Source organism: Glycine soja, chromosome 12, assembly GCF_004193775.1.
Source record: "Glycine soja cultivar W05 chromosome 12, ASM419377v2, whole genome shotgun sequence".
In the NCBI taxonomy this organism is placed as follows: domain Eukaryota; kingdom Viridiplantae; phylum Streptophyta; class Magnoliopsida; order Fabales; family Fabaceae; genus Glycine; species Glycine soja.
The window spans coordinates 10,195,013-10,264,088 of record NC_041013.1 but is presented as its reverse complement, the minus strand read 5'-3'; the positions used below and the strand labels follow the sequence as shown (position 1 = coordinate 10,264,088).

General features: G+C 34.4%; 4 protein-coding genes and 2 long non-coding RNA genes across 9 annotated transcripts in view; 4 read left to right on the top strand and 2 right to left on the bottom strand.

Moving 5' to 3' along the window:
- The first annotated feature begins 10,187 nt into the window (after nt 1-10,187).
- On the top strand, nt 10,188-11,292 carry LOC114378693. The gene is made up of 3 exons (XM_028337334.1): nt 10,188-10,378; nt 10,463-10,636; nt 11,217-11,292. Exons 1-3 carry the CDS (start codon nt 10,188-10,190, stop codon nt 11,290-11,292), a joined length of 441 nt encoding a protein of 146 aa, XP_028193135.1.
- Nucleotides 11,293-21,698: 10,406 nt separating this feature from the next.
- Nucleotides 21,699-22,389, top strand: LOC114377984. The gene is made up of 3 exons (XR_003659238.1): nt 21,699-21,733; nt 21,846-21,949; nt 22,036-22,389. It is a non-coding gene; the product is annotated as an uncharacterized LOC114377984 (long non-coding RNA).
- A 562-nt stretch (nt 22,390-22,951) lies between these two features.
- On the top strand, nt 22,952-33,939 carry LOC114379497. Of its 4 annotated transcripts, XM_028338177.1 has the most exons (4): nt 22,952-25,348; nt 30,655-30,747; nt 31,958-32,320; nt 33,629-33,939. In XM_028338177.1, the coding sequence occupies exons 3-4, from the start codon at nt 31,961-31,963 to the stop codon at nt 33,665-33,667; spliced, it is 399 nt and encodes a 132-aa protein (XP_028193978.1). In that variant the 5' UTR covers nt 22,952-25,348; nt 30,655-30,747; nt 31,958-31,960; the 3' UTR covers nt 33,668-33,939. The 4 variants fall into 4 exon arrangements, with proteins under 4 accessions (XP_028193978.1, XP_028193979.1, XP_028193976.1 ...); XM_028338178.1 differs by lacking the exon at nt 30,655-30,747; XM_028338175.1 differs by lacking the exon at nt 22,952-25,348 and having other exon boundaries at nt 29,681-30,747.
- Nucleotides 33,020-48,750, bottom strand: LOC114378692. Its single transcript, XM_028337333.1, has 8 exons — nt 48,665-48,750; nt 34,996-35,313; nt 34,651-34,901; nt 34,278-34,490; nt 34,091-34,183; nt 33,918-34,019; nt 33,507-33,833; nt 33,020-33,158 (listed from the first exon to the last, which is right to left on the bottom strand). Exons 2-7 carry the CDS (start codon nt 35,309-35,311, stop codon nt 33,726-33,728), a joined length of 1,083 nt encoding a protein of 360 aa, XP_028193134.1. The 5' UTR covers nt 35,312-35,313; nt 48,665-48,750; the 3' UTR covers nt 33,020-33,158; nt 33,507-33,725.
- On the bottom strand, nt 35,502-47,748 carry LOC114378691. Its single transcript, XM_028337332.1, has 4 exons — nt 46,404-47,748; nt 46,049-46,211; nt 45,862-45,963; nt 35,502-35,955 (listed from the first exon to the last, which is right to left on the bottom strand). The coding sequence occupies exons 1-4, from the start codon at nt 47,746-47,748 to the stop codon at nt 35,502-35,504; spliced, it is 2,064 nt and encodes a 687-aa protein (XP_028193133.1).
- Nucleotides 48,751-69,046: 20,296 nt separating the features above from the next.
- LOC114378031 overlaps nt 69,047-69,076 on the top strand; it is a 2,014-nt gene continuing 1,984 nt past the window's right edge. The window contains exon 1 of the long non-coding RNA XR_003659244.1: nt 69,047-69,076. This exon is cut by the window's right edge and continues 323 nt beyond it. This is a non-coding gene — a long non-coding RNA (uncharacterized LOC114378031).

Genomic DNA, 69,076 nt, shown 5'->3' with positions numbered 1-69,076 from the left:
TCCTCTGCCGACCACCACACAAACCTCTGCCCTTCTGTGCAACAATATGAAGCAATTAAACAGCCTGAAGCTTATGCTGCAAACATCTACAACAGACCTCCTCAACCTCAGCAGCAAAATCAGCCACAACAGAATAATTATGACCTCTCCAGCAGCAGGTACCATCCCAGATGGAGGAATCATCCCAACCTTAGATGGTCAAATCCTTCACAACAGCAGCAACAACAATAACCTTATTTTCAAAATGTTGCTGGCCCAAGCAGACCATACGTTCCTGCACCAATCCAGCAACAACAACAACAACAATAGCCCTAGAAATAGCAAACAGTTGAGGCCCCTCCACAACCTTCCCTTGAAGAACTTGTGAGACAAATGACTATGCAAAACATGCAGTTTCAACAAGAGACCAGAGCCTCCATTCAAAGCTTAACTAATAAGATGGGATAGTTGGCTACACAGTTAAATCAATAACCGTCCCAGAATTCTGATAGATTACCTTCTCAATCTGTCCAGAATCCCAAAAATGTGAGTGCCATTACATTAAGGTCAGGAAAGCAGTGTCAAGGACCTCAACCAGTAGCATCTTCCTCATTCGCCAATGAACCTGCCCAACCTCACTCTACTCCATAAAAAGATAATGACAAAAATTTAAAGAGTAAGTTACCTAACAATTTCTATGCAGGTGAGTCTAAAGAGAAGCAACATATCCCTATTCCATTCCCTCCAAGAGCAATTTCCAACAAAAAAATGGAAGAGGCAGAGAAGGAGATCTTGGAAACATTTAGGAAAGTAGAGGTAAACATACCCCTGCTGGATGCAATAAAGCAAATTCTAAGATATGCTAAATTCTTGAAGGAGTTGTGCACTAATAAGCGGAAGCTTAAAGGAAGCGAAAGAATTAGTATGGGCATAAATGTCTCCGCATTGATTGGTAAATCTGTTCCCCAAATCCCTGAAAAATGTAAAGATCCAGGTACATTCAACATACCTTGTATTATAGGGAACAATAAGTTTGACAATGCCATGCTAGATTTAGGAGCTTCTGTTAGTGTTATGCCTCTGTCTATTTTTAATTCTCTATCTCTTGGTCCTTTGCAGTTAACTGATGTGGTAATTCATTTAGCTAATAGAAGTGTTGCCTATCCTGCTGGTTTCATAGAGGATGTCTTAGTTAGAGTTGGTGAACTGATTTTCCCTGTTGATTTTTATATTTTGAATATGGAGGAAGGATTTTCTCAAGGATCAGTTCCCATCATTCTAGGCAGACCTTTTATGAAAACTACTAGAATTAAGATAGATGTATATGCAGGCACACTATCTATGGAGTTTGGTTTTATAACTGTTCATTTTAATATTCTTGATGCCATGAAACACCCATCTGAAGATCTTTCTGTATTTCACGCTGAAATAATTGACCATATTGTTGATGAATACATGACTAATCTTCATTCTAATCTGCATGCCTGTCACTCTTCATGCATTGAATCTGAATTTGTACTTGATCATATGGCTGAATTTGATGTGAGAGTGAATCTGAAATTGATATTGATTACATGTCTGGTGATGTTTTACCTCTTGAGATTGATTTTCTAAAGTCAGATAGAACTAACCATGTTTTAGGAAGTACACATACCTCTGACTTTCTTTATGAGGTACAGGCTGAGAAACCATCTTTTTCTACCATTATCCAGCCGCCCACACCAGAATTGAAGCCTTTGCCATCAAATTTAAAATATGCTTACTTGGATGATAACAAAAGTTTTCCAATAATTATATCTGCCTCCCTTGCGGATGAGCAAGAGGAGAAGTTATTATCAGTTCTCAAGAAGCATAAGAAGGCTATAGGCTGGACCCTGGTGGACATTCCTAGTATTAGCCCATACACATGTATGCATCGGATAAATTTAGAGGATGGGGCTAAACCAGTAAGACAACCACAAAGAAGACTCAACCCGATGATTCTTGATGTAGTGAAGAAGGAGGTAACCAAGCTTTTGCAAGCTGGAATCATTTATCCTATCTCCGACAACCAATGGGTGAGTCCCGTCCAGGTAGTCCCGAAGAAAACCGGCCTCACCGTGATAAAAAATGAGAAGGAGAAGCTGATTCCTACTCGGGTGCAGAACAGTTAGAGAGTCTGCATCGACTATAGGAGGCTGAACCAGGTTACCAAAAAGGACCATTTTCCCCTGCCATTCATTGACCAGATGCTTGAACGCCTGGCAAGTAAATCTCACTACTGTTTCCTTGACGATTTTTCTGGTTATATGCTAATCACTATTGCTCCTGAGGATCAGGAAAAGACCACATTCACCTGCCCCTTTGGCACTTTTTCCTATAGGAGGATGCCTTTCAACCTGTGCAATGCCCCTGGTACCTTCCAGCAGTGCATGATCAGTATTTTCAGTGATTTTTTAGAAAATTGCATAGAGGTGTTTATGGATGATTTCACTGTATATGGATCCTCTTTTGATATTTGTTTGGATAGTCTGGAAAAGGTTTTGAATAGATGCACTGAAACTAACCTTGTTCTAAATTTTGAAAAATGTCATTTTATGGTTGAGCAAGATATAGTTTTAGGCCACATTATTTCCAATAAGGACATTGAAGTAGATCCTGTAAAAATTTTTGTTATTTCACAATTGCCTTACCCCTCTTGCGTGCAAGAGGTGTGATCTTTTCTTGGCCATGCAGGATTCTACAGGCGCTTTATAAGAGATTTTAGCAAAGTAGCCCTTCCACTATCCAACTTGTTGCAAAAGGAGGTGGAGTTTGACTTTAATGATAAAAGCAAAGAGGCTTTTAATTGCCTCAAAAGATCATTGACTGCCACCCCCATCATCCAGGCACCCGACTGGACAACCCCTTTTGAGCTTATGTGTGATGCATCAAATTATGCATTGGGGACTATCCTTGCTCAGAAAATTGATAAATTGCCAATGGTGATATATTATGCTGTAGGACTTTAGATGCTGCCCAAGCGAATTATACTACTACTGAGAAAGAGCTACTAGCCGTAGGTTTTGCTCTTGAAAAATTTCGTTCTTATTTGCTTGGTTCTCGCATTTTTTTTTATACTGACCATGTAGCTTTAAAGTACTTGTTGCAGAAGGCCGATTCAAAGCCTAGGTTGATCCGATGGATGCTCTGGCTCCAAGAGTTTGACTTGGAGATCCGTGATAGGAGCGGAGCACAAAATTTAGTTGCTGATCATTTGAGTCGGATCGAACATGTGTCTGATGAGGACTCACCTATTCGGGATGATTTCCCGAATGATCATTTATATATATTGTATAGTATTTCTGATTCTCTTTCTACTCCCTGGTTTGCTAACATTGTCAATTATTTAGTTGCTTTTGTTTTTCCTCCATTATCATCTAAGGCCCAAAAAGATAAAATTAAAAGTAATGCTAAGCATTTTATTTGGGATGGCCCCTACTTGTGGAAATTGTGCAGTGATCAGGTCATTAGACGATGCATTCCAGATCATGAGACTGATTCAGTCCTGCAGTTCTGTCTTTCTTCTGGATCGGGAGGTCATCTGGGTGTTCAAAGGACAACCCACAAAGTGCTTGATTGTGGCTTTTATTGGCCCGCCATCTTTAAAGATGCGTGGAATATTTGTAGCACTTGTGAGCAGTGTCAGAGAGCAGGAAGTGCACTTTCATAGCGACAACAAATGCCTCAGCAACCTATGCTATTCTGTGAGGTGTTTGATGTCTGGGGTATAGATTTCATGGGCCCTTTTCCTGTATCTTTTGGTTATGTTTACATTCTCCTTGCAGTTGATTATGTTTGAAAATGGGTGGAAGCCAAGCCCACTAGAACTAATGATGCTAAGGTTGTTGTAGATTTTGTCAGATCTAATCTGTTTTGCAGGTTTGGAGTACCTAAAGCAATGGTTAGTGATCACCATTTTTGCAACAAATCAATGCATGCCTTGTTTAAAAAGTATGGGGTTGTCCACAGGGTATCCACACCATACCACCCCCAAACCAATGGACAGACAGAAATTTCTAACAGGGAGATCAAACGAATTTTAGAGAAGATTGTGCAACCAAGCAGGAAAGATTGGAGTACCAGGCTAGATGATGCTCTTTGGGCACATAGGACTGCCTACAAAGCACCCATAGGAATGTCTCCTTATCGGGTTGTCTTTGGAAAGGCATGCCATCTTCCAGTGGAGATTGAGCACAAAGCATACTGGGCAGTGAAGACCTGCAACTTCTCTATGGATCAAGCTGGTGAGGAAAGAAAGTTGCAACTGAGTGAGTTAGATGAGATACGCCTAGAAGCGTATGAGAATGTCATGTTCTACAAAGAAAAGACCAAGAAGTTCCATGATAGCATGATAATTAAGAAGGACTTCATGGTTGGGCAAAAAATGTTATTGTATAATTCTAAGCTTGGACTCATGAGTGGTAAGTTGAGGTCTAAGTGGATTGGTCCTTTTGTTGTTACTAATGTTTTTCCTTATGGTACAGTTGAGATCAAAAGCGACTCCACAAACAAGAGCTTCAAGGTCAATGGACACCGACTTAAGCCATTCCTCACAAACCCTTCTTTAGTGGACGTAGTGGTGGAAGAGACTTCCTTACTCCACCCTACTCTTCCTCTACCATGACTTAGGGAGTTTTTCTTTCTTATCTCCTTCTTTACTTTTATTACATTTGTCCGATTCTATTTGATGGTTTAATTGCTTTTAATCTTTTAATTGTGCCACATTGAGGACAATGTGTTGTTTAAGTATGGGGGGGGGAGTGTGTTCTTTGGTTTTGGTTTTGTTAGTCGTGTTAAATTAGTTTAATTTTGTTAGTTTTGTTGGGTTCTAGTTTAATTTTGTTAGTTTTGTTGTGTTAAATTTGCATGTTTGTCTTTGAATTATAGGATATGTTCAATTAATGGGTAATTGTTCTGAAAATAAAAGTCTCTTGACATTTTGTGACTTGAAATCATTGTTTTTCCTTTACATGTCATGATAGTTTTGAAAGCTCAATTTGAAAGTGATAAGTTTACCTTTGTGAGAATTTGAGCCATCCATCATCATAATCTTTTGGTGTGTTTTGCCCCATTGATTGCTTGCACAATAGCCTTGGCTTGATTCTTGTTGATGCTTCCTAATTCACATGCATATTTGGAAATGATTTAGGCAATTTCGTTCTTATAAGCTTCTAGCCAAATGGACTTACCTTGAATTAATTTCTTTGATAGCCCCTTTGAGCCTATTTTCCCCTTTCTTTGTTTTGAAGCTCATTACAAGCCTTAAGTGAAAAACCATGATATCACCTTACCCTTAAGGAATTTTGGAGCTTTGGAATTGTTTTGGGAATAAGTGTGGGGGGGTATGTTTCATTGGAAGATATCATTTTTGGCCATGCTTAATGTTTTATTTTGGTCATGCTTGATGTATATATATATATTGCCTAGTTCTTTCTTTAATCTTCAATTTCGTACTGTTCAATAAAAAAAAATTAAAAAAAATGAAAAATGAAAAAAAAATAAAAAAAATAAAAAAATTCAATTGCTGCAAATTCTGCAATTTCGTACTATTCAAAAAAAAAAAAAGAAGAAGAAAAGAAGTGAAGTTGAATAAATAAGGTCTTGATATGAGAACTTGATTTGGGAGCCTTGGTTGATTTTGTTGATATTAGAGGGTTTGGGTTTACTACTTGTGCTTAATTTTCACTTATTCCCCATTGATCCTCTATTCCTTTGGGATTTAGCTACTTATTCCATATTTTTCTTCCCTACCTTGTCCTTGGCCCCATTACAACCTTTAAAGACCTTTTGATCCTCATATGCATGTGTTGTCAAGTCGTTTGTCAATTTTATAATTTTGCCAAGTCTATGTGGTGTTTGTTTTCATGGGTGCTTCGAGAGTAAATAATAGCCTAGACACTTGAGAGATAGAGTGTATATCTCGTGAGGCTTAATCATTTTTCATTATTGAGCTGATTAACTATTTTGCCATGATTGGGTTGCTTGGATGATTTTTGACGAATGTCTTGACTCTTTGGATCTCTTCATGTTAGATGTTACCCATTCCTTTCATTCCTTGATGTTCATTGAGAAATATGTAAATGTTTTTGTTTGTCTCTCTTTGATATCCTTGGATTTTGTTCTTTATTTCATTTTGCCTAGGAGTGCAAAAGGTTAAGTATGGGGGGTTTTGATGTGCTATTATTTTCTCCTATTTCTTAACCCTTTTTGCACCATTTTAAATACTGAGTAGTCTTAATTGTCATATTTATTAGGCAGTTTTATTATTTGGGCCCATCCAGCTAATTTGATGTTTTTAATCTAATTTTAGGAATTAATGAAGGATTGAGCTTGAATCCAGAATTGGGCTTGAACTTGAAGAGGGCAGACTAATTTATTCTACAAAATTAGATCTTATCTTATCTTATCTAGATATTATTTAGATTTGATCTCATCTAGATATTATTTCATCTATATCTTATCTTATCTTATCTAGATTTGATTTGATTTTACTTATGGGCTTGGATTTAAAACATATTTATAAGCTTTGGGACTGAAAAACTATATAACAACACCAAGGTTCTAGTTTAGTCTCTCTCTCTCTCCTCTCTCTCTTCTATTTTTCATTTTTAGTTTGAGTCTCTCTTCTCTTTCTCTTTTATTTTTGTTTTTTACAATTCCAGTTCAGACTTTTAGTTTTATCAATAAAATTTCGTTCTCTATTTGATTAATGGAAGGCTAAGTCCACAGCGTTGTTTTCTCTTGAGGATCAAGCACAGTTCTCTTTGAGGTTCTATTATTATTGTTAAATTCTGTTAAGTTCTTTTTCCTCTTCACTAATTACTATGAATTTGTTGCTATTAATTCATGCATGCTTAGTGCTTGATTAATTGTCTCTGCACTTAATTTACGTTCATGCCTAATGATCGTTTATGAGTAATTGGTGTATGTGATGCTTAATCACATAATGAATACCTTATGTTGAATTTCGCTTAGTAATTTAATTTAGGGTTGGATTAAGTGGTTGAACTGAATAAGGATAAATTCTCACAACCTAGGATAAGAGACTTGCTTGTGAATCAAGGGGAAGCAACGTATTTTAATTCTGATATTTTTCTAATTCAATTTTACTCGCTGTTTAATTTACAAAAGCAAACAACCCCCCCAGTTTGTTACTATTTCCTACTATCTGTTATGAACATTTGGTTTATCATTGCTCGTTGGGAAACGACCTAGGATCACTTCCTAGTTACTACATTTTAATATTTATTTGATTCGGGTACGACCTCGATCATAGACTCTACCAAGATGACGCTCCAGCTCGCAGACTGATCAATCATAAGACCGTACGGGTGTAGTGGAAGATGTCCTGGTCAAAGTCCGTGACTTTACTTTTCCAGTGGATTTTGTTATCATGGACATAGAAGAAGATATGAAGATTCCTCTTATCCTAGGCAGACTCTTCATGACGACTGCCAACTGTGTAGTAGATATGGGGAATGGTAATATGAAAATGAGCGTCGATGACCAAAAGGTAACCTTCAACCTTTTTGAAGCGATTAAATACCCAGAGGAAGATAAGAGGTGCTTCAAGGTGGAGGAGGTCAATAAAGAAGACGTTGGTGCTCTTCAAGCCACATAGACTTCACTGGAGAAAGCTTTGATCAATGCTGTAGATTGTCTTACCAGTGAAGAGGAGAAGGATCTAAGGACTTGCTTGGAAGACTTAGATCATGAAGAAAATATTCCTGCATGGGGGACCAATTTTGAAGAATTGAAAAGCGATAGTGCTTCTGAGAAGACCAAGGTGGAGCTAAAGATCCTACCCAACCACCTGAAGTATGTATCTTAGAGTAGAACAAGACCAAGCCTGTGGTGATCAACAATGATCTCACAACAGAAAAAGAGAATAGGTTGGTATACGTCCTCAAGAGACATAGGGAGGCAATTGGGTGCCACATATCAGATCTAAAAGGAATCATCCCTACTTATTGCATGCACAAGATAATGATAGAAGAAGACTATAGACCAGTCAGATAACCCCATAGAAGGCTCAACCCATCAATGAAGAAAGAGGTGAGGAAAGAGGTGCTCAAGCTTCTAAAGGCTAGGTTTATCTATCCCATTTCCGACAATGCTTGGGTAAGCCCAGTCCAAGTGGTACCAAAGAAAGGGGGCATGAAAGTCATTCAAAATGAAAAGAATGACTTAATCCCAACAAGGATTGTCACTGGCTAGAGAATGTGCATCGACTGCCGCAAGCTCAACGAAGCCACAAGAAAAGACCATTTTCCTTTTCCTTTCATGGACAAGATGTTGGAGAGGCTTGCGGGATAGGCTTATTATTGCTTCTTGGATGGATACAATCAAATTACGATGGACCCCAAGGATCAGGAGAAGACGACTTTCACATGACCTTTTGGCGTCTTTGCTTACAGAAAAATGCCATTTGGGTTATGTAATGCATTGACTACATTTCAGAGGTGCATGTTAGCCTTTTTACAGATATGGTGAAGAAAAGTATTGAGTTATTCATGGATGACTTCTCGGTATTTGGGTCCTCATTTGAATGCTGCTTGAAGAAATTGGAGATGGTGCTACAAAGATGCGTGGAAACAAACCTAGTTCTAAACTGGGAGAAGTGTCATTTCATGGTTCAAGAAGGCATAGCCTTGGGCCACAAGATTTCGGCCCGAGGGATTGGGGTAGATCAGGCCAAGATTGATGTCATTGAGAAGTTGCCACAACCATTAAATGTTAAAGGCATCAGGAGCTTCCTAGGACATGTAGGGTTATAAAGGAGATTCATCAAAGAATTCTCCAAACTTGCAAGACCGTTGAGCAATTTGATGAACAAAGATGTTGTGTTTAAATTTGATGAATAATGTTTAGCGGCCTTCCAGACCCTGAAAGACAAGCTCATGACCGCCCCGGTGATGATCGCACCTGACTAGAGAAAAAAATTTGAATTGATGTGCGATGCTAGTAATTATGCAGTGGGTGCAGTCCTAGGACAAAGGCAAGACAAGACATTCCACACCGTTTACTATGCTAGCAAAGTTCTCAATGAAGCACATATGAATTATGCCACTACGGAGAAGGAGATGCTAGCCATTGTCTCTCAGAAAAATTCAGGCCATACTTGGTGGGGTCAAAGTTGGTGATTTTCACTGATCATGCCCCCATCAAGCACCTTCTCACCAAAGCAGATTCAAAACCAAGGCTTATTAGATAGGTCCTGCTCATACAAGAATTTGATATAGTCATCAAGGACAAGAAGATATCGAAGAATGTGGTAGCTGATCACCTCTCCCAATTGAAGAATGAAGAAGTGACCAAAGAAGAACCGGAGGTAAGGGGAGAATTCCCAGACGAGTTTCTCTTACAAGCCACCACAACCCCTTGGTTTGTTGATGTGGCCAACTATAAAGCCACAGGAATCATCCTCGAAGAACTTAACTAGAGTCAGCGGAAGAAATTTTACATGATGCCCGCTTCTATGTGTGGGATGATCCACATTTGTTCAAGCTAGGAGCAGATAATCTGTTGAGGAGGTGTGTTACAATGAAGGAAGCATAGAGCATCCTTTGGCACTGCCATAGTTCACCATATGGAAGTCACCACAACAGAGATAGGACAACATCAAAGGTGCAACAAGCAGGTTTCTGTCGGCCCTTAATCTTCAAAGACGCTCATGATTATGTGTGTTAATGTGAAAAATGCCAAAGAAAAGGGGTAATTTCCAGAAGGAATGAGATGCCTCTGCAAAACATAATGGAGGTAGAAATCTTTGGCTGCTTGGGATTGAATTTTTGGGGCCTCTCCTATCTTCATACGAGAATATCTATATCCTAGTAATTGTTGATAATTAGTCTAAGTGGGTGGAAGCTATAACCACTCCCAAGAATGATGTCAGGGTAGTGATAAAGTTCTTAAAAAAACATATTTTCCCGTTTTGGAGTACCACGAGCCCTAATCAGTGATGGGGGAACACACTTCTGCAATGCTCAACTAAAGAAGGTTCTGGAGCATTACAATGTCAGACATAAGGTGGCCACACCTTAGCATCCCCAGACAAATGGCCAAGCAAAAGTTTCAAATAGAGAGCTAAAGCGAATCCTTGAGAAGACTGTCACATTATAAGAAAGGATTGGGATTTGAAGATGGATGATGCTCTTTAGGGTTATAGGACTGCATATAAGACTCCCATGGGCCTATCAGCATTTCAGCTGGTCTATAGGAAAACATGCCACCTACCAGTGGAGTTGGAGCATAAGGCCTATTGGGCCCTTAGACTGCTTAACTTTGATGAAGCTGCATTTAGAAAGAAGAGGAAGTTACAATTGCTGGAGTTAGAAGAAATAAGGATGAACGCCTATGAATCATCCAAGATTTATAAGTAAAAGATAAAGGTGTATCATTGCAAGAAGCTATAGAGACAAAACTTCCAGTCAGGGCAACAAGTCTTGCTTTTCAACTCCAGACTTAGGTTACTTCCTGGGAAGCTAAAGTCAAAGTGGTCAGGGACGTTTGTCATCAAAGAAGTAAGACCCCATGGAGCTATGGAATTGGTGGATCCTGCAACGGGCACCCTTGAGAAAAAATGGATCGTCAATGGACAACACTTAAAAATTTACAATGGAGGCCAGTTAGAAAGGTTAACAAGTGTTGTCTATTTGAATGATCCATAAAAGGAAGGACAATGTTTAGCTATAGACGATAAATTAAGCGCTTACTAGGTGGCAACCCATAATTTTTGTTAATTCTTATTCTTCAATTCTTGTAGAAAAAAAAAGCCCAGCAGTTGTATATATTGATTTCAGGGGTGCAGGAAGAAGAAAGGTTATTGGGATGACAAAGTACCGCGCTAAGCGTGCATTTGCATGCTCAATGCGCATCTGGCGAGACCCATGATAAGCGAGACACTCTCGCTAAGCGTGCAGGTAAATTTAAATTCAAATTTTTGGGGGGGATACCAAGGGACGTTGCCTTTGGTGTGCTTAGTGGCCACTGCTCGCTAAGCGCAAGTGCCATAACTGCTGGTAGTTTTCGAAACTGCCCAAACCTCCCCAACTTCCAGGCACTTTTAATATTTCTTACGCTTGTCTTATTCTTTCTCTCCACTCATCCTCTTTCCACATCACAAAACTTCCTCTCCTGTCACTAAAATCCACTATTTGTTTCTTGGTTTAAAATAAATTGATTGTGCTTTGTATTTTTTGGGTTTTCTTTTCTAGGTACCAGCTCACTAAGCCTCACATTAGGCTTAGCGGAAACAAGCCAGTTGATGGAAAATGTGATGAACTCGCTTAGTCAGGCGCTCTGAGCGAGCAACACAAGCTTAGCACACCCATGAAGAATAACGAACTCGCTAAGAACGACACAGTGTGCTATACGAGTCCTTAGCGGTAAAAGAACATGGCCAGGTGCGCTAAGCGAGCATCAATGCGCTTAGCGCACTTATGAATTGGGATGAACTCGCTTGGCGCCTAGCTTGCGCTAAGCGAGATTGCAATGCTAATCCTAGAGACTCGGGACAAGGCGCTAAGTGACTGCTAGCGACTTAGCACCATATTTATTTTTATTGTTTTTACTAATTCCACCCCTATTTTTGCTAAATCCAGTCTTATTGTTATTTTTTCAAATGGTCTCACGGAAATGAAGATCGGTGCCCACTCAAGGCGGGGAATCCACCTGGGATTCCTCTTGCTTCGCTATAGAGATAGCTTGGCACAGGTATCAAGACAACATTGATGAATTTTACGGAGAGCTCCAATGAAGGCAGTGACACCGGGTACTCACTAAACTCCTAGAGAAGCAGATTGACGTTGCTCTGGTCAAGGAATTCTACTCCAAAATCTATGACCCAGAGGATAGAGCTCTAAAATACTACAGGGTGCGGGGATAGGTCATTAAGTTTGATGCAGAGACGATCAACGACTCCCTTGACACCCAGTCTTCCTTGCTTGCGAAGAAGAATATCCGGCGTACTCCTAGTATCTTCACACGTACCCGAATCATCAAGCCATCTCGACAACCCTATGCACACCTGGCAGAGGATTTGTCTTAAACTTAGATGGGGCCCCACAGAACCTGTTGTGAAAGGATCTCACCATGCTCACTTAAACATGGAGCATACTTTCGTATTTTAATCTTGCCCCTACCTCTCACACTTCTAATCTTAATGTTGACAAAGCAAGGTTTATATATGGCTTGGTGATGAAGATGGACATGGACTTAGGCAGCTTCATTTTGGGCCAAATTGCACAGATAGCTCAGTCCAGCACTTCTCACTTGGGGTTCCTGGCATTGATTACAATGTTGTGTGACGCTCAGAAGGTCGTTTCTGACACCCTGACCTTTGAGTCACTAAGCCCTATGATTAACTTGGCATACATAAGGAAGAATTGTTGGAACCCCATTGACCCATCCATCACCTTCTCGGGGCCCCGTCGAGCTTGAGCCAGAGCCGCAACACTAGATACCCCGCCTCTAGCGCAACCACCTCCACCACCTTTCGCACGCCGCCAGCCGCCATCCACCTCAGCCCCGATGGACCCGCATAGTCAGATGCTTCAGTCCATCTACCAGGGCCAACAAATCATTGTCCAGGGTCTCCACAGACTCTCCGTACACCTGGGGATGGATCCACCACTAACGACCCTAGAGGCCTTCATCCAGTAGGTTGCTTGGCTAGGAGTCCAGCCCTCTACTGATTGGGGGGGGGGGGGTGGGGGTGAGCCCTCTGAGGTCAGAAAGACTACTGAGGCCGAAGCTGGGGATGACATTATGGCAGACCTAACAACTGCTGATCATGGCTAGACTTGGGTTGAAGAAGCAGGATTTTATGTTTTATTTTTTTAAGAACTTGGTCTATAAATAAATGTTATTTAAATTTGGTTATTATATCTTTTGTTTTATTTGTTTTCTCTCAAATAATTGCATGATGTTTATGAAGTCACTGCTGTTAAGGCTTTTCTGAAAGGAATCAAACACTTGAAACACTGCATTCAAATTTTGTGAAAATGCTGGTTCCATGAAGGCAAGCGTCAGTTCAAGTAGTGGAGTATGAATCACAACAAAGAGAGAAAAGGTTAGTCTATCTTAAAGAAATCATGGTTCGATAAGCCAACAACTTTGTCTTGTCTCGGTGAGTTATGTGAAACTTACTTGTGAGAGAACGTCTATTTTTAGTCTCTTGATTTTGCATCATTCTTAGACCGTTAGATTAATTACATGAGCTGAAAATGATCAAGGCTCTGTTTCTTTTTATTTTTCAGCCACTTAGCCAAAAAGCCAACCTTTGATAAAAATTTATCCCTTACACCTTATTTGAGCCAAAATGATAATCATGTTTTTGTAAAACCCCTAAGCCTATTTTAATTATCTTCTACCTTGTTTTAGGGTTTAATATAGCATAAGTGTTTTAGTCATGATATGCCCCTAACTTGGGGGGAGGGCTAGGATAAAGATTGTCTTAGAAAGATAATACATCATACAATAAGGCACCTTCAAAAAGCTTTTAAGCCCAAAGTTTTCTTTTCTTTTTTTTTTTTAAAAAAAAAGAGAAGTATAAGGGCAAAAAATAAATAGGTGTCATAAGTGTTGTTAGAACAATAAATTGAGGCTGAAAAACAAATAAGCCTAGGCTGAATAAATAGAAGTTTTTCTAGGATAAATGCTCTCTTATAACCCTAATTTTTGAAAACCAAGAAAAATCATAATTTCTTTGATTAGCCAGACCACTTTACAAGCCAATAAAAGTTATTAGTGATCCAGCAAGTGTAAGCAGGATAACCTTAACTGAGATGAAGTGAAAAATTGGGAATATTAATTGTAGGTCGTAGAAATTTTATAACACTCATTCAAGACACTTGTGCGCAGACAGAAATACTAAAACCTTGTGAGGAAAAATGAGGCAAGTCGACCTGATTGATTTCTGCTACTGACCAATTCTATCTCAATGTTTGTTTATGCTTCCATTGCAAGATCATGGCAAATGCATGAAGGTCGAGCAGAGGGAATTTAAAAAATTGCAACTATTGAAAGTGTTGGAGCATTCAGAGCCTGCTCTCAATTTTATTTTTGCTTGGGGACAAGCAAAGTTCTTAATTTTGGAGATTTTGATAACTGCTAAATATGAGTTATTTTTTATAATAAAAATATCCTTAAAATTATTAGCAGTTATTCATGCTTAATTGTTAAGAATTGATGTTTTTCCTATTCATGGCTTGCAGATACAAAAAGGAGGAATTAAAAGCCTAAAAGATGAAGAAAATAAGCAAAAAGTTAAAAAAAAAAAGCCTAGCCCAAGGTGCGCTCAGCGCGAAAATAAGCACTAGTGCTAAGCGAGGAAGAGGCGCGCTGAGCATGAATACAGACACCCACGCTAAGCAAGCAACACGCACTAAGCGCGAATACAGGCACTAGCGCTAAGCAAGCAAAATGCGCTAAGCACGAGTACACTGACCCTAATCCACTCCAGCAACTATAAAAAGAGAGTTAAGCCAAGGAGAGAACACATCGAGTCTTAGAGCACTCTAATACACACCTAAAGTCTGAGAACTCTCTCTTAGGGAATTCTTTCTTCTCTTTCATTATTTTCTAATAGATGTGAGTAGGATAAATTCACCTGATTGATAGAGAAAAATAAAAAATAATACATCTTAGACAAATAAGGCATGTTAGATCCTAATATTCTCATCTCATTAAATTTCCTATTAATTATTTTGTCTTCTATTATTTCCTTTGTCTACTAATATCTATTTAGTTACTGTTCCTTTTACTCATCTTTTACCTCATCTTATCTTTTTCTCTTATAAATTGTAAATTATCTAACGTAAGTACAAAACAAAGTTCCTGTAAATATCGACACTTAGATTTTCAAGTCTTTACTACTTGAACATTTGATATACTTATCAAACGTTAACAAGAACAAATTCATATATTTTCCTCAATATCTCACATCATACTAAAGACAGAAGTTCAGTGCATAAATACCTAGTAGGTGTGTTATCAACAAGCGAATAAACCCAACTACCACACCTCTTTCACATGCAAAATAGCGGTTATGTGACTCTAAACACACATACATGATTCACCTAATACTTGGCATTTTTAATTGTGCTTATTTTTCATGAAAAAGAAATGTTATTCAATTTTTTTATAAAGATTTTGATTATGAACCACTTATCATAAAGTCATTTTTATTCTTGCATTTTTCATGAGAGAAATTATTACATGATCTTGTTTTATTGCGGTTTTGGTCACTTTTCACATAATATATAATCAAGTTTTATTAACTCTTTTTCATAAATTGTAAAATCTTAAACGACATGTCTAGTAGGGGGATATGGATTGAATGGAACTATGGTCATGTGAAGGTCGTGGATTAATAATTTATGCTTCTCCGGAATAAGAGAATAGGTTACACTATTGAGTCAGTTGTCCTTTGATCTAGAGACTAAAATTATCAGCATTTCAAAATTAGCCCCCATTCCAATGTATATGAAAAAGAATAATACTCTGTTGTCACCATCAGTTTACATCTCTGCAATAAACCCTTTATAATATGAATTTTAGCTATCATGATCTTTCTTTATCATGCTCAAGGAAAGAGATCATACTGGTAGAAAACGGTATAATTACCTAATTTTACTTGATCCCTAATGTAGGAAAGGATTAGATGTTACATTAAAGAAGTATTGAATTGTGTAAATTTAGTATTCCAGAACAAAAGTTTTCAACGCATAGGAGGAGGATGCTATATATTCCAAGGGGCATCACTACAGTGACCTTAACAAGTACTGCACGGGATTTGGATTCCATACAACTGCTTTTTCAACTGCACAAAATCTATACTCCTGATTTTATATTACAATTAAAATTTAATGAACATAGTTGTTTTTCTAACTGTAGAAAATCCTGGTATCCAGGTGAGATGTGAAATAAAAGTGTCAACTGAATTACATAGGATTTGGATTTTTTTAAAGAAAAAGCTTATTTCATTTCATCTTAGATAAAAAAAAATATAATGAGGGATACAATCATAATTATGGGTTATCTTTTGCTAAGAGTTATTATTGTTACATATTTATATTATCTTTCATTTCATTTCCATCTTATTTATTTATTTATTTTTCATTACATCATGTTTCATGTCAATCATTTTTTCTCTTTTTCATGCGTATCATTTCCCCTCATACATCCCGACTGTACTTTTATCCCAGTTATCTTTTGTTAATTGTCAAAGTGACGACTTTGTTATGAGATATAAATAAAAAGTAAATGTAAGACTCTATCAGCATGTTTGGTTTTGTGTTCTAAAGGCTGAACGCATGTAAATATTGTGAAAAGTTACAGTTATTCTTATTAGTTTTGCCTTTGATGTGATGTGGCTATTAGAGTTAAGTTACAGTTGAGGTAATATCATATCAAACATGCTATATATATATATATATATGAGGTCCTACCATAATTATTTTAACATATTTCTCACTGGTAACGTGACAATTCATGTTAACAAATGGCATGAAAGAATCTATATCAAATTAAGTAATTGTTACAATAATTTAGAGCTGTATAACTGGGTAACTAATTTGATCATATTTTATGTAAAGATCACCTGAAAATATGAGTATCTTTAGGGGTATATATTAAGGGTATTGCAGAATCCTCCCTATCCAAGAGTGACATGCAAGGATCGGATCAAAACTGCACATGCCACAACCTTCCAGCTTTGGAATTAGATCTGCCACACGACATGTCATGGTATATCCTGCGCGCCAACATAAAAGGAAACGAAGTAGATGAAAATCAAAAGAATGCTTAAGAAACTAAGGTAATAGTAGCACCATACACACACGCAAAGTCTTGGAATGTAACTAAAGTAATTAAGCATATTTCAAAAACTAGAAGAAATCGAAGGCCTAAAAAGTAAAGAAACTTTCAAAAAGAAAACTCAATTAATTCGTTCAATAAGATTACCAATAATGACATTTATTGATCTCCAATGAAGCAAGACTTCCCATTTATTAATAATAAATACCAATATAATTTCATTATAATCTTTCAAAATCTTCCATTGAGTGGGGCAAACAAACATCGTTGGAGTCATTTCACTATTTTCTATCTACTTTGAAAGTAAAATATAAAAGGAAAAATCATATAATAAAAACATGACACCATCTAATATAACATGGAAAATACACAACACAACAAGAAACAAGCTATGTAAAGGTTAATTATACCATCATTATATGTAAAAAAACAAAATGACAATAGTTAACTATAAATACAAACACAATGCCATAAGGGATGAAAAAATGATAAAGGGATAAACACAGAGAGCCCCCATATTCAAAATTTTAATCATAACATTGCAGCATCTTAATAACGAGGGGAAAATGCAATTTTCATGGCATACAACAAATAAAAAAAAAAGAAGTGGCATAGGTACCTGGTTCATGTAAAATAAATAAATAAATGTTGGTTTGAGGAATCAAATGCCCACAATCTTGAAGATGATGAAGCATAGGAAACCCAGGAAAATCAAGAGGTAAAGGTAGTCAACGAAGACAAAGAATCCGGTGGATCCATGATTCCTCTTCTTCTTGGTTTTGGACGCGGAATTGTCTATTTCTTCGAGCTTCGCCATTGGTACGAATTGCAGCCTTGTGTGTTCGTGAGAGAACTATTTTATTGAATCGCAGGAATCGAAGAATCACAATAAAAAGGAAATAGTACCATATTTCTATATATTTGCGTATCTCACCTCTATTCTTGATGTCCACTTTCTCATTCTACAATTATCAAACCTGTGCGTATTAAAAATTTTGCATTTTGTTCCATCTGTTTTTTTTTTATTCTTATTCCATCTGTTTATTTTTCCCTATTCATTAAATAATGTTAATTGTGGTAGTCGATATTATTAAAAATACAAGTAGAGGTGTAAGTAAGTGGGGTCACTAACAAATTTGAATTGATTCAAACCAATATAAAGAGTTTGGATTGAATTATATTTGTGTTTAAGTCAGACCCAAATTAAACCAATCAAACTCTTTGAGTTTTGAGTTAGGTAATGAGTTTTAATATATGAATCCGCTAATCCATTGACCCGATCTGTTGACCCATTAATTTGTATTAATTTATTATTATTATTATTATTAATATATATATTTTAAAATTTTTTAAAAATCAAATACTATTGACTATTGATCATATAGACTTATTGACCTAAATTGAGTAAGCATCAAGCCAACCTAAACTTTCAGGATAAAAGAGACAAAGATTTTATTGATCAAAGTAATTTCAGATGGATTTTTAAAAATATTTTGAATTTATTTACTAAGAGTAGGTCCTATAATATCTTATTGGTTTTGGTAGAAAAAAAGTGTTTAAAATCCATCCTCACTATACTTATTGAAAGTCCTTATCTTGAATATGATATGCTTAATTTTTCATTTCTCATGAATAGATAGATAAATAGGAGTTAGTGGAGTGAAGTACTCTGACAACATTATAAAATTTTCTTTTTAATAAAAAATTTAACAAGAAATAGTTGTGTCTGATTTATTTAATAAAAATCTTAACTTATAAAAAACATTGTGTTTTAAAAAACATTAGATGAAATTAAATGTTTTGAGTTGTTGAACCAATCTAACTCAAACAGTTTACAATCGGGTTGACTTGGGTTGTGTTTCATTTTTCTCTTAAAAAATGACTCAAACCAACCCATTCAAATTTGATTGGATTTGGTCATGAGTTTGATTAAACTCAACCCAAACTAACCCGTTTATACCCCTAAATATTAGTAAAGCGATCTGTGTTTCACGGGTCTCAACTTGTATATATGTTAAAATGATTAAATAATAATAATATTTTATTGTGTTAATGAAAAACAATTAAATAATTTAGAAATAGAAACTTTTATAAATGAGAAATAAAATGTTTACCAAAATAAAGAACATAAACGATATATTTTAAGACAAATATTCGTCTATATTAAAATACTCAATACTTATATCATGAAATTAAGGTAAAATATTATGAGCCTGTTTAGATACAAGGTTAGAAGTGTTTTTGAGAACTTCTCTACTAAATGTGTATAATATTATGAACGTGTTTGTATCCAAACAGGTCCTATGTCGATTACTACTACCAATAATTTTAGTAATGGATATAAATACATCAATATCATAATTATTGGTTATTGTAATACAACATGCCAAATATTACAGCATACCACACATGATATAACATCAATAGATCATAAAACTTGAAATACATTATTTTCTCTCAACATCCAAATATTTATCCAAGTGTGTCCATTGAGGACTTTCAATAATTTTATAACAAAAAAGTAAACAAAAATAAAATATTATACCGGTCTATGAATGCTTTGTTGTACTTGCAAAAAAAGCATTATGATTTTGCTGTAAATGTTGAAGAAAATGATACAATCCCTACAAAGCATGATAAACAGAAAATTAAAATAAAATTATACCATCTATTTATCAACTCCAAGTACTCCCAAGTACCATCAGGACACATTTTTTTTATATGTCATCAAATTGTATCTCGTCTAACTTATCTTCTTTCCTTCATGATAGAACCCAAATTTTTGGTTTTGTAATAACTTGTGGAAGTGAAAAATATTGGACTACTTGACAACACAATTGTCCCTATGCTAACTTGGAATATAATTTCCATTGCATCTAAATATCAGTTGTCCCTACAATATGCATTTCTCAATGTTTTATTTTGTTGTCACAAACTATAATTCAAACATAAATTATCTCTCTCCTGCTAAGCATTTTACACATACAATTGTCAAGTTTCTAGTTCATTATACACTTCTAAAAAAAGATGTTTTAACATCGTTAAATCCAAGTCGATTTTTTAAAAATTGATGTAGAAAAATAAGTGGTAACATTTTTTAAATTAAATATAACTTTTTTAAGACGGTTATATAAAAACCGTCTTTGATAAAAGGTGTTTATGTCGGTTTTTAGGAAACCATCTTTGTTTTTATAGTTACTAAGACGTTTTTATTGTTGACCGTCTTTAATTTTAAATTAAATAATAAATTAAATTTTACTTCTCGTGCCTGCAATTCCACTTTTCTATCCTTTATTGATTCTAACCTCCGTCCATTGTGCTTCTCATTTTAGGGAAAAACCAAAAGTCTCAAACTCATTTAGGGAAAATCCAGATCCAGAGAACTCCACAACAAAAATGTTCATAACTCTAAAATCACGGCGCCAAAGAAGGTATTTTCCTCTTGTTTGTATTCATCTTCTTTTTCTTTGAACCACATCCACCATAATCAACAGTCGGTGCCTCCATTCATCTTCGACTTCCCAACCATTGCAACACCACCAAATTCGCACGACCACCACCATCTAAACACCACAGCTTCCGCATGCTGCCACTGTCAACACCACAACCACCCAAACACTATCGCAACCGCACGCCGCCACTTAAATGATGCCAGATCTATACCCTAAACCCCCTTCATGCAGTAGATTTGTTCCCTAAACCAGGAGTGTGCTCAGTGCCCGCTTCGCTCTGCGAATCCGCTTCTCACTACATTTCCAATTCTTGTTAAAGTTTGTTTTATATGTAAAGGTATGGCAAGCAAAATTGGAAGTTAATCCTAGATTCTCATAAAGATATACTTGATGAGAGAACTGAAGTATGTTTCTAAAAAATTGTTGATATTTATTTTTGTTTTGAACTTATGCCTTTGATTTTGATGAAATTATTTTTTTTTAAGTTGATTTGAAGGACAAGTGGAGAAATATGATGCAATGAAAATGAATCAGAATGTGCATATCTCTTTGAGTGTTTTAGAGAGGTATTTCCTTTATTTGTTGTTGCTTGAGATTGTATAGACTATTAAGTAGTGTGAACAGGGTGCTTAACAAGTCACAAATTATAATTTGTGCTTATCATATTCATACTAATTTGGTTTTTGTGATTAATAAAATGTTGGTGTCATTAAGGGCAATGAGTTCTTCCCGTCCAATGCTATTTTCAGATGCAATCAATCAGCTTACAAAATATATGGCTTGTGAATGGGCTAAAAGACAAAATAAGGAGCAATTGTGACTTTGCAATGATTTTATGTGTGGCTTGATTAGTCATCATCTAATGGTGGTTACAAAATAGCTGATAGACATTATGCATTAAATTATAAGGTTGTTTAGTAATATTTTTGTTTACTATTTAACATAAAATTGTATTATGTATTATAATTTGATTTGATTCATATCTGAGTTGGGGTTCTCATAACTACTTTGTGTACTAAAGAGAAGAACTGCAGAACATGGCACAGATTTTGGCTCCCTATACGCAATGGCAGATGAGAATCTCAAAATCCTCTCCCAATGCAACTCCCATTACATCAAACATGTGGGGTTCTTTATTGTGGAAACAAAATAAGAAAGTTTCACTTACCAGTTCTGCTAAATTTAGAGTGCTGGCAATTAAGTCTGACAATAGCACCATCAACAGGCTCGAGGGTCTACTTAATTTGGATATCACTCCATTCACTGACAAGATAATTGCTGAGTACATTTGGTATTCATTCTATTCTGCCTCCTTTTGAATCTCATAGTTCACCAGATCCAATTATAACTAACTACTTCCTTTTTCCTGCTTCTGAGTGAGGATGCAAGGTATTTAAAACTGATTTTTTTTTTTTGAAACAGGATTGAGGGGGATAGGAATTGATGTGCGCAGTAAATCAAGAGTATGTTATTTATAATGTTCTAAATAAGCTAAGAGAAATTATTCCTACCATTGTCATTTGAATTGTTTCATGCTATTCACGATAATCATACACATATATTTTCATTTCTTAGACAATATCAAAGCCTGTTGAAGATCCCTCTAAGCTCCCTAGATGGAACTATGATGGATCTAGCACTGGACAGGCACAGGGTGATAATAGTGAAGTAATCCTATAGTAAGAATTTTGGAACTGATACTTCTATTTATGTTACTTACTCTACACCATTGCAGTTTTAATTTTAATCTTTTTTTTTCTCCCAGTCCTCAAGCAATTTTCAAAGATCCTTACCGTGGCGGTAACAATATTTTGGTTAGGGTTGTTATACTTGAAAGAGGTCACATGGCATGTTGATTGAAATTTAAATATAGATATTATGAAGTTAACTAGATATATTTTGTTTTGCTAAGGTCATTTACGATTCTTACACCCCACAAGGAGAGCCTATCCCTAGTTCCCTACAAACAAGAGACACTGAAATTTTCAGTAACCCAAAGGTCCAAGCTGAAGTTCCATGGTATATATAATACTTCCTATTTTGTGTAATTATCTTTTTAATATCTTTTAAATCACATATTTCTTCAAAATAAAGCATATTAAAATTCTCTTTTGATACATAGCAGAAGACTTAAGATTTAAAACAATACATTTTCTTAAATGAAAATAATATTACATTTATATGACTGAAAAATTAGATTAGTGAAATTTTTAATTTTTGAAGGATTTAAAAAATATTTTTTTAAATTCCAAATAAATATTGTTTTTTACAATAAATAATAAATAAAATAAATCAGTGTCAAAAGTATTAAATATTCTCGAAAAGAAATTTTTTATTAATATAATATATATCAATATATTACTATCAAATTAAATTAAAAATGATGCATTACGTAAATAGTTATATAAATTGAAGTATATGTGTTTTTTTTTTGTAATTTTAAAACTTTAATGGTATACATTAGTGTGGAAATATATTTATAACAGGATAAAGTATTTTTTAGTCCTTCAAAATATTTCTAAATGTTATTTTAGTTCCTAAAATATTTAACATGCTTTTAGTCTCTACATGTATCCAAAAAACACGTCTATTTAATTCCTAAGAAATGACTAAAATCACGTCACTTGTAGTAAATTTAAGGATTAAAAATGTATTAAATTTATAGAGACTAAAATCAAACTTTTTGAAATATTTTGATGATCAAAAACTTACTTTACTCTTTATAAAATTTAATAAAATTTTCGTGTATCACATGGGTTAGTGGGTTACCAAAGTTGTTATTATACTGCTACAATACTAACACTCCAACAAAGGTCATTTCTTCAATGCTAACTACATTCAAGTCTGTTTTGTTGACATCTTATATACTGCTACTGATGCTCAATTTCTATTGAAATATTTAATTTCAAATGGGCAAATAATGTTATTGTGTGGTCACCAATTTAGTTAATCTGTAAGTCTCGGTGCAAGAAGTTAACTAATTGTCAGATCTCTTCAAAGCGTAGTAAATTGTAGTCCATTGAAATTCAATAATACTACAGGTTGATCCAATATTTGCATGTTTATTTAACAGTGTGTATTTGCCATCAAGCTTGTGCTCAACCTGTTAAGGAAAACATGTCAAATAGATGTACTAAGAGCTATTTGCCTTCCTCTTTTTATGTTTCTTCCAGTATATTTTGTGAATATAATACATTTGACTTCCTTAAAATGTATTTATGCTAGTTTCAATAACATGTGTGGAAAATTTGGAATAGTAGCTTTATTAGTTAATATTTATTGTACATACAACATACTGTATCCTTGTTCTATGCACTTGATATGTTTAGGGCCCTAAGATTAAGGTGTATTGTGGGGAGAAACATGGGAAGGTAGCTGAGGATTTGATTCCCTAGAGTGAAAAGTGTAACCTTATGTATTATTCAGTGCACACATGACATCAAGGAGCGTAAAATTCTAGGGAGAGATTCAACTATGGGAGAGGAGGGACGAAAATAGAAAGGTTGAGAAATGAGTGAGTGGGGAAATGATTGGAGTCACCAAGCCTCTCTTTATTGCCTTGGCCAGCAGTGTTTCCTTTTTTCCTTTTTCAGAGATTTCATGCCTGTCTCAATTATAAAACACTACTACAATCACTAATGGCCTTCTCCCCTGACAATGATGAAAACTTTAAATTTCAATGTCATATGAATTTGACAATATTGATAAAAACCTTGGGAGAATCATATCACAAAAGCTAGTCATTGCAGTTAGAGAATCCAAGACATTATTATCCCATAGTGGAATTTCATATTTCATACTTCCAATATAGGACTCAAGTCTCATACCTTGCAATTGGATCCCAACATACAACTATTTGGGTTAATATAACTTCAAGACTTCCCTTTGAGGGCTACCATACTTTCTGTTAAATAAATACCTAATTATAAACGCAGAATTCATCATAGGAGATCTGCATTCCAAAACATGACAAAAGTAATGATATTTAGATCCTTTGTTAGCTTAAAGATCTTTAATATCTTAAATTATTTAGAGTCTACAGCTCTATGTCTCTTGGATTGTTTGGTTAAGCTGTGAGATATGATAAGATTTATGGATGGCTTTAGTGATAATGTCTACTCATTTTTGCTGAACTTTTGTGTTTAGATTGATACATTTATAATAAATTATGAAATAGAAACTCTTTTTTATATGTAACAATTCTTTCTCATTGTTTTACAATCATGTTTCGTGTAAGCTGCTTTGCAACAAGAAGTATGTAGAAGAAATGTTATCCCAAACTCCTCTTAGGCACATCGCAGAACCTGAAGAAGTTTCTTCCTTGGTGGCTTACCTTTGTCTGCTTGCTGCCTCTTACATCACATGACAAGTTGCTCTTGTTCATGGAGGATTATCAGTGAATGGATTTCAACCCAGCATGAGAATAACATGACTTTCACATACTACTTCTCACTTTATTGTCTATATGTCTATCAGCATGAGAATAACATAACAACAATACCCTTTGTTCTTTGATTTCTTTCAGCTCCTACCTCATCTTATTTAATTTAAACAAATGAACTAGGAAGTTTGGTTACGATATATGTTTCATTCATCCTTATTATGAGTTGTTCTACATGTAGCAAATGATTGATTATTGCATGACCCTATTATTGTCTGCTAGTAAGTTGTAACTTCCCTTTTTCTACATTAAACTCTTCTTTGGGAAATTCCAAAGGTATAATGTTTGCTATTTCATTTGGTTGTGAATAAATTGTCCTTTCTATTGTTTATATAAAGTATATGGTATGAATTTTCAAAACTCTCCTAACTTATACATCATAATATTTCCTTGTCTAAAACCTATAACCTATCTTGATTTTTCATTTTCTCAATGCTAGAAGATCATATAAGCATTATCAGTAGTCATTTGATTGCTACTTCAAAGAGTTCAACAGGCAAATCAATTCAGCATCCTACCAAAGACGAGAATAGAGCCTGAACATACTGGAAATTGACTAGTACAGATCTACATAGCATTTTGCGATGGTGAGCAGTGCTACAAACCGTTGAAGGAAAGTTCAACACACTTGGAATTTGTGAGTGATTTAATGATTTGAATTATTTTTTCCACGTCGATGTCATGGTAGTATAATTTAGGCTGCAAATGCAACAAACATAGAAATCCTGGTTTGCTAGCTTTATTGATGTTACTTTTGTTAGCATGTTGAAATCCTAGTAAGTATGACAATATAATGTAATGATATGGAAAGCATTTTGGCATTAAGTGAGTAGTTACATCAGGTAAACAAAGTATAGGTATAAGTGACATTTGGTAGGGAATTCCAATAGTAAAAATGAAATTATATTAAACTGCAATTCCCCTAAATATTGTTTTGTGGCTTCCTAATTGCTTTAAGCACCAAACAAGTTCATAGCAGCTACTTTGTAACATTTTCTGTAGGTAGGGAAGATTTTGTGATTTATCAAGTGAGTTATTTTGTAACCTTGTTAAGTTTACTGCACTTACCTTTAATCATGAGTAACATTATGATGCAAGCTCCATTGGAGCTTGTAGGCCTAGGATCTTCTTCATCAATGGATTCCTTTGCTTCTTGGAAGATAAATGGCAGCGGAATGGAGAAGGAAGAGAGAGAGGAGACGCCACTTCAAGGAGAAGATGAGTCTAGAAGAAGCTCACCACCATAGGAGGCCATGGATAAGAGCTTGGAGGAAGAAGGAGATGAATGAAGGGAGAGGGAGAGAAGAGCACAAAATTTTGTGCTCAAAAAGAGCTTTGAAATCTGAAGTTAATATTCAAATGATCAAAGTTGAAAAAAATGCACACACATGACCTCTATTTATAGCCTAATTGTCACACAAAATTGGAGGGAAATTCAAATTTCACTTGAATTTGAAATTGAATTTGTGGAGCCAAACTTTGGAGCCAAAATTTCACTAATTATGATTAGTGAATTTTAGTTACGGTTCAGCCCACTAATCCAAGATCAATTCCAAGATTCTCCACTAAGTGTGCTTAGGTGTCATGAGGCATGAAAAGCATGAAGGACATGCACAAAGTGTGACTATATGATGTGGCAATGGGGTGTAGTAAGCAAATGCTCATTTCCCCCTCTAAAATTTAATTGGATTGGGCTTCTACCAATTCAATTAAATTTATTTCCAACCACACACATCAAATATCCACTTAGTGCATGTGAAATTACAAAACTACCCCTAATACAAAAACTAGTCTAGGTGCCCAAAAATACAAGGGCTGAAAAATCCTATATTTCTAGGGTACCCTACCTACAATATGGAGCGCTAAATACAAGGACCAAATATAATGACATCCTAGTCTAATATGTACAAAGATAAATGGATCCAACCTTGGCCCATGGGCTCAGAAATCTACCCTAAGGTTCATGAGAACCCTAGGGCCTTCTTCAGCAGCTCTAGCCCAATCTTCTTGGAGCCTCTTGCTCATGGTTCTAGTGATTGGTCCCTTCCTAGGGAGGATTGCATCACATTATACCAATGACAATAAATTTTTTTAAATAAAACATTCTAAGACGATTATTTAAAAAACCGTCTTAGAAAGTGTATATTCTAAGACGGTTCTTAGTTAAGACAATTTGAACCGTCTTTGAAAGCGGTTTAGAACTGTCATTTTAGGGTCTTTTTGCAATAGTGATGGCATCAAGTATGTAATAATCAGTCCAGTCACCCAAAATAAATCATAAGCTCCAAAAAGAGTTATTGTGTGTTTTAAAGTAAATCAAAAGCTCCAAATAAAATTTGTTGTGTCAATTGGATTTTTAATAATGTATAAAAGTACAAAACATATTGTCCAGTATGACAACATGTTGTATCTGTATCAATTATCCATAAAAGGCATTTGAAAATGACGCATGTGCATACAATTATCGGGATGTATAATATACCTTTTTGGTGGAAGTGTGGTAGTGTCTCCTTTGGCTTTATGATGTCATTATTGTGGATCTTATAAGATTGATTGAGTCGTGTGGTTCTTCAACTTTGCAATAGTCTATAATCTACAATAAATCGATAGAAAAAAGATTAAACACAAGTTTATACTAGAAAATCCCAACACTAAACTAAAAATCTTAAACCATCATCCTCAATTTTACCAAATGAATATCCCAACACTAAACTGGACATTTACATTCTCATAATAAAAAAAGAGAAAAAAAGTAAATGCAATGTCAAAACAAATATAAAATGTAAAAGGAAAAAAATAAGGGAAAGTGAGAAAGATCAACCTCTGTTATCGATTGTTGAGATCGAGTCAGAATAATACCAACAAAAAAGAGAACAAGAAAGAGTTCACAATCCACAAAAGAACAGAACTGGCACAATAAGATTTTCACCACAACTACATCTTTAATAGACATGCAATAATACTACAACAACACCTAGGAGGCCCAAAAGGACACTAAAGACCCAACATACTTGAGTAATTGCGTTTAAGCCACAACCAGCTTAGGAATTCCCTTACTCTGTATACACAAGCAGTTATAACAGAATTAAGATATTTTCCAATTCTGTTATTAGGATATTATGAATTCTAGTATTGTTTTGTCTTATCTGTTGAGGTCATTAGTGTCAATCCTTATCCAGTGTTATTACCATTATAAATACCAAAAAATATGAAATAACAAAAAAGGAAATTACCACTTAGCTTTTATCTTTTACTTAGAATAGCTTAGATACCAGGAGGTTACCTTGTCCTCGAATACAAGGCAAAAGTACTATGCTTCTAACAATTGGTCCGACCTGCCTCCCATGGCTGCCTCTACCTCTGCTCCTGCCATGTCAAAACACACCACCCGCTAGACCTGTCTCTTCCTTTGCCGAAACCCCTACCCCTGCCTTCAACCATGGTCGCTCACAACAATCACCATAGATCGCCTTAAAGAGGTTGTGTGCCACCTCACCTATCTGCCATGACCACCAAGACTCTGGAGATGGCCGCTAAACTAGACGTCATCCTTGACTGATTATCCACTCTTGCACCCACTCTATCTTCTCCCAAATCACCCCTATTCATGGATCCACTACCTATGGAGCCATGACAATGGAGCCATAGAAATCGACCTCCCGAGTCTTACCTTTTCTTTCACCACCACTATGAACATCAAGAAGAGCACCAACTTTGGCTCCCTAATGAAGTCATGCACGCTCGAGTATGCCGGCTCCACCTTCCTCCATCGCCGACAATCTCGTATCACCTCTCTCAGATTCTCTCCCTCTCGTTACTGTGACGACCAGAGGAATATTTGTGGTCATGCTCTTTGTCTCTATCTCTATCACGATCTTTGTTGGACCCGACATTCTCGTCGTCACCTCTCGACCTCTTTCTTTGTAAGTCATCGGCGACAAAATCCACCGCCACACCCACCACCATATCCACCGCCATTGCGGTTGTATCCACTGAAGCCACTGCCTCCACCCCCACCATGGTGACGCAGGTCTACTCCGGATTTTCCCTTCCTTCACCAAGCACCCCAACTTCGTCACTGGGACCTATTTCTCCTCCTTGTTGTGGTGCTTTCCTACCCTGCATTGCCCTCGTCCCATGTTGCCTCCACGTCCACGACCACCAAAGCCAGAACCGAAACTTCGACGTTCATAGCTCTTCTTGTCTGCTCTGCGGCGTAGGTCACAAACCCAACCCTCTCGACTTTCACGTTGTTGATATCCCTCGAGGGTTATCATTGTCAAGGCCAAAACCAGCCAACCAACAAAGCAACTTCCCTCACATGTTTTTTTTTCTAAAACCACCCCTGTTTCAATTTTGCTTTTGTTGCCCAACCTTAGGAACAAGGTTTATTTTCCAGCGGTGGGAAATGATAGCAATACTAAAACAACACCTAGTAAGCCCAAAAGGACATTGAAGACCCAACATACCTAAGTAATTACGTTTAAGCCACGACCAACTTAGGAATTCCCTTGCTCTACATACATAAGCAATTATAATAGAATTCATATATTTTCTAATTTTTTTATTGTTTTGTCTTATTTGTTGAGGTCATTAGTGCTAATCCTTACCCAGTGTTATTACCATTATAAATACTAGGAAATATGAAATAACAGGAAGGAAAATTATCACTCAGCTTTTATCTTTTACTCAAAATAACTTAAACACCAGGAGGTTACCTTGTCCTCGAATACAAGGCAAAAGCACACTGCTTGTAACAATTGGTCCGACCTGTCAGACATGGCTGCCTCTACCTCTGCTCCTGCCATGCCATAACACACCACCCACCAGACTTGCCTCTTTCCCTGCTCGAATACAAGGCAAAACAATAACAAAATTCATAATATCCTAATAACAAAATTGGAAAATGTCTGAATTATGTTATAACTGCTTGTGTATGCAGAGCAAGGGAATTCCTTAGTTGGTTGTAGCTTAAATGTAATTACTCATGTATGCTGGGTCTTCAATGTCCTTTTGGGCCTGCTGGGTGCTGCTGTAGTATTGTTATCACAAACTCAAAGACTTGTCATGAGAAAATAGAGAAAGCACAAACTTGAATTCTTTTTGTAAAAACCGTAGCCGTTGTTTGCACAAACAATCCATCAAGTGAAGGAAACAAATCAAATAAGAAAAGGAATGATGGGAAATGAAAGAAGAACAACAAAAAGAGAAAGCAATGAAAGGAAAAACACAATAATCTTCTGTTCCATTGAGAGGTTCAAGATCTCAATCTCTTCATCCACTTTTTGATATAATCATTTATGTTCATTTCACACCAACAAGGTATTAATTGATTTGTCAATCCAAAATAATAAATAAAAAAATAGAATAAAAAAAATGATAGAATGTAGGCGAAGAAAAGAAAATAAGAACAGGATGAAGAATACGTGATGAACACATGAAGAAGAACATTAGATTAGAGAATGATTTTTGGTAAGAGAAAAATGAGGAAGTTTAATATTCAAAAACCAAAGCACAATAAATAGGAAAAAGGAAGAAAAAAAAGTGTGAAATGTTATGAAAAGTGTGTGGCAGAATCTGTGCAAGGAGAAGCACACTTGCTGGAGATTTGAGACTGAGTAGCGGTAGCTTTTTTTCCTCCAGAGAAAGGAGCGGTAGCAGAACTCTATGAGATGTGTGCAGTAGAAGTTACTTCTTTATTGTATGAAATGTATGAAATTAAGAGTGGACAAAACAATGTTGAAATTGTGGTCCTGAACTGTTTTATTAATTATATTGATAAAATTGAAATGATAATGGAGACGCTTTGGGCTTCTCTTATTTTTTTTTAAATGTGGAGGACTTGTATTAGAAGGGATATGCTAGGTGCACCCAACAATTTATTGAATGGGCCATTTTGCCCTTCATTTAAAAATTTTAAAAAGCTTTCTTTCCCTCTTCCAGAACCATTCACTCCTTCTTCGCTGCTGCTTCTTTTCTTCTCCGCGAGCCCGACTGCTTGTTTTCATTGGATCAGACACGCCATTTGCCTTCAAGGTAGGTGTCCCTATCCTTCCTTTGCTTTTATTATGCAGTATAGTTGTAGCATTTAGGCTAGGATAGTGGAACCTTAGGTTAGTGGAACCTTAGGGTAGAAGACGCCGGAAAAAATGGAAAAAGGGTGGTTACGGTGGCGGCTTCTAGAAGATCCGTGTAGGGTTCTTCCGGAAGTTCCGGAAGAAGGTGTTCTTCTTCCGGAAGTTTTTTTTTAAATATTGTTTTCTTTTCTTTTTCTAACATATTGTTTTGTTTATTTTTTTAAATTAGTGTATTTTATTTATAAATAAAGTTGGTTATTTGTATAAATTAAGTTGGTTATTTTTGTTAATTGGTTTTGTTTATTTTTTATATGATTTTAGTTGAGTATTTTACTAATTATTTAATTTTAAATTAGTTATGTTTTTTGTTTACAAATGAAGTTGTTTATTTTTATAAATAAAGTTGTGTGTGTTTTGGAATTTTTTTTTTAAATACTATTTTTTTTATAATTGATATAAATTAAGGTGTGTATGTTTTGAAATTTTTTTCCCATTTTTGTTTTATTTTTATATATAATTTTAGTTGTGTATGTTTACTGATTATATATTTTTAAATTAGTTGTGTTTTTTTGTTTATAAATAAAGTTGTTTATTTTATTATAAATGAAGTATTTTTTTTTTATAAATTAATTTGTGGATGTTTACTAATTAATTATTTTTACATTAGTTGTGTTTTTTTTATAAATGAAGTTGTTTATTTTTTTTAAATTAAGTTGTGGATGTTTACTAATTAATTATTTTTACATTAGTTGTATTTTTTTATAAATGAAGTTGTTTAATTTTTTTTTAAATTAAGTTGTGGATGTTTACTAATTAATTATTTTTATATTAGTTGTGTTTTTTTATAAATAAAGTTGTTTATTTTTTTTAAATTAAGTTGTGGATGTTTACTAATTAATTATTTTTACATTTGTTGGGTTTTTTTTTTTATAAATGAAGTTGTTTATTTTTTTTAAATTAAGTTGCGGATAATTAATTATTTTTACATTAGTTGTGTTTTTTTTTTATAAATGAAGTTGTTTATTTTTTTTTTAAATTATGTTGTGTGTGTTTTCAAATAAGTTGATTTAAATTAGTCTTATTTTTTTATAAATAAACTTGTTTTATTTTTATAAAGAAAGTTGTGTATGTTTTGACCGAAAAAAATACGTGTTCCACATGATTTGCAGATCATGGCTAGAACACGAGGTTTAGGTCGTGCTATAGATAGACTTATAGGCAGAGATAGACAGGATGACCATGATGCAGTTGATGTTCCCGAGAGGCGTAGGCTTACTGCATCAGCCCATAGGCAACGTGTTCATCAGATGACTGTGGATGCACCTGATATGGCTGAGGATGTTCCTGACATGATTGAGGATGTCCCTGATATGGCTGAGGATGCACCTGAGATGACTGTGGACATACAGGGTGATGATGGTGCTGAGGGGTCACATGCTGATGATGCTGAGGGATTCCTAGGTGGGCCACGTGACCCATCAGTGCTGACATCATTTGCAGACCATGTTGCACACGCCGTTTGGAGTGGACAGGTATTTTAATTTGTTAATTATTTATCCTTGTTGATTTGTCACTACAACAAATCTGTTAAATAATGGAGGTTATTTTTTTCGTTTAGTGGAGGTTTTTACCCTCCGCAAAATAAATTACGAAGGTTTTCAAAAACCTCCGCAGTTAGATTCGCCACAAGCAATTAGCGGCGGTTTTCGAAAACCTCTAGTATCGAGAACATTTTGCAGAGGTTTTTTTGTAGAGGTTTTAAACCTACGCTAACTGTGGAGGTTTTTTAAAGGAGGTTTTAAACCTACGCTAACTGTGGAGGTTTTTTAAAGGAGGTTTTAAACCTACGCTAACTGTGGAGGTTTATTGGAAGAAGTTTTTATACCTTCACTAAATATGGAAGTTTTTTGTAGGAGATTTTAAACCTATGCTAAATGCGGAGGTTTATTAAAAGAGGTTTTAAACTATACTATGGAGGGGTTTTTTTTTAAATCATGCTAGCAATATATGTTTTACAATTGATTTTCTAATTCTCCTTATTTTCTTGTATATAATGATTTTGTATACTCATTTTAGTTTCATAATCTACATGTATTATAATTTTTCATTTTCTTATGATATCGATAAAAAAATGTAATAAAAAAACTCATAATGAGGATCAATAACCAAAATAATAGCATATAGTTCAAAGATTTATAATTCAAATTTCTATTATAAATCAAAGTATGACATAAAATCCATAACAAAGTAATATTAGTATTGTACTAAACTTTAAATCCAAAATACATTATAAGCAAACTAAGGGTTGCTAGCACCAGAAGATCCTCTTGCATCCAAAGGTGTATTAGGAACACTTGAAACATCATTTAGCTGAAATAAGAAAAGTAAAAACACTTAGTCACATATACTATATACAAGGGTGTATCACACATACTAAATCATAATGACCATCAATAAAAATAATCAATTCTAAACAATTGTTTTAATATTCTAAACTTATGCATGGTTATTACCTTGGTCATGTATGTTTACTTAAAGACTTAACTTGAGATAAAGAGTATTAAGAGCTAGCCAAAATCAATAAAATTCTACCTTAATATTGTTGATTAACTATAAAATCTACCTACAAAGCTGTAAATTAATTAGCTTAATAAACACACGTACCAATTACAAATTGTTGTATTTCTCTATAATGATGTATGCATATTAATTACTTACATGTGTTTGATCAGGAGTGAAATAACTAGCTAATTCTTCAGGGATCCTTCCTTCCTTCATTATCATGTAGGCCTTAAAAGCTGATTCTAAATTGTTGTATTTCTCTTGCCATTGGTTTGAAGATGGAAAGCCAACACCAGATGAAGAAGAGCTCAGACTAGAAGCTCGAAGTCTTGTGTTCCTGAATGTATTAGAAGGAACAGCTCCTAATCCCATGCATCACACTCTCCCAGAGTGCTCTAACCCTAACACTCTACCAACAACATCAAGAGGAGAAACTTCAGATTCATCAACTATGCTTTGAGTCAATCCTACTTCAATTTGTTCCTGCAAACATGTAATAAAAGGAATTACAAAAGTTTTAAGATTAAGCACAATCCTTGAAAACAATGTTACTAAAGAAAAACATACCGCTATAGTCTTTGCTGCTTCATTTACAAATGATCCATCTTTCCTTTTATGAGTTTCAATATATAATTGTCCACGACTTGGTAGCTTCCCAGTTTCTAACAACTAAGATAAATAAAGAGTAAGTAAACATTGAACTTTTTTAATTAGTAAAAGTTAACATTTAGTGTCATTACCAACTCATTTCTTCTTCTAGGATTAGCTTTGGATCCACCAGTGTGTGGAATAACTTGCTTGCTTCGAATCTCTTTATTTCTCCTACAAAGTTCCTATATGCAAAGCAATTTCAAGTTTACAACTTGTAATAGTAATCATATAACTAGCTATAAAAACAATTCAATAATTAAAACAATCTAATTGTACCAATGTGGATGGTTTATGACGATAATGAACAAAGCGAGCCCATTGATCTTTATCTATGCCTATCGACACATTTTTTATGATTTCATCTCTTGTTTTGGTTGGATCGTTGAATTCATTCCATAAGCTTTGCCTATTTGCAGCCCATTTTCTTCCCATACTCAATTTGCAATACCGTTTTGCACCAGCTTCATTAATCTTAAAATAAAATCGAGGCTAAAAAAAAGACAAATTTATCAAATATCATATGCAAAATAATATATATATATATATATATATATATATATATATATATATATATATATATGAAAAATAGTAAAGATAAGGTTTCTAAGTGGTGTAGATATAAAAAGTTATATATAACTAATTGACATACCTTTAAAATTGTTTCAAAGCAATCATCAAAATAAGCTTTAGGTACGCCTGAAGGTCCAGACCATCTATCATAATTCATAGGAAATAATTTGCAATCAGCTGCTAGTGTTCCAAGAAATCCTGCAAGCAAGGCTTGTGCTTCACCAATTGCTTGGCCTTGGTCATCAAAATTCACAATGATGCGTAACTCCCTAGGTAAGCTATTGACTCCCCTAACTTTCACCTTAATCTTCTTGATCGTTTCTTCAGAGTCTTTAACAGTAAAAGAATTTCTTAATAAGAAAATGTAATATACTTCATATGATGATAATTACAAAAATAAAAATAAAATACAATACTTGTATACCTATTGCCTCAACAGTCCAACAGTGTGTAGACTCACGCCCAACATGACGTCTAGTTGTTTCATCTTCTTGTGGAACTTCAGATGTTGATACATGAGAAAGAGGGACATTACCAGTTGGGACTTCAGGAGCTTGTGTGGAATCACTTGGTGGGGAAGAAATTTCAGGATTCATTGCTGGAACTTCAGATGTTGATTCATGAGAAAGAGGGACATTACCAGTTGGGACTTCAGGAGCTTGTGTGGAGTCACATGGTGAGGGACATTGTGGTTGAGGTGCTGATTTTTGTGGATTTCTAAAACGCTTCACCTTTGGCATGACTACATATTCATGACAACAATATTAAGAGAAAAATAAATAAAGAATAATAAAATTTAAGATGACATACTATCAAAATTAAAACAAGATTAAAATAATTAATAAATGAAATAATAACAACATTTATAAGTCAATCAACTATATCATATTTAGGCAAATGTGAATTTCTTACTATTTTAGGAGTTACAATTCAATCAACTATATCATCATTTAGATGGTTTGTAGCCAATTGTACATATTGATCATCAAGCCTAGAAAATTGTTCAAGTTGTTGCTCTTGGTATGACTCATTTTCATATGCATTTTCTTCTACTTCTTCTCCCATGTCATATAAATCTATTGGCTTTATGTGTACAACAACACTCCATCCTTCATTGACAACATCATCTACATAATACACCATTTGTGCTTGAGATGCTTCAATGTATGGTTCATGTTCTTCACGATCACCAATATGAATCAATCTATCAAAGTCAACACAATTAAAATTCCAACAATCCTTTTTATACCCTCTATCTCGTGTAGTATCAGCCCATTTACATTTAAAAAGAATAACAGAGAATCGACCATAGTAGTTAATCTCAATGATATCTTCCAACTTTCCATAATAAGGTAAATCTGCTTGCCTTAAGTTGCCATCAACGCTACTTGAAACACATGATGTGTTAGATGTTAAGAAAACACCACTGTTTTGTGTTTTTAATCCTTCTTCTCGAGCCAAGGTTCGAAATTTGAACCCATTAATATTATATGCAGTAAATGTAGATGCAATTGGCTTTGATGTTTTGATGATGATCATGATGATGTGTTGCAATTGATGCAAATAGGCTTTTCAAGATTAAAATTCAAGACAATACTTCAAGATTACAAGTCACAACATCAAGATGATCACTAGAATATTAGGAAGGGAATTCCTAATTGAATTAGCAAAGGTTTGGCCAAGTGATTTAAAATAAAAAGTGTTTCTCAAAGGTTTTACTCTCTGGTAATCGATTACCAGAGGATGTAATCGATTACCAGTGGCCAAATACGTTTTATAACAGCTATAAAAATTTGAATTCGAAATTTTAAAAGCTGTAATCGATTACACAATTTTGGTAATCGATTACCAGCAGTTAGTAAACGTTTTAATTCAAATTTTAAAAGCTGTAATCGATTACACAATTACTGTAATCGATTACCAGACAGGATTTTCAGAAAAATAATTTCAAGAGTCACAACTTTTCAAAGGCTTTACTCATGACCACCAATGGTCTATATATATGTGACTTAAACACGAAATTGCTCAGAGATTTTCAGAACAACAAAGTGTTTATCCTCTCAAAGAGCAAATTCATTTTATCCTCTTAAGAATTCCTTGGCCAATTCAATTGCAATTCATTAAGGAATTATTTGAGTGCTCAATCTGTAAAATCCATCTCTTTCTAGAGAGATTTGTTCCTCTTCTTCTTCTCATTCTCTAAGGGATTAAGAGACTGTGAGTCTCTTGTTGTAAAGGATCTCTAAACACAAAGGAAGGATTGTCCTTGTGTGTTTAGAACTTGTAAAAGGAATTTACAAGATAGTGGAACTCTCAAGCGGGTTGCTTGGGGACTGGACGTAGGCACAAGGGTGTGGCCGAACCAGTATAAAACTGAGTTTGCATTTTCTCTTCCCTTAATCTCCTTTATTTATTATTGCTTTATATTCATATTCAAGTTGCTTCATTTGAATTAATATTTAAGAAGATTGTCATTAAGGGAATTCATAACTTGAGTAAAAAGTGAAATAGATTTTTAATTAGGGGAAACAGTTTGGAATATCTTAATTCAACCCCCCCTTCTTAAGATATCTGAGGCCACTTGTCTAACAAGTGGTATCAGAGCTTCATTCTTGTACAAAGTTTAGAAGCTTCAAGAAAAAGATGGCCTCAGCAAATTCCTTATTTCCAGAAGGGAATTCTATCAATAGACCTCCAATCTTTAATGGAGAGGGTTACCACTACTGGAAAACCCGAATGCAAATTTTTATCGAGGCAATAGATCTAAATATCTGGGAAGCCATAGAAATAGGGCCTTATATACCCACCACAGTAGAAAGAGTTTCAATAGATGGTAGTTCATCAAGTGAAAGCATAACCATAGAAAAACCTAGAGATAGATGGTCTGAAGAGGATAGAAAACGAGTACAATACAACCTAAAAGCCAAAAACATAATAACATCTGCCCTAGGAATGGATGAATATTTCAGAGTTTCAAATTGTAAGAGTGCTAAGGAAATGTGGGACACTCTTCGATTAACACATGAAGGAACTACAGATGTTAAAAGATCTAGGATAAATGCACTAACTCATGAGTATGAATTATTTAGAATGAATGCAAATGAAAATATTCAGAGTATGCAAAAGAGATTTACACATATAGTAAATCATCTAGCAGCCTTAGGCAAAGAATTTCAAAATGAAGATCTTATAAACAAGGTGCTAAGATGTTTAAGTAGAGAATGGCAACCCAAAGTAACGGCTATTTCTGAATCAAGAGATTTGTCTAACATGTCTCTTGCCACTTTATTTGGTAAGTTGCAGGAACACGAGATGGAACTATTGAGATTGCACCAAAATGAAGAAAATGACAAGAAAAAGAAAGGAATTGCTCTTAAAGCATCATCCTCAATTCAAGAAGAAAGTGATCAGGATATTGATGCAGATGATGATGATGATCTAAGTCTCTTTGTAAAAAGATTCAACAAATTTCTTAAAGTAAGAGGAAATCAGAGGCGACCAAATTTTAAATCAAAGAGAAGGACAGAAAATTCATCCTCTACTCTAAAATGCTTTGAATGCAATCAACCTGGACATCTGAGGGTTGATTGTCCCATCTTCAAGAAAAAGATGGAAAAATCTGATAAGAAAAATCATAGTGAGAAGAAACTAAAGAAAGCATACATCACATGGGATGAAAATGATTTGGAATCCTCTGAAGATTCTGAAAATGAAGAGATAAATCTTTGCCTTATGGCAAAAAGTTACGAAAGTGATGAAGAGGTAACATCTTCAAACAACTTATCTATTTCTTTTGATGAATTGCAAGATGCATTTGCTGATTTGCATAAAGAATCAATTAAACTTGCAAAATTAGTTTCATCATCAAAGAAAACAATTTCAAATTTAGAAAATGAAATTTCAAAATTAAACAAAGAATTAGATCTTCTTAGAAATGAAGTCTCAATCTCTAAAACAAATGAAAAAGTTAATATCTCCACTATTAATGACAAGAAAATAACATATTCTTGTAGTTGTTGTGATAAATATGTAAAAGAAATTAAAGAGTTAAAAAATTCACTTGCAAAATTTTCATATAGTAGAAATAATTTAGATGTTATATTAAGTAAACAAAGATATGTGTCTAATAAAAATGGACTAGGGTATAAATCTGAAAAACTACAAAAGGTTCATAAAAACTTTTCCACTTCCACACAAAAATGTAATTCTAATTCTATCACTTGTTTTTACTGTGGAAGAAGAGGACATGGCATATCAACTTGCTACTTCAAGAAAAATTACAGTAACATTAAAATGATATGGGTCCCAAAAGGATCCTCAGTTTATACTAACATGCAAGGACCCAATAAAATTTGGGTACCTAAGTCAAAAACTTGATTATGCAGGTATCTTTGAGAAAGAAGTGGTACATAGATAGCGGATGCTCAAAACATATGACTGGAGATGCATCAAATTTTACACACATATCTCCAAAGAAAAGCGGGCATGTAACATATGGTGACAACAACAAAGGTAGAATTATTGGAGTGGGTAAAATAGGTACAAATTCTTCAAACTCCATTGAAAATGTTCTACTTGTTGAAGGCCTTAAGCACAGCCTGCTTAGCGTTAGTCAACTATGTGACAAAGGCTATCTAGTATCATTTGATTCTCAGAAATGTCTTATAGAACATAAGCATGACATTAATATAAAGCATGTAGGACATAGAGTCAATAATGTTTACATGATAGACTTAAGCATAAAACAAGAAAACAATCATTGCTTTCTTAGTAAAGATGATGATCCATGGTTATGGCATAAAAGAATTGCTCACATAAACATGGATCACTTAAATAAATTAATTTCAAAAGATTTAGTAGTTGGTTTGCCTAAATTGAAATTTGAAAAAGATAAACTATGCGATGCATGTCAAAAGGGAAAACAAACAAGAGTCTCATTCAAATCTAAAAATGTTGTTTCAACCACTCGACCATTACAGTTATTGCATATGGATCTATTTGGTCCATCTAGAACCATGAGTTTTGGAGGAAATTACTATGCTTTAGTTATAGTTGATGATTTCTCTAGATATACTTGGACATTATTTATTACACATAAAAGTGATTCATTCCAAGCATTTAGGAAACTTGCTAAAGTCATACAAAACAAGAAAAATCTCAAGATTGCATCCATTAGAAGTGATCATGGGGGTGAATTTGAAAATAAAGATTTTGAATTATTTTGTGATGAACATGGTATTGAACATAATTTTTCTGCACCAAGAACCCCTCAACAAAATGGAGTTGTTGAGAGGAAAAATAGGTCATTGGAAGAAATTGCAAGAACTTTATTAAATGATACTTCTCTTCCAAAGTATTTTTGGGCTGAAGCTGTCAATACTGCATGTTACATCATGAATAGAGCCTTGATAAGACCTATTTTAAAGAAAACCCCATATGAGTTATTTAACGGTAGAAAACCTAATATTTCTCATCTACATGTTTTTGGTTGCAAGTGTTTTGTACTTAATAATGGTAAAGATAATCTAGGAAAATTCGATGCAAAATCTGATGAAGGCATTTTTCTTGGATATTCTTTACAAAGCAAAGCATATAGAATATATAATAAGAGAACTATGAATATAGAGGAATCCATTCATGTTACCTTTGATGAATCTAATGCTATATTGTCAACAAAGAATATGCTAGATGACATTGCAGATTCTTTAGAACATATGAACATTCATGAACAAGATTCCAAAGGAAATGACAAAGGAAACAATGAAGATCCTCCAGAAAAAGGCAAATCCAATGATGCACTCCCAAGAGAATGGAAAACTTCAAGAGATCATCCCCTCGACAACATTATTGGTGATATCTCAAAAGGGGTAACAACTAGACACTCTCTTAAAGATTTATGCAATAATATGGCTTTTGTATCTATGATTGAACCTAAAAATATAAAAGAAGCCATAGTAGATGAAAATTGGATCATTGCCATGCAAGAAGAACTAAACCAATTTGAAAGAAACAATGTGTGGAAATTAGTAGAAAAACCTGAAAATTATCCTGTCATAGGAACAAAATGGGTTTTTAGAAATAAATTAGATGAACATGGTATAATTATTAGAAATAAAGCCAGGTTAGTAGCAAAAGGGTATAATCAAGAAGAGGGAATAGACTATGAAGAAACATATGCTCCTGTTGCAAGATTAGAAGCCATTAGAATGCTTTTGGCATATGCATCCATAATGAACTTTAAACTTTATCAAATGGATGTTAAGAGTGCCTTTCTAAATGGCTTAATTCAAGAAGAGGTATATGTTGAACAACCCCCTGGTTTTGAAATTTCTGATAAACCAAACCATGTTTATAAATTACAAAAGGCTCTTTATGGTTTGAAACAAGCCCCTAGGGCATGGTATGAACGATTAAGTAATTTTCTTCTAGAAAAAGAATTCTCCAGAGGTAAAGTGGATACCACATTATTCATAAAGAGAAAGCATAATGATATTTTGTTGGTTCAAATATATGTTGATGATATAATTTTTGGATCCACTAATGACTCATTGTGCAAGGAGTTTTCCCTTGATATGCAAAGTGAATTTGAAATGTCAATGATGGGAGAACTAAAGTACTTTCTGGGATTACAAATCAAGCAAACTCAAGAAGGTATATTCATCAATCAATCCAAATACTGCAAGGAATTGATCAAAAGATTTGGGATGGATAGTGCAAAACACATGTCTACACCGATGAACACTAATTGTTACTTAGATAAAGATGAATCTGGTCAGTCTATAGACATAAAACAATATCGAGGTATGATCGGATCTCTTCTTTATTTATCTGCTAGTAGACCTGATATTATGTTTAGTGTATGCATGTGTGCTAGGTTTCAATCCAACCCCAAACAATCACATCTAAGTGCAGTAAAGAGAATCATGAGATATCTATTAGGAACAATCAATTTAGGATTATGGTATCCTAAGAATTCAACATGTAACTTAATAGGATATTCTGATTCTGATTTTGTCGGATCTAAAACTGATAGAAAAAGTACAAGTGGAACTTGTCAATTTATTGGATCGGCTCTTGTCTCATGGCATAGTAAGAAACAAAACAGTGTTGCTTTATCTACTGCTGAAGCGGAGTATATCTCTGCCGGTAGTTGTTGTGCACAGATTTTATGGATGAAGCAACAATTATCTGACTATGGCATCATTCTTGATCGCATACCTATTAAGTGTGATAATACTAGTGCCATAAATCTATCCAAAAACCCAGTTCAACATTCAAGAACTAAACATATAGAGATTAAACACCACTTTCTTAGAGATCATGTCTTAAAGGGAGATTGTGTATTAGAATTTGTTGATACTAAGAATCAACTTGCTGATATTTTCACTAAACCTCTCCCCAAGGAAGTGTTCTTCTCTATTAGAAGAGAATTAGGTCTCTTAGATGTAAGAGATTTAGAAAAATAGGGATTGATTGGTTGATTGATTGGTTGATTTACTTTTAACTTTTGATTGTAGATTATTTTGTTTGATCTTGTTTGAATTCTTGTTTTTATGATAGAATTTATGATTTCTTGTGTATATAGTAATTGAATGATTGAATTTAGTGTATTAGTAGTGAAATTTAGTCATATAGGATGTATTTGAGCATAAATATAGATATTCTCTTAGAAACTAGCCTAGGATAGGCTCTGGTAATTGATTACCATCCAGTGTAATCGATTACACATGAACAGGCAGCCTGTAATCGATTACAACATCCTGTAATCGATTACCAGAAGGCTTATTGGGCCTGTAATCGATTACCAATACCTGTAATCGATTACAATGCGTCATCTTCTATAAATACTCACGAAATCAGAGCTGTTGCGCAGCCAAAGCTTCCTCCACGTTTTCCTCCATACCTAGAACTTCAAACCTTCGATTCTCACTCAATTCTTCACCAAATCACGTCCCGTAAAGCCCAATCTTCCTCTTTTTCACTCCTCTTTCACTTCCACCGATCAAAATCCAGAAAAACTTCATCAAATGGCAGAGCCATCAAAGAAGAGAAAGGGATCATCCTCCACCGCTACCGCTGCTGCCCATCGCCGTCACGGCCCATCCGGAGCACCCACAGCACCTATTCCTCCTTCTTTGTCATCTCCAAGATCATCAACACTGTTTTCATCCGATGATCAACGTCTACGGTACCTTTCTCAGTTTTCTTCTAGAATAATCTTAGACCCTAAGTACCTAGACGTAGAGTTCTTTAATGATGAAACGTTTGATTGCTATCAAGTGTTTCAAAATTCTGGTCTTGTTGATTTCATGTCATTTAAATTGCCATATTATCCTGAACTTGTAAAGGTCTTCTATTGCAATTTAAAAATTCAGGATGGTATTATTATGTCTGAGGTGCATGGTACTTCTATGGTCATTGATCAGTCACTTTTCTTTTCTTTGACTCATTTACCCAGTCAAGGTGCACCTTTTGAGGGCACCATTGTTGATGACTGGAAATTCGATTATTCGAGTCATGATGCTCGTCGCATGGTCTGCAATGATCAAGCTGAAATGACCGGTAGATTGTTGGCCGGGTCATTAACTTTTGATAATCGCATCATGCATTATATCATTGTTAGAATTTTGCTTCCTCGGTCTTCAAATTTAGCACAAGCCTCTGAAGAGGATTTGATTCTTATGTGGGCTTTTCTAACCGGTCGTCAGATCGACTGGGCCCATTTGGTTCGGTACCGAATGCATAAGGCATTACGGGCCAATGCACCTCTTCCTTATCAACATTTGATTACTCTGTTTTTGCGTCATTTTCAAATTCCGCTTGATGATGAACCCTTTGTTCAAGTCAAGCGTTCCTTTGCAATTGGTGCTGGTGCAGTGACCTCCTTTGGGTATCGTAAAGATCGGAATGGACAATGGCTGAAGAAGGATGCACTCCCTCCTCAAGATGAACGTACTCCTTCACCTCCCCCTCAACGTGAAGATTCCGCCCTCATGAATGAAGTCCTCTCCGAATTACGGGGTCTTCGTTCTTATGTTGGTGACCGCTTCGACTCGTTAGATTCACGCTTTGCCGGTATGGACATTCGTCTTACACAGCTTGAAGAGGATGTCGGATACATTCGTCAGAGTTTCGATCTTCCACCACCACCTCCGTCTTCTTAGATTTTAGTTTCTGATTATTTATCTTTTATAAGCCGTGTATTTTGGCTTTTAGTTGCTTAGAATTTACATTATTATGCTAAGTACTTTGCTTATTTATCTTGTGGTTTTTAAATTTCAGTCTTGGATGTTTTGTGATTGTTGACATTTTCAGTTATTTGGATTCTGGTTTGATTATTTCTTCTTTGTGAGTTTGGCTTCTTGTGTTTTATACTCTGATATTTATATATTTTTCTACTCCTTTGTCATATCTGTGTTGATTTCTGAGGTCTTTGGCTTTTTGATGTTGCCAAAGGGGGAGAAAAGGTTGTAGAAAAAAAGCTTAAGAAAAAGCTTAACAAACTTAGAAATCAAGTGATCATGAATTCCGAAATATAGGGGGAGTAAACGAATGCATATTTTATCTATATACAATTATTTGTTGCTTGCTTGAATCTTGATTTCAGGTATTGTATTGTCATCATCAAAAAGGAGGAGATTGTAGATGCAATTGGCTTTGATGTTTTGATGATGATCATGATGATGTGTTGCAATTGATGCAAATAGGCTTTTCAAGATTAAAATTCAAGACAATACTTCAAGATTACAAGTCACAACATCAAGATGATCACTAGAATATTAGGAAGGGAATTCCTAATTGAATTAGCAAAGGTTTGGCCAAGTGATTTAAAATAAAAAGTCTTTCTCAAAGGTTTTACTCTCTGGTAATCGATTACCAGAGGATGTAATCGATTACCAGTGGCCAAATACGTTTTATAATAGCTATAAAAATTTGAATTCGAAATTTTAAAAGCTGTAATCGATTACACAATTTTGGTAATCGATTACCAACAGTTAGTAAACGTTTTAATTCAAATTTTAAAAGCTGTAATCGATTACACAATTACTGTAATCGATTACCAGACAGGATTTTCAGAAAAATAATTTCAAGAGTCACAACTTTTCAAAGGCTTTACTCATGACCACCAATGGTCTATATATATGTGACTTAAACACGAAATTGCTCAGAGATTTTCAGAACAACAAAGTGTTTATCCTCTCAAAGAGCAAATTCATTTTATCCTCTTAAGAATTCCTTGGCCAATTCAATTGCAATTCATTAAGGAATTATTTGAGTGCTCAATCTGTAAAATCCATCTCTTTCTAGAGAGATTTGTTCCTCTTCTTCTTCTCATTCTCTAAGGGATTAAGAGACTGTGAGTCTCTTGTTGTAAAGGATCTCTAAACACAAAGGAAGGATTGTCCTTGTGTGTTTAGAACTTGTAAAAGGAATTTACAAGATAGTGGAACTCTCAAGCGGGTTGCTTGGGGACTGGACGTAGGCACAAGGGTGTGGCCGAACCAGTATAAAACTGAGTTTGCATTTTCTCTTCCCTTAATCTCCTTTATTTATTATTGCTTTATATTCATATTCAAGTTGCTTCATTTGAATTAATATTTAAGAAGATTTTCATTAAGGGAATTCATAACTTGAGTAAAAAGTGAAATAGATTTTTAATTAGGGGAAACAGTTTGGAATATCTTAATTCAACCCCCCCTTCTTAAGATATCTGAGGCCACTTGTCTAACAGTAAATCTTGTTGCATTGTCCAAGGGTCCTCGTGCTAAAAACTTTAGATCAGTAGACATTTCATTCATTGTATCTGGATTCATAATCTAAAAAAATTGGAAGTTAGAGTTTGAAACAAAGACGGTAAAAAAATCCTTATCCACTAAATGACTACTCACCCGCTTTCTAAACCAATCAACAAACTCTTTATTGACTTTTTTCTCTATCTCTATAGACGAAGGTCTTCTTCCTCTTGAACTCCTTTTTATGAATTCTCTAAATTCACTACATAAATTAATTATTATAATCAATACACATGACTATTATTTATAAGTAGTATAACAATAAAAGTTTATGTCACTTTACTTACTCCACAAATGGTGTGACTATAGTGCAATTAAGGAGCACATATCGATGAGCTTGCAATTTTTGCATTGGAGTTAAAGTGAACATTGAACAAGCTCCTACTGGTTTTCCAATTTGTGGGAAGATAGAGGACACAAAAAAGGTCTCATTATCAATTGGGTTATCACAAACACATTTAGGTCTATTGAACCTTGTCTCGATATCTTCAATGTACCGAGAACAAAAGGTAAGAGACTCTTCAGCTAAATACCCCTCAGCTATGGATCCTTCAGGTTGTGCCTTGTTTCTCACAAAGGATTTTAAGTGACCTAATTCCCTATAGAAATAACTAACAATTAAAGAGTGTACAAGCAAGATATTTATAATGTAACATCATAAATTTAAATTATTTAAATCTTTACCTCTCTACTGGATACATATATCGATAATGCACTGGGCCTCCAAGTTTTGCTTCCTCTATAAGATGAACAGTTAAATGAACCATAACTGTGAAGAATGATGGAGGGAATAACATTTCTAAGTGGCATAGTGTAACCACAATGCGATCTTTGAGCAACTGAAGTTCTGGAAGATTTAAAGTTTTACCACAAAGTATTCTAAAAAAAGAACAGAACTCCACTAAGATAGAAGTCACATGGTCTGGCAACAAGTTACGAATTGCTAGTGGTAGCAATTGTTCCATAATAATATGGCAATCGTGACTTTTTAACCCAGATATTTTATTAAGTTTCTCATCAATACATCTGGAAATGTTACTTGAGTAACCATCTGGTACTGTAATAGTCTTCAAAGTTTTCAAAAATAACTTTTTGGTACCACGTGTTAGTGAAAACAAAGCAAGGTGATACTTTCCATTATCATCTGGCCAAAGATCAGGCCTTAAGCCCATTTCTTTTAAGTCTTTTCGAGCATTAAGGTTGTCTTTTGATTTATCCTTCTCATGGAGCAATGTATACATGACATTGTCGCATACATTTTTTTCAATATGCATAAAATCTAGATTATGTCGTAACAAGTTAGACTCCCAATATGGAAGTTCAAAGAATATGCTTCTTTTATTCCACTGTGTGACTTCTTGTCTAGATCTTTTTCTTGTTCCATTTTGAATAGCTCTAGTTCCAAATGTAGTATTAATATGTTCCACTTGTCGAAAAATCTCAGATCCAGATAATTTTAATGGTGGGTTTCGTTCTTCTATGCTTCCATCAAAGCGAACACGGTTCAATCTAAATTTATGATTTCTACTTAGAAAACGACGATGCCCCATAAAACACCACTTGTTACAATTTCGAAGGCGACAAGGTTCCGCATCTAAATTGCAAGTTGGGCAAGCCAATCCTGTGTGTATGTTCCAACCAGATAAGATGCCTAAGCCAGGAAAGTCACTAATTGTCCACATAAGAGCTGCTCGCATTCTAAAATTTTCATTTAAGGATGAGTCATAGGTGTCCACACCACTCCATAACTCACATAACTCTTCTACAAGGGGCTTTAGGTACACATCTATGTTATTTCCAGGAGATTGCTTGCCTGGAATGATCATTGATAGAATGAAGGAAGTGTGGTTCATACATATCCAAGGTGGAAGATTATATGGAATTAAGAAAATTGGCCAGATGCTATAGGTAGAACTCAAGGTCCTAGCAGGATTAAAACCATCAGTAGCAAGGCCTAAACGAACATTTCGAGGATCTGAAGAAAACTCAGGATGGATTAAATCAAATGTCTTCCATGCCTCTCCATCTCTTGGATGCCTTAACAACCCATCTTTATTGTCTTCCAAAACATGCCATCTCATATCTTTTGCAGTCTTACGACATGTGAACAATCTTTGCAATCTTGGTTTCAATGGAAAGTAACGTAAAACCTTTGCAGCTATTTTCTTCTTCTTGTTGGGTTTCCATCTAGATGTACCACAATGCTTACAAGCATCCAAACTTTTTTCATCATCTCCCAAATACAACATGCAGTGTTTTGGACAAGCATCTATGTTTTTATAATTAAGACCAAGCTTGTTAATAATTTTCTTTGCCTCATAAATAGAAGGAGGAAACTTTGCTTTTTCAAATGCGTCATTTAACAAATCCAATATCATAGTCATTGCCTTATCGCTTAATCCACACAAAACTTTTATATGATATAATTTGATTATAAATTCTAGTTTTGTGTACTTGCTTCCTTCATACAATGTTTGGCTCCCATCCTTTAGAAGCTCATAAAAGCCATTATGATCTTCTTTTGGTTCATCATTTACTATTTCATCTTCATTTAATGGTTGTGATGCACCTACATTAGGGTCATGTTGCCTATATTGTTCAAATGCGTCATTGATCATCATTTCCATTGGGTTTTGAGGTTGAACACCACTATCTTGGAAAACATCTTCCACTTGAGAAGATTCTAATGCTTGCTTTTCACCATGAAGATCCCATATAACAGTTTTGAGGAAATGGTTTATATAGCAAGTGATCTTCAACTATGTCTCTAGTTTGCCATTTCATAAATCCACATTTTGGACATAGACACCAAATCATTTCTCCTACAGCTCCATTCTTAAAAGCAAAATCTAAGAATTTACTCAAACCAATGGAGTAATCAATTGAGTTTCTGGCCTTTGAAATCCATGACTTATCCATTACAAAAGATACCTAAACAATTTTATTAAAATAATTTATCACACTATGATAATATAACATAGTATAATATGTATTAAAAAAAAGTAAGTCCCCCACAAAATTATAATATAAATTAAGAAGAAAAACTATAATAATTATTCTAACTAATTTTTATGTTACAGCTACTACCATATATGTTATAAAATAAGAATAGGTATTTAGAATAAAAACCAATGGAACCAACAAAAAAATGAATTACAAAAAATTATAATAAATTACACTTGTTAGCTAACTAGTAGAGGTCGTAACATAAAAATACTATCATGAAAATGTAATGTACGTTGTAAAAACATAAAAATAAAGATTACAATGTTTAATCAAAATAAGAGAGAGATGAAGTACCTTTGAACTTCCAGTAAATGAAAGCAGAGGAATGTGTCTTTTGTTATTGCCTAACCAATTTCAGCACCTCTCAAGAACTTCAGCTACAAGCTTTAAAAAAAAAAGGAAATTAAGTTAGTATTATATACGACAAGTTAGTATATATATATATATATATATATATGACCTTAATAGTCAAAAAAGAATAAGCAAATTAACCACTTATTTTTTGGAGCAAGTGTGCTACAAATCCACAATAGGTTTGAATTTTGGATATTCAAATACAATAACACTTACAGAAATATTATCACTCGTAATGATTAATTTTATTTACTACACTCATAGAACTGTCTCTTGTAAAAAAAAAAAGCACCTAATCCATGAAAAAAAAAACAGAATAAAAAAAAGGCTACGCGTTGACTGAAAAATTGACCCAAAGCATTCCTGTTCCACCCACCAAAAAACTCCCTACTCCCCACCCTCTCTCATAAACGAACATACGATGTTAAATGTTATTGGTAGTGACAAGAATAAGAGTAATGTAGGTGCAGGTGATATGAGAAACAAACAAAAAAGTAATGCAAAAAAATTGTTTCAGTACATTATCATGAGTAGATGAATCATGATTTTAGTGGATATGGGTCCAAAATTCCAAATTAAAGTTCAGAAGTGTGGTTCATAACATTATCTATGTTCTTCAATATCCAATGCCCTTAACATTATTTAGTGATTCATATTTTGAGATTTGAAAGTCCAAAATGATAAAAGAATATATATATATATATATATATATATATATATATATATATATATATATATATATATATATATATGCATGTGTCACTCCATGCTCTGAACAGAACACAACTCCAAAATCTCCAAACACATTCTAGAACTTGATTCCAAGTTACAATTAGATAGCTAAGGTAATGACTAATACTAATAACATAAACAGTGATTATCACTTCTTCATGACTGACTAGAACCTGTTCTTGTTAATGTATCTAATTGAAGACTCAAGAAAATCCGATTTCTCTGGCAACAAACTAACATAATTTATTATTCATTTATGTATAAAGCTTAAATGAACCTAACATTTTTATGCCCCGACCATATATATATGCATCTGTATTGGATAATAATAACAATTAATTGATGGGCATTACTCTTTTTCAAAAGCAAAAAAATAATGCACGATTGAGTTTCTTTAGCACAATTTATTATTCAAATGCTACCTCCAAAAAGGTCACTAGGGAACCCATCACCCAACTATAAAACAAAAGATGGAATTTAAAATTAAATTGAATTAGATCATTGTCAAAAGAAAAAGTTAGATATACCAGTATCTGACCATCAAAGATATTTTCCATCTCATGCATAATATAATCCCAGAAAGGCAATAGGATATACAAGTAACATCAACAAATTATGCAGCTTTTGATTTCAGTGTCAGGATTTTATATCAATTGTTAAAAAGGTTATAAATGTCAGCTCAGTTAACTGCAAAATTAGGTGAATCATTATTAATGAAATCAATAGTCAGTTATATTTTATTATATGCAATGGTTCTAAGCCCAGGCTGAACGCTTTTACATCTGTTCTACTAGCAATAAAGGGGGTGTAATGTAAGGTGTTGAGTCAATTTTAGAGTTGGATCTGGCACTACTAATCTGAGCAAATCAGTGTATCTAAGCAATTTCAATTTTCACAAACGAAGCCTTCAGTTAGGCAAAGTGTATCTAAGCAAATCAGTGTTGTGCCTTTGATAGATCCCAAAAAGGTGGATATTGTTCCACCAGACCCAATCAGTGTCTTTATAAGTCTGGATATATTACATCTATTAAATCCAACATCTTTTCCTAATAAATAACAGTGCCACAACATTGGTGAACCTAACAAACTACAATTACAACCATGACAGCATCCATGTTCTTCAATATCCAATGCCCTTAACATTATCTAGTGATCCATATTTTGAGATTTGAAAGTCCAAAATAATAAAGGAGCAGAGGAAAAAAGGAAGCCAATAATAATAATAATAAAGAGAAGGGAAAAAATTATGGGCACAATGGAAAGAAATATTTAAGTGCCAAAGGGTAGGTAGCCACCTCAAACAAGGTCAGATCAGTCCCACCAGTTATGTTCCAAACAATTCCAGTAGCCCTCTCTATACCAATATCCAGTAAAGGTGACTGGATGGCATTTAATGCAGCATCTCTTGCCCTTGATTTTCCTTAAACACAAAAAGAAGCCACGTGATAAATTTCAATAATATATGTAGCTCAAAAATTAGAATGCCAAGAAAACAGAAAGTGGTGTAGAAGAGGTAAAAAAATTGTATTATGTTAACCATTACAGCATAATATTAGGAATATCTTCAGAGTTCAGATTACGTTAGAATATATTAGCATATCTTCATAATATACTGTGAAATCAATTAGTCATGTAAATGAGGAAGCAACCTAAGGAATTGTTTCCTGGTTTATTTCCTTAGTTATTGAGGGTTGGTTATATACTAGTGCTTGTATTAGTGGACTTGGGCTTGTAATAAAACATTGGCTTAGTATTTTGTTTCATATGCTTACACCCTTCATATTGCTTTGTTGGGTATACAAAAAATAGTTATAATGCAATGCCAGCCATGCCCCAAAAATCACTTCATTTGTATAAATCCTTTCCTTTTGGACATGTATGCTGATGAGCCAATATGTACAACCGTCGAACATTTATAGTTTGAGTATCACACAATCACACTACTCTCTACACATTATACAATCTTTTTGTAATCAAAACAGAGAATCAAGAGCTTCTTCAGATTCCAATCACTGCATAATTATGAATCAAATAGAAGATCAAGAATTAGAGGCTACATTGCAGTTTCCATACACATAATACATTGAAGTTTGCTCACCGGGCAAAGTACATTGAAATACGAGCAACACAAAACAAGGCAAGTTAAATTTGATGACTTTTTTTTGGTTGAATCAAAATTTTATTCCTACCAAATGACAATGTACAGCCTGCACACAATACAAAGAACAAGAAACAGCTCCTAATTTTTTTTCTGCATAAGTATAGAAATTTCTCACATTCATCACCACTTCCTCGTTTAGCTTCAAAATTCTTACCAACTCTGTGTGCAATTCTGGAGTATGTTTATCGCTCAAATTTTTAATGGAAGAGAATGAGAGATGTTTTGAATGGTTTTCTTTTTGTTGCGTTGGAAGAATTTCTATGAACCCTGATTTAAAAAGCAATATTTCAATGAACCACAATTTAAAAGAAAATATTTCTATTAATCCCATATTTAAAAGGCAATTGGGAATGTTGAAATTAATCAAATTATAGGATTTTAGGTATTGAAGGAGAAAAATGAGAGAATATAGATTATGTATATTGTGATGGGTTACAAGGTGATACAAATCATAAAGCACTACCCCTTATTAGTGTATTGCCTTAGGTCCTAACTCTATCCCTCAAAATTTTGTAATTTGAGTTCTGTCCATGCTTTATTAGGACGACTAGATTGAAGTTTGAATACTTACAATAGAACTCTGTTGTATCAGGTAGTCATGTGGCCTTAAAATCATACATGCACCGCCAGCAAAGTTCAGACTTGAGGAAAAACGTCAGTGACACTGAACACAATACAAATAAAAGAAGTTAGGAAAAGAGAGTATCGAGATGATCTATTTTTTAGCACTCAATTAGCAAAATGAGGATGGACTGAAAAAAAGGTCCAGAAAAAGGAGGCATTAAATGTTCAGCCTAACCTGGAGGTGATTAAGTAACACTGATTTCCCCTAGAAACAATCGTGCATACAGATTGTGGAATTGCAGCTGTAATCAGCATTAATGAAAAAAAACATTTTGCCATTAATATTTGATAAAACTCCAACCTAGAAAAAAGTATGTAGCGATCCTTCAAGACCTAGATTCTTGGTCTGAATCTGAGTGACTCTCCCTCCAGAACAGTACACATAAGACCATGAAGGAGGGCCACAAGGGTTTGTGACACCATAACAACCCTTTTCTAAAATCATTCAGAATTCTGAGATCATTCGGGTTTGTGACACCATAACAACCCATTGTGATCATCAGGGTTAAAAACACAAAGATGCTAACTTTCATCATACCCATCATGGTTACCTTAACCCCACAGAGAAAACAAAAATCAAGGTAGAAACTTTCCCATAAAACTCACAACCCCATTTGTGTCAAAGATCGGCATCTGAGTCGTAGGAACAGAATGAGACAGCAACAACAGACCCAGTGGGAAAAGAACAGAACATGTGAGTATAAATGTGCGGTACCGAGAAAGAAAAAAAAACAAGGAATAGTTGCAACCCTAGCGTAGGATGGTTGTTCAGGGAATCGGAAAAGGGAAAAGAAAAAAAAAACAGATACTCTTATCGAAAGGAAAAATCGAAGAAGAAAACGAAATAATTGAAGAGCGGAGAAAGGAGAAGAAGAAGAGTGAAGAGAGAATCTTGTACTTGAGTTGAGAGCGGAAGTGAGGGGAGGAATTAGGGATTGAAGGTTGGGGACAACCAGTACATATTGGGATTTTGTAAATTTTTTAGAGGGAATTTTTTTTTTGCCGGGAAAAAATATGATTTTTTTTTATTTTAAAAAGAAAAGAGTGAAAAAATAATATTTAATTAGCAGAGGTTATAACACTTCCGCAAATTAAGTACAAAAAATTGTAGTTTTTAATAAATTAAGGAGGTTTCTAAAACCTCCGCAAAATAACCTCCATTATTTAATATTTTTTTTTGTAGTGTGTTTGTCATTAATTTTTTTTATAATTGTATAATTTGTACTTCAAATCAGGAACGTCCTAATTTGAAGTTGGTGTCACATGGGAGGAAGGTGACATTGATTGGGAGGCCAGTGCTTGAGATTGAAGAACTGGTTGGTGCCACAGGATTAAGTCCACTGATCTATTGTTCAGTTGTTACTGGCGATCCTGGACTTATATCCGCATTTGTGGAGAGGTGGCACAACGAGACCAGCACCTTCCACCTTCCGGTAGGAGAGTTGACAATCACATTAGATGATGTGTCGTCACTCCTCCATTTGCCTATCACTGGCGCGTTGCACAACTTTCATGCTCTTTCTGCGGAGGAGACGATATTTTTGTTGACCGAGTTGCTTGAGGTGTCTGCTGAGGAGGCTAGAGCCGAGACAGCACGATCACGTGGGACATACGTACTGCTGGGATGGGTTCGAGACATTTATGAGATGAGATGACAGGCCCGACAGTGGATTGTAGCAGCTCGTGCTTATCTGCTGCACCTGGTCGGTTGCACTCTTTTTGCTAATAAGAGTGCAACTATGTTCATGTGGTGTACCTAGACGCTTTTCGCGACCTGGGTCAGAGTGGTGGTTATGCTTGGGGAGTTGCCGCGCTGGTTCATATGTATAACCAGTTAGATGAGGCTTCTAGGACCACCACACGACAGATTGTGGGGTACCTGACTCTGTTACAGGTAAATTTTGTGTTTTTAAATATGTTACGTTCGATTATGATTTAAACATGTTTTTATGTTATGTTAACCTCATTTTTTTGTAGTGCTGGATCTATGAGCACTTTCCTAGTGTGCATCAGTGCGTCATAGATGATACATACTAGGAGACGTCCCCACGTGCTTCCCGGTGGCTGACGTCGAAGGCGCATATGAAGGGAATCACAGGAGCACCGTACAGGGCACGTTGTGATGCTTTGACCGTCATAGATGTGTCCTGGTTGCCTTACACTGAGCATCGGGGGGTTAGGGCCTTTGAGCTGATTTCATCATTCCAGGTTCAGCTTTGATGGGGTCCTATGGTGGTCACAGCTCAACTGGAGAGGGTACTACGGTAGTTTGGTTACATTCAGAGCATCCCTCCGCCGCCTGTTAGTGCTCGATTGTCACATGATGATATAGATGACAGGTGGATGCATTTTGTGGACCACGTACTAGCTGTGGGTGAGCTTTGTCTAGTGCATGGGCAGGTATCTGCGGATTACATGGAGAGGTTTTTCCGGATATCTCACCCATTCATGATACCGATCCAGGCAGGTGACCAGCCCAGAGATGCACCTGCCGCAGACCCTGAGGAGTACATGCAGCCGCCCAGCCCCCAGGTACCAGTGGCATTTGACCCCCCTCCACATGCAGTGGTAAGATTTTTTGCGTGTTTAATGTTTGATGAGTTGTTATTTATTTTAAATTTTATAATAAATGTTTTTAATGACTGTCACTGGATGATTATAACGGCTATGAGGCGATTGCATAGAGGTTGGAGCGTGTGCTCAACCTTAGGATGATCACTGCAGGCACAGAGTTATATGATATTATGCATGATTGCCTGACGATTGCCAGAGGGGGAGCCAGTGCTAATGGAAGTGTCAGGGCTCGACAGAGACGGCGCATAGAGCATTGATTATTGTATCTATTTTTTGTTTTGTAGTTGACATGATTTTTTGTATTTGTTACATTTTTTTAGTTTAATATAGTTGACTTGTTTTGCACAGTTTATTATTTTATGATATTAACTGACATATCGATTCTGATTTCGATCGTGGTCCTTAAGTGAAGTTTTGGATTGTTTTAATTTTTTTTAAAAAAAAGTGAAGCTAAAATCATGAGTTTTGTTCGTAAGAATTACATTAAAAATAATTTTTTTTACAAAAGAGGCAGGAAATCCAAAAAAATAGGAATCAAATCCTTTTTTGATGTTTAAGTACCCATGTCTGGGGTTTTTTTTTTCGTGGGTGTGCGAGTGGCGTAAGACATTGGAGGGGCGTTATTTGTCATGTTTGGAAGTCAAAGAACCCAAAAACATTATTGTCGTTCCCTGGTTCCATCAAATAAAACCTAAAAAAAGAGGCAGAAAATCCAAAAAAATAGAAATCATACCCGTTTTTTTGTTTAAGTACCGATGTTTGGGGTTTTTTTTCGTGGGTGTGCGAGCGGCGTAAGACATTGGAGGGGTACTATTTGTCATGTTTGGACATCAAAGAACCCAAAAAAATTATTGCCATTCCCTGGTTCCATCAAATAACACCTAAAAAAAGAGGCAGAAAATCCAAAAAAATAGGAATCAGACCCTTTTTTATGTTTATGTACCCATGTTTGGGATTCTTTTTTGTGAGTGTGCAAGTGGCGTAAGACATTGGAGGGGCGCTATTTTTCATGTTTGGATGTCAAAGAACCCAAAAAAATTATTGTCGTTCCTTGGTTCCATCAAATAACACCTAAAAAAAGAGGCAGAAAATCCAAAAAAATAGAAATCAGACCCTTTTTTATGTTTAAGTACCCATGTTTGGGGTTTTTTTTCGTGGGTGTGCGAGTGGCGTAAGACATTGGAGGGGTGCTATTTGTCATGTTTGGACGTCAAAGAACCCAAAAAAATTATTTCCGTTCCTTGGTTCCATCAAATAACACCTAAACAAGAGGCAGAAAATCCAAAAAAATAGAAATCAGACCCTTCTAAGTATGCGTAAGGTTTCAAGGTCAAACAATTAAAATAAATTATCTTTGGACCATTGAAATAACACAATGAACTTTATTATGGGATTTAAACACGCCGTAAACAGATAAAGGTTACATCAACGAAAAAGCAAAAAAATTAGCATTGCATTCAGTTGTTTAGCGATGTCACAGTGACCTCGTCTTCGAATTTCACAACATATTTAGTAAAGACAGCTAAAATTTCTATTGGTCCATATTTTTTCCATTAGTTAGATTGTACTAACACCTTCAGCAGTTCTTCGTTGGTCTTCAGCTCATTAATTTCATATTTTATAAGCGTATCTGAATACTCAAAGCGACCTGGTTGGCGGAAAAACAATCGTCTTACCGTTTGTGATTCATGAATTCCAAGAGGGGGAATCCCTTTAGGTGCAAATTGCTTTATTAAATCATTCAGTTCATCGATGGTACTTGTTGAAGGAGTTTGAAATTTCTTAGGATTTTTTCCTGTGAACGGGCATCCAACAAATTTGTTCTACAGTGGCATGTTCCATTTCCCGTTGTAATACAAGATCGCGTCATGAGTACGGGGCATAGTGTGTTGAAGTAAGTTTATTATTCCATCTGGTGTTCTTCCAACGGTGCATAATAATTCAATCGGACCAACACAAGAAAATTGATCATTACACATTAACATTGTGTTGACATCGTCATCATTTATCAATTTCATACACTGAAAGTGAATTTGGTTACCTGTATGGGTGAATGGCTTCCGGTAGTGAATTTCATCCAAAAATTGTTTGTCGGATAGGTGAAGGGTATTGTGTATTCTGATTTTTAAGCTTGCAAAATCAAACTGTTTGGTACTCGAATGGACACCAGAGTCGAAGTTTGGAAGTAAACCCCAGTATCATTGTGAATAATTGATCTATTTGAAAAAATGAAAGCCAACCTTGAGTTGACAATCGTCTGACTGCTAGTTTCTCCTAAAAATTCCATACTTTGCGTATCAATTGGGAGACTATGTGAAAGCAAGATAATGTGTGATTTATTAGCCGTGTCTGCTATATATATAGATGGTTGTGATCGACAGATTGCTTCACTTTGTTTACAAAAAAATAGACGCGCGTGAACATGTTTCGTGTTTATGTTTCCTTCAGAATGTGTAGTCAAGTCAGTCACTGTGTTGTCGCGCTCAAACTTTAATACGCATGCATGTCATTATGTGTTGTCAATTATGACAATGATGTATGCTACACACGTAAATGATTTTTGTTGGACCAACAATTTTTTTGCTTAATGAAACGAGTACTTAGTAATATTAATTGGTTATTAATGGCTTACAACAAATTATATCTCATAATGAATACAATTACATAAACAATGCATGTTTAGTATTCATTTAGGTCGACATAGTGTACCTGAACAAAATGATTTCCAAACACGTGACCGACACATATCATACGGTGCCCAGAAGAATCAGGTGGTGGTTGACTTCTAAGAGGAAAAAATGTCATGCTTTGTTGTCGGGACAACGATACAAGGATTATGTTATACCGTGATGCAATCATATATCCCATCTCCATTATATCCATCCACTTGTCCACACTAACCTGAATCAACCAAACATACACATGTAAGTAATTTAAAGTTTGTTATTTAAAAAATTAACCTAAAAACATACCTTGGAAAACCCATCAACAAGTAGGGACAACTTTAATTGTTCAAATCTCTCTATGCCACCAAAGAGATTCATGTACTCATGCGACTACCTGCCAAGTTCTTTAATCAATTCATTACGCACTAACGGCCACAAATCTTCCCTCATACCTAATAAAGCGACAATGGACCGATATCCACAGTTACCGTCCGCTTACACATCCATAACGTCACGAATGAAACCTTGAATGAATGGCGCAAATTGGTCCAACATCGGGATGATCCTTGTTGGTTGAGGCGGTTCAGAACATGATGCACTACGTTTGATTGGAGAGTTGCTGCTTTGAATAGAATGAAAAGCATCAACATACTCCCAGTAACACGGATCACACTTTGTGGATCTTTGACTTCTTTTCATCGGTTTCTTCGGTGCACCTTTAGTGTTGACCTTTGACAGAGGAGGGCACATAGAGTTGTGATCAGGGTATTCAATTTCTCGAAGTTTACTCTTCAGATTTACTTTGCCAGACACATCAAGTTCGTCAAACCTTTTAGATATGGTCTCAATCTCTTCCTTGATGCTGACTTCGGCCTCACATAACCCTTGGTCTGAAAAGCAAAGTCTTCTCCAGAAAATATGGACTGACTCCACTGGGATGCTGCCAGCAGTATGCCTAGAAAGCTCACATGCACAAGGAAGACCGTGCGTGCTTTTCATCACACAACCATAAGAAGAGGGATTGTTGCCGAGATAACGTAGATGGTCAACCTCAGAAGCAATCTGATTTGAAGCGTCCCTTGAAACCATCGCAAGAAGCCTCTTGTATAAGGTTTTTTTAAATACATGTACAACCACATGCGTACTAGTTTCAAAGGATGCTTTAATTTCAACGTGTTGCAGCGTGATCATGTTGTTCATGACATCTCAAACACTACATAGGTCTCCAAGGCTATTTTGTAGTAGTCTTTTTAGAGCCCAATTGTAACATCCCAGTTTTTGTAATTTAGATTAAAAAGGATTGTTATTTATAAATAAATAGAGTTTTAGAAAAATGATGAGATTTTATGAATAAATAAATAAGGAGATATAATTATTAATTAAAATAATGATTTGAGAGAAAATAAAAAGGGTATTTCATTTATTTGTTTGATAGAAAATAAAATAGAGTTTGTTTTTATAAAATAAATAAATAAATAAATATAGAGCACATAATAGGCTGAATACCCTAGGTATAAATAGTTATGTTAAGTCAGGTGCCTCTTTTTGGTCTCATTTTCGTTTTTCCCCTTCTCCTCTCAAAACCCTTTCTTTTTCCCGCAGTCCACCAAACCTATCTCAGAAAAATGACGATCGCAGATTCGTTCACCGTTGGATCCTCGTGAAATTTGAGTACCACGTTTGCAACCCAATTTCTAACATTCTAACCGTTGTGAATTTGAAAATCATGTCTGAGCTTAGAGAAAAACCCTTTGCATTGTAGCATTTTAATTTCCCACAGAAACCCAAAACTGTCTCGGTAAAACTACGATCTCGGTTTCGTTAACCGTTGGATTTTCATGAAATTTGGATATGTTGTTCGAAATTAAATTGCACACACTTTCACCGTTGGGAGTTTTGAGATAATATTCGTGGAGGGAGAAAAAGGTATCGCATGAAGACAGTACAAGTGGAGGTTTCAATCTCTTCTCTGTCTCTCTGACGTTCGGGAATTCTATCGGAGCAGTCGGAGGAATAACTGAAGGAAGAACCGCTAGAGATGTTACTATCGCTGGCTGAAGACACGTGAGTCCGCTCAGAGGTAAGGGATGAGTTATTCACAATTGGGGGTAAGTGAGAACATGTGTAGGGATCCTTAGAGAATTAAATTTGGGTTTATTTTAGGATGTTTATTGAATTATAATTTTTCTTTATGATTATGAATGCAATATTATTGTGTTCTATGTACCGATTGATGTCCTGATGAGAATTGATTGATAAACTTGAGTGCTCTTAATGTCTTTGTGTTTAACCCATGATTTTGATTAATTGAGTTCGATACAATTGTGAGAAACTATTTTAGAGGTTTTACATCCCATGTTGTGATAAAATCTTTTGTATAAATTGTTATGTTGAGGTTATGAAATGATGATTCAAACTGTGAGTATGTGATAAATTGAACATGTGACGGATGATGAAATACATGTGTATTGAGATGAGATGTGTGTATTGAGTTGTGAACTATGAACTGTGCAATCACACAATTGTAAGACCCTTTAAGGGCGACGAGTATTGTGATGGGATCCACTGTAGGAACCCAATGAGTTAAAATGATTTTGAAAACAATTGAGTAAATGTGTGTATTGCATAGTTCATAGATAAACTGTATATGATTCATGAGGTGTGATATCATGTTAAATTGAGATTATACCATTGTGATTGGGATTAAGTGTATGTGATAAATTGAGTATGTATATGATTGAGATATATATGTACATTGAAGTGTTGTGTGCATTGAGTTGTGAACTATGAATTGTACAATCACATGATCATAAGTCCCTTCAAGGGCGACGAGTTAATGCTAAGTCCCTTTTAGGGCGATGAGTTGATGCTAAGTCCCTTTTAGGGCGACGAGTTGATGTTAAGTCCCTTTAAGGGCTACGAGTTAATGATAAGACCCTTAAAGGGCGACGAGTTAAAATTATTTTGGGAACAATTGAGGAGTCGTGTGTTTTGTACAGTTCATAGATAGAGCCTGTGTGCTAAAATGTGTTTTGGGTTGGACCTGAATCAGGAGGGAGAGGCCCTGACGGACTCTTCGAAGTGTAGGCCTTGGGGGTCACACGGTTTGAGTGCTCCTTTAAGCCTATGTTGATCCCATATGGTTGGAGCATTCTCGCAAAACACTGTGACCCTGACTGGTCTCCCTATGATATTACCTAGTGAGAGTGACTTGACTTATTATTGTGTGGTTTGTCTTGTCATGTACTCCTAGGCGTCCGACGAGGTTTTTCACTGACATGGTACCACATTGCATATAGGCTTGAGTCTTAGCATAACTGTTGCATACGCTTGCTAATTGTTTATTATGAAATTGATGTGTTATTATGTCTTGATCGAAGTGTGTGATTCCTGTGTATAGTGATTGATGATTGAAAGGTGTGATTGATGGATGAAAAGTGTGATTGATGAATGACAAAGTGATGAAATAATGTGAGATATGCTAAGTAAATTGTATTTGGCTACTATATGTTGTGTTGTTTCTCTCTAGTAGTTGGAATAATGTGAGACATGCTAAGTAAATTGTATTTGACTCCCGGTTTGCTGTTTGTGTTTGGATCCTGTGATGATCTTGAACTTTGTGTTCGGGGGAGCAGATGAATAGGTGGATGACTATGAAGAACCTCATGCTAGAGGACACGGGAACACCACGCTCTGATAGGATGTGACATTAGGATATAGGTTCTATATTAATTGTATGAGACTTAGATGACCTTCTTTGAGTCGAGATGACTTTATTATTTATTTGGACAAGTTTGAATATGATGTAGAAGAAAGTGAATGTGAGCCTTTTACCCATTTGAAAAGCTTGTATTTAAAAATGTTTTAAAAATACTTTTAATTAATATTTGAATTTTTATTCCTTTATTAATATATATGTGAGGGGTAGAGGGTGTCACACCAATGAGCTGATTCAACCCTACATTTAAAATACACAACAAACATGAAAAATATACAACAATTAAATACCATTTATTAATAATCTTTACTAACAAATAAAATCAGTTCTTAATACCTGTTTGTTGTTGTGTTGCCTAGGTGCATGACCTTATTCGTCCATGCTGTAATAAATTTTTCCTTGTGGGGGATAATCCATGTGTCGTTAACATAGTCAATGAACATCGGCCAAGGCGAACAAGCAACTTGAAACTTCTGAAGTGACTCAGCGAACTGCTGTTCGGACGGACAATCAACCAAAGTACCCCAGTTATCCATTACATAGTCCCAGACATTTTTTTCATCGATTAAAGATTTGCACTTCGCCTTCACATTCTTATCGATATGAAACCTGCACAACAAATTTGTACACTTCGGGAACACAGTTTTCACTGCATTCATAGGTGCTAGGTCTCTGTCAGTGACGATAACAACAGGGAGGCGATCGTTTCTTAAAAATAGGCCTCGAAATCGTTCCAAAGCCCAGACAATATTATTAACATGCTCAGCCTCTAGATATGCAAACCCAGCAGAGAATGTCATCGCCTTTGGTGTCACCCCAACAAAGTCAAGTAGTGGGAATCTGTACCTGTTTGTTTTGTAGGTACTGTCTATAAAAAACACCAGATGACATGCATTGCATTACTTTACTGCATCTGGGTGACACCAAAACAGATCACGCACCACAACTTCATCCTTCAATCTATGCCAATGAATGTATTGATCAAGTTCGAGAAGCTTCATCAGATGTTGCATTTCGGTATCAACTCCTCTTATTGAAGAACGATATGCACTTCTTGCATTGTAAATTTGCTTTATCATGGTGCAACTGCTGGCATTGTGTTCCTTCAACGTTAGCAAGATGTTTTTTGGTTTCACCATCGACTTTGTCATATCAGCAATAATTTTCTTTTCATTCTTAGTCAATCGCCCAGCGTATGGATGTCCAACTAAGGACTTGGCCAATTCATGATTGTGAATCCCACAGATCAACTTCACCATCCAACCTTCCATTCCATGCACTGGTTTCCCACGAAGCCTGAAGGGACAACCACATTTCCTACTCCCAGTGTCTTTTCTAACGAATTCTTTATTCTTACACTTGTACGTACCACTCCTTTCACACCCAATTAAGACAAATGAACTTCTTCCTCTGATATCGGTATCTGTGTCAGACCTCATAATCACTACAACAAATTCATTTTCATAGGCAACTGTTCGAGCCCACTGCAAAACATCATCTCGAGTACCAAATACCTACAATGCAACCCCAACATATTAATTTTTATAGAAAACATTAATTCAACCAAATGACTCAAACTAATCAACATGATTACCTGAGACGTATTAATAGCATTTGAACAATTGACATGTGGTTCATTCACACCACATTCTTCTTCATTATCATAATCATAATCCATATCAACTTCTTGTGACATCGCATAGTCATACGTCCATTAATCTTCGTCCATCTTAAGGACATATGCATCATACACAAGTACATACAAATTATCATATAACCACATCCAAAAATTTACTACATATTAACTAACAAACATATTAACATGACATATGCATCATACAGAAGTATATTCAAATTATCATATAACCACACCCACAAATTGACTACATATTAACTAACTAACATATTAACAACTAATACAAATACATTCTAAATTTATAACTACATTATTTACTTAAACTAAACTTAACACTATGATAAACAACTAATAAAACAATTTTCTACTACAACAAAATACAATTATGTTACCTAAATCATTTAATATTATACCAAAATCATTATACCCAATCAAACCAATTATCCACAATTGAAAATACAGATATTATAAATGATAATATTCATATATATATATATATAAATTTTAAAACAGAATTAAAAAAAATTGTTAAGAAACTAACATTCCGGAAGAAGTACTTTCGGAAATTCAACATTCTTATTCTGGAACTACTTCCTCTTGTAGTTAAAAGTTCTTCCGGAATAGCTCTTTTCTATTCATCTTCTCTAAACAACTACCCAGAAAACACAAAAAAACCAGTAAATGCGTACCTCCGACGAAATAGGAACAACAACGACTAATACAACTTCAAATACGGAACAACTGCTTCACGGGACCACCAAATCTTCAAATACGGAACAGCTACTTCATGGGACCACCAAATCTTCAAAGCTTTACGGAAAAGGATAGCAATAGCAAGAAGACGGGAATGAAGGTGAAATGGAAGGGTGTAGAACGAAAAGGCAACGCAGTAAATTTAAAGAAAACAACACAGGGGCAAAATCATCATTACATATTATTTTATTTTTAGTTATTATTATAAAATGAAATTTATTTTTACTTCACATTGTTATAAATTATAATTATTTTTTTATTATATATTAAGTTTTGTAATACAAATTAAATGTTATTATCATAATAAATATTTTATATTTTTTATAAAATATACGAATTAATTAATTTTTATGATTTAAATTATACTAAAGTGTCACACAAATTATTATTTACATTTACATGCGCGTAAAAAAAGAATTACAAATATTACTCATAATTATGTTCACTGATAATTTATGTATAATAATATTATTTATTTTATTACGTAATTTTGTTATTAAAATTAAATAATTTGAAAAATAAAAAGCTAACAAAATAACTTCCGGAAAAACCTTCTTCCAAAAGAAGAAAGTGATCTTCCGGAAGACCCTTCTTCCGGAAAAATTTCGGAACACATCCTTCCGGAACGTATTCCGGAGTTCTTCCGGAAGCCCACCTTCTTCTTCCGGAAGAAGGTTCTTCCGAATGTTTTCCGGAGTGACGTCTTCCGGAAGAGGCTTCGTAGAAGGGCAATATTTCCCATTCACTGTTTGCTGGGTGCCCCAACAATATTGCTGGGTGCACGTAGCAACTCCCTAAATGGCTATTTATGCAAATGTATATGCTTTTTCTTTATACACCTCTCATAATTCCTAAATATACATCCTTACTTTTTTTAATCTTTTTTTTCTGATCTTACTTAATTACCCTTCCCTCCTCTTCAAATCGTACCCCACCTTTAGGATCTCTATTTAAATATCTTCCCCTGTTGAAGATGTTTTTCTTTTCAGTGGTCAAAATTTGGCTCCTCCATTATGCTTCTACATAAAGGTGAGAAATTGAGCCCAATCTAACATAAAAGTGTTCTATCCGAATAAAGATAGCTTTTGGATGGATTTGGGAAAATCCATAAGTTAATCAAGTTTTAAAAATGGGTTACGATGGGTTAAATTGAGCAAGTTCGGGTTTGGCCTTTTCATTCTATCGACACCTAAACCTAAGTGACTAAATCTACTTATACAACAAGATTAGACCCATTTCGCCCAAGCCCAAAGCATCCCTTCCACTCATGGCATGTACATACTTACAAATAGATCACAAATGAAAATGAAATGACCCAAACCTAACCCATCATATGTAGAAAGCAGGCTTAATTGCACTTTTGACCCTCAATATTTTACTCCTTGACGAATTTTACGCCAAACAAATTAATTTGAAACATTTTATCCTAAATTTTTTAAGAAACTTCCAAATTTTACCTTCTGTCGTTGAGTTGACATGAGAGTAAAGGTTGGGATAAATTTTGTCAAATAGTAAAAAATTAGGGTAAAATTTGCCAAAAAAGTGAAAATTTTAGGGATAAAATTTACCAAAAATATATAAAGTCAAGGGTAAAAAATGAAATTATGTCAATGCTTCCAACAAATACAAAATTTCAAAATTCTCCCCATTTACCAAGCCTACAATATAACCCAAATATGGCCAACTTTCAATTTCCTACACTCCTATTTCCAAATAAATTTACTATCTTTCCATTACCACCAACTAACCCTTCAATGGATCAAGGATCTTCAATTGATACTAGTGGTGGCCAGTGTAATGAAAAAGAACATGACACACCATTCGAATCTACATCAAAACCATAAACCCCACCATTTTTTTACCCAAGTTGGGTTGGATAATATAATGGTCAATGAAGAAGGATGAGAAAAACAATTCTCAAACACAACAAGGAACATGGTTCACCACAAAGGAAGATTAATGTCTTATCGAATTATGGCTAAATGTTTCCAAGAATGCAATTGTATGGGTAGACAAAAAAACTTAGAGCTTTTTGGTTAAAAATTGCAAATAATTATGTAATTTTTATTATTTTAGTTAATGCTAGAGTTTTTTATGTTGTGGTAACTATGTGATTTTAGCATAATAATAGCCATCATTTTAAATAAAATATAGTTGAACTATTTTTTATTTTATTTTTTATCATAAATATTTCACATAGTAATAGTCTGAAAAATTTCTTAATTTTTAATTTTAATTAATTCATAAATAAAGATAATTATAACTTAATAAATAAGTTATCGATAAAATGTAACAATCTAAGCATTTTGATGAGACTCATTTAAGCACTCAAAGAGAATTGTCCCATTAAAGAGATTTAGAGCTTATGAGGCGCTTTAATAGGAAAGAATAAAAATAAGTGGTATGTACAAAACTAGATTCATTTAAGCACCTAAGCAGAGTTACTTCATTGAAGAGATTAAGAGCTTATGAAATACTTATATATGAAAGAATAAAAATAAATTATGTGTACAAAGGGAGCTCCATTTAAGCATCAACAAAAAAATTACTTCATTAGAAATGCTCCTAACTAGTCATGGATAGAGTTAGTTGAATAGAGGATCAATGTGTTCACTCAGAATCCCTGACGGAGAACACACATTAAGGATATTGCAAACGGCCACAATGCATCATCGACAAGAGGAATTGAAGACCATCATGGATAGGGCCAATTGCAACATCATGGTTGGTGGATTAGTTGTGTTGGGATAGTTTATTCTCTTTGAGGCGAAACAACGAGAGAACAATATTTGAGAGTAAAGGGAAAAAAAATAAGATTTTAAGAGGTCTTACTATAAAAATAAGATTTTACATAAGTTCTAAAATCAAGTTAAATTATTACTATAAAAATAAGATTTTACATAAGTTCTAAAATCAAGTTAAATTCTTTTTAAAGAAAAAAAACCCCTACATTAAGTAAAGGGAAATTAAACTCAAATCTTAAATTTAAACACTAATCAAACTTATACTTTAACATCAATCCAACTCACTTTTATTCTTATAGTATGAGAATTAATTTACGATAATCAACACTTCAATCCACCGTTAATATCAAATTATACATAATTCGTCTTAATTGCTATAAAATAACTCGTAGGTCTCACAATTCCTATTAACTTGTTGGGGACATTTTAGTTTCAGTGGATACCTCAGGGACAATGGAGGCACCCAAGTAGTCCCTTATGATTAGGTTTGGGACCAAGACTTCAGAGTCTCATGCGAGACAATTAAAAAATCAATCATTAATGTTGGACCATACCATATGTAGTGGCACTACTACAAAAAGCAGTTTTAACATTGGCTTATTAACATCGGTTTTGGACAAAATTGATGTTAAGTTAAACGCGGTAGCATATTTGTAAATCAAGTATCCTTCTTAACATCAGTTTTTCAAAAAACCGATGTTAATACATACACGTTAACATCGGTTTTTCAAAAACCGATGTTAACTAATGATGTTAACATCGGTTTTCCAAAAAACCGATGTTAATGCATACACGCTAACATCGGTTTTTCAAAAACCGATGTTAACTAATGATATGTTAACATCAGTTTTTTGAAAAACCGATGTTAATATAAACTTTTTTTTAATTATTTATATATTTTTTAAAAAAATCATATATTGCGTTATTAATTATATTTCAATTAAAAAATAAAATAATTAATAAACAATAATAAATTCAAAAGGTAAGCATTTAAAAATTAAACTAAATTTTTAAAATGAATTTTGTAATTTTAATTTTATTATTTCATGATTATCATTTAAATATAACACACATTTATATAAATTATTTGATATTAGTTAATTTGAAAATATAAAAAAACTGTTTTTAATAATAGAGTTTAACTTTTATAGAATTTTTATAGAATGTTGGTAAAAACAATTATATCATAAAAAAATTAAAATCTTTTATTAATATATTTTTATTTAATTATTATAAAATTAAAAAATTAGTTTTTTTCTTCTTAAAAAGGTAAATAGAGAATATTGTTTAAAAATTCTATGAAATCCTACTATATTTATATTGTCGTATTATCTTTAAATTTAAAGTAAATTAAAATATTTGTATATATTAATTTGATTAATTGAAAATATATGTTACAGTGGTTTAATTTAAATAATTATAGTTATCTCATATATTTGTAGCATTTTAAAAAAATGATATTTTCATTATTTTTAAACAAATTTTTCAGAACAAAAATAAAAATATTTTCATGACACGAAAATTATGTTTTAAGTCTTTAAATTTAGAGTTAATTATAATTCACATGTAATTTATTTACATTTGTCATTTTTTTTATTATTTTTAACCTCATTTGTTAATGATGTGAATTTTTTGTTAATAAATTTAATAAAAAAAATTATTTAGGAAAGAAGAAACAAAGAAAAAGAATTATATTTAAATAGTGATGAATTTTTTTTGTCAAAAGTTATTTTAATACTCAATTAAATATATTTTAATACTCATTTAGGAAAGAAGAAACAAAGAAAAAGCATTTCGGATTAATTATTTTCAGTCTGTATTTTTTTAAAATTATAATTTTAATATTTGAACAAATATTTGGTTTGTCAAAGTCTTCAAACTTTTCTTTATTATCTTTAGATTTTGGCGTTAACTTTATTTGTTTGACAAAATGATGTTATGATAAACATTGAGACTATCACATGTTAGATAAAAAATATATATTGAATTTTATTATGAACTTGTGTTAAAAATAAAAATCTCTAAACATGAATTATATCACCCAAAATCAAAATCAAATATGCAAAACCAATTCCATTTAAAATTAATTTTGTAAATGCTGAATATGTGAATATAATTTCATTTGTTAGACTTAACTTCTCGTTAATATTTTTTAGTATAATAAACATGTAATGTGATTATGTGAATATAATTTTGTTATATTGTTAATTAATTAAAATTCACTTTTGACATATTTTTTTAGAGTGATTATAGAAAAACAAAAAAAAATGGTATATAACAGTTTACTTTGAACACAATTACAAAACATTTATATTGTATGAATTATTTTTTTTTATTTGTTAATAATTTAAAGTAGTTTTAGGAAATTACACATATAGATCAATTGACCTAAATTTATTTTAACTTAACGTTAAATCTTAAATCTTGTGATTGGGTTGTATATTAAAAACAAAAATTTACAAACTTCCTGTAATTCTATCAAGCTGGAGTAGGATTGAAAACAGTATTTTTAGAATTGAAAAATACATAATGATCACAGCATAAAAAATAAAAGAAAATTGAAAATCTGACAGCGCCTTATGTTTTATTTATTTTTGGTACGTGAATGACAAGGGAGATGAACTGATGCAAATGGAACGCGGACTCCAAGGCTAAAACAATGAGGCAGATTTAAGGAGAGAGTTGAGGTCCGTATATTTTAAACTTAAGCTTAGTTTCTATTTTGTAATTTCCAATAACCAACC

Excerpts from the sequence above, each read along its gene's own strand:
- LOC114379497 (XM_028338175.1), top strand. The coding sequence starts at position 30,598 with ATGGGCCATTTTGCCCTTCATTTAAAAATTTTAAAAAGCTTTCTTTCC. Across the intron at positions 30,748-31,957 it reads ACACGCCATTTGCCTTCAAG|ATCATGGCTAGAACACGAGG; the intron begins GTAGGTGTCCCT and ends CATGATTTGCAG. Across the intron at positions 32,321-33,628 it reads ACGCCGTTTGGAGTGGACAG|ATGGAAAGCCAACACCAGAT; the intron begins GTATTTTAATTT and ends ATTGGTTTGAAG.
- LOC114378691 (XM_028337332.1), bottom strand. The coding sequence starts at position 47,748 with ATGACTATGATATTGGATTTGTTAAATGACGCATTTGAAAAAGCAAAG. Across the intron at positions 45,964-46,048 it reads TATATGTATCCAGTAGAGAG|GGAATTAGGTCACTTAAAAT; the intron begins GTAAAGATTTAA and ends TTATTTCTATAG. Across the intron at positions 35,956-45,861 it reads TCTCTTACCTTTTGTTCTCG|CGTTGATGGCAACTTAAGGC; the intron begins GTACATTGAAGA and ends TGTTTCAAGTAG.
- LOC114378692 (XM_028337333.1), bottom strand. The coding sequence starts at position 35,311 with ATGCCAAAGGTGAAGCGTTTTAGAAATCCACAAAAATCAGCACCTCAA. Across the intron at positions 34,902-34,995 it reads TTGGACTGTTGAGGCAATAG|ACTCTGAAGAAACGATCAAG; the intron begins GTATACAAGTAT and ends TTACTGTTAAAG. Across the intron at positions 33,834-33,917 it reads AAGCAGCAAAGACTATAGCG|GAACAAATTGAAGTAGGATT; the intron begins GTATGTTTTTCT and ends ACATGTTTGCAG.
- LOC114378693 (XM_028337334.1), top strand. The coding sequence starts at position 10,188 with ATGGGCCTATCAGCATTTCAGCTGGTCTATAGGAAAACATGCCACCTA. Across the intron at positions 10,379-10,462 it reads GAATCATCCAAGATTTATAA|ACTTAGGTTACTTCCTGGGA; the intron begins GTAAAAGATAAA and ends TTTCAACTCCAG. Across the intron at positions 10,637-11,216 it reads AATGGAGGCCAGTTAGAAAG|GTACCAGCTCACTAAGCCTC; the intron begins GTTAACAAGTGT and ends TTTCTTTTCTAG.